The sequence below is a fragment of the Lactuca virosa genome, chromosome 7 (genome assembly GCF_052849685.1).
Source record: "Lactuca virosa cultivar CGN04683 chromosome 7, Lactuca_virosa_CGN04683_v6, whole genome shotgun sequence".
Lineage (NCBI taxonomy): Eukaryota > Viridiplantae > Streptophyta > Magnoliopsida > Asterales > Asteraceae > Lactuca > Lactuca virosa.
In genome coordinates, this window is record NC_136432.1 from 221,444,802 (window position 1) to 221,516,890 (window position 72,089).

General features: G+C 38.7%; 2 protein-coding genes across 2 annotated transcripts; both read left to right on the forward strand.

Moving 5' to 3' along the window:
* Positions 1 to 9,509: 9,509 nt before the first annotated feature.
* Positions 9,510 to 15,129, forward strand: LOC145127564 (uncharacterized). Its single transcript, XM_079062741.1, has 3 exons — positions 9,510 to 9,716; positions 10,315 to 11,103; positions 14,830 to 15,129. The coding sequence occupies exons 1-3, from the start codon at positions 9,510 to 9,512 to the stop codon at positions 15,127 to 15,129; spliced, it is 1,296 nt and encodes a 431-aa protein (XP_078918867.1).
* Positions 15,130 to 20,213: 5,084 nt separating this feature from the next.
* LOC145127565 (uncharacterized) lies at positions 20,214 to 21,005 on the forward strand. The gene is made up of 3 exons (XM_079062742.1): positions 20,214 to 20,457; positions 20,614 to 20,699; positions 20,763 to 21,005. Exons 1-3 carry the CDS (start codon positions 20,214 to 20,216, stop codon positions 21,003 to 21,005), a joined length of 573 nt encoding a protein of 190 aa, XP_078918868.1.
* The last annotated feature ends 51,084 nt before the right edge of the window (positions 21,006 to 72,089 follow it).

Genomic DNA, 72,089 nt, shown 5'->3' on the forward strand with positions numbered 1-72,089 from the left:
GTTGCTATGATTAGTGATTTGTTAGATCGGGTTAACTGTTATATATGCTAGTGTATGATACTTATGTGCACATTATTGTTTGATTTGGGGGTTGGGTTGAGGCGGACCTGCTTTGTGGTGAAGGCCAACATACCCAGGGCGGACCGGATAGACTGCAGGCCCGGGAGGGCATAGTAGTCAGGCCGAAGGCCCGGCGAGCGGTCCGGATAGGCTGAAGGCCCTAAGAGGCGGTCCAGACGTTCCGATGGATCGGAGAGCGGTCCAGATAGACTAATGGCCCTGCGAGGCGATCCAGTCAGGCTGATGGTTCATTATGCATGCTGTTTGTTTATATGATATTGATATGGTTGGTATGGAGTTAGTATTTTGGGGGAACTCACTAAGCTTCAGGCTTACAGTTGTTGATTTTGTTTCAGGTACTTCCGATGATCGCGGGAAGGCGAAGGCGTGATCGTGCACCTCCTTATGTTTTCGTGATTTGATTCTGGGATACTCTGGCACTAAACCATTTTGAAAATAAATTTGTAATAATTATTGGTTTCTGAATGATTTAAAAAGTTTTAATTTGGCATGATTTTGATGGGTGTTACAGTTTGAGATAGTAGATGGACCAACTGTGAGGGTTTGGGTCATGAATGTTAAGAAAAAAGATTGAATGGTCATTTTGTGAGATGACGTAAGAGGTGGATCTCTATGTAAAGAGATGATAAGTATGTAAAGAGAATGATATTATGATTATCATGATAAACAAATGTGTTAAAGATGATGTCTCCTAGTAAGTAGACCATAGTTAGGGCGTGTCACTACTAGAAAATACCCTTTAATGACATGCACTGTGCGTCATAAAAGGGTCAGATGACACACAAATGCGTGTCTGTAACCTTACGACACACATTTACGACACGCATTTACGATACACATTGTGTATCATTAAAGCCCATGTCATAAAGGAAGATGACACACATTTTTGCATGTAATAATTTTAAATTTTTTAAATCTATATTATTTATAAATTTACTAATTTTCAAATTACATCACACATTTAATGTCTCATAATATAAAACAAAATATCATACAAAAAAATGAAATATATTACACAAATTATACTATGTCATACAAATAATCATTCAAATGCTAAACAAAAATAATACGTTGCTAATACGGGTTACATAATCCTATAAAACTAACAACCCTCGGTGACCATGATCTGGATAAATATCAACTTGGATCGATAGCGGTGATTGGATTTTAGGTATTGTCAGAAGATCTAACGATTATTTGAAGTGCATTAAAAAATGATAAACGAATCAATCGAGAAAGTAAAATCAACAAAAGACACACAGATCTAAATAATATCTTATTGGATCAATTTCACATCTGAAGAGTACAAAGAGAGATTACAAAAGTGATAAGAGAATGTTCAAACCGATACTCTAACGTATGTACTTATCCTATTTATAGGATACAACAGACGTACAAAAAATACTAGGACTATACGTGACATAGCAAACCTACAATGTGTTGTAAATAGATAACATGTCGAAAGTGATTCTACTTTTAACACTTACATACACATATCGAAAGATATAACTTTCGACTCTCACTATCTACTTCCAGCTCTACAATCTCCCCCTTAGCGAGAACAGTTGAAACTTCACGCTATCGTCTTCAGTGTCTGAAAAAGCTCCCTACGAACCTCCATGTACCATAGAATGATCTTTCTTATCTCTGCCTTGTCTTCATCATCATTCTTTTTTCAATTGCTGATTCGAATTAGGATATTTGTGTAATGAGAATTCGTGTATCTTTCAAGATTAGTAACTTGAAACAAAAACTTTTTCAAATTCCCTTTCTTGTTCTTTCCTTGGGATACCACACCAAATGGTTGATGGATGATCTCACCATCATCGAATTTGTCAATATTCATTCATCCTTTTAGTAACAATTGTGGCACTTTTGAAGTCTTGTTCACAGCTAAAGCAAGATCAATATTAGTGATAGCCAAATACTTCGTAATAACTATCAATAAATGGACTGATATGAGCAAACCCAAAAATAAAAGCATCCTTATTCGTCTCTATTAACTTTGACACATCAACATTACTCAGAATCTTTGTCCCCGTAATAAGATCATTTAAGTTCATCAAAGGAAAATCTGCCACTGTAAAATCGAACACCACCTTATTTTCCCTTACGACAATATAACAAAAATTTTGTAGCAATCCTTCAAACAGTGTATCATGCACAACCGTCATTACTTTCATAATCTTTACCAGGGACCATACTTCATCCTCACCCTTTGCTAAAACTGCATGAAAACGAATCTTCAACTTCCAGAATTCGTCTTTATCATTAAAATTTTCTACAATCTTGAACTGTGGGGATGTGAACAAATTGTGATTAATCAGAAAATCAACCTGATTAAAATTTGTATTCTCTGTATCATAGCTCTTCTTTGGTGCTTTCATGAATTCATCATTTTTTTTCCAAGTACTGGTATTTCAATCGTTTCATAGCACCAATGTTTGTTGGGAGCTCCCTTGTTTAAACTTGGTGGATCGTTTGCTTTTTGCCTTAAAATACTATTTATTTGCCTCAGTTTCTCCAATTCGATAGCTTGTACTCTCTTCTTTTCTTCATTAGACTGAACAACTTCAATGGGGTTTCCTTTATCTTTTGGATCATTATTGGAAGTTATTTTGACAAGCGAAAAACTCGAACCTCCCACACCTTCGCTAATTAAAGTTCACTCACAAGACTCTTGAGCTTTCGATAGTTAATCAACTTCAACCCCAGTAACATAATTCTTGCCTCCAATATTAGCCATAATTTGAAGAAAAGAATTTATTTTGGAGTTAAGAATCTTGAACTACTTACCTGACATAATTAAGTCATCCGACATGTTTTCTTCTTTTGGATTGAACTGAAGTTATGAAGACGAACCCATCACATTTTCATCATCAGCTTCGTCTCCTTGAATTGGCTTCTCAGCTTCAGCTGATTATGATGAGACAATATTGGTAATTGGTTCTTGCATAACACCAACAAAGGTTGGTGACATAGTTGTAACAGGAATGGAAGAAGTAATTGGTGATGTTGGTGGTGGTAGAACAGTTGATGTTTCAATTGTTGTTGTGGTTGTTGACTCAACTATAATCATCCCTTCATCCATGTTGATATTTGTGTCCTTATTAGATAAGTTTCGACCTCCTCCATAACGGACTTGGTATACGAAACATCGGATGTTATGACTGGAGCTTTGTCAGGGATATTGATGGGTTGTTGTTCACTGGAATCGATGTTTGCACCCGTATAAGATATGTTTATAGTGACATCAAAAATCCTTGTCTCCTCAAAAATGGTCTTGACAGGGGTATCCTTTCGTGGTGATACATGAAAATAATCCTCAAATCGAGTATCTGAACCATCGCTATCATTCTCAGTCTCGACAATTACTTTCTCAAATTGAACTTCAGCTTTATCATGCTTTCTCTTCTTTAACTTTTGCGCAACATCTAAAGTGCGACGCTTCTTTGATGGTGGAGATCCGAGACTTGAAACTTCACGTAAAATAACTCCCCTTCTTGTAAATTCTAGTTTCTTAACCCTTTTTCAACCACGTTTTTTTGCAACTGGTTCACTTTCCTGTGTAATTGTAGTTGTATTAGGAATAGGATCAGAAGTTTCAACAACAATTGGATCAATAGTCTCTACAACTAGATCTTGAGTAGGTTTCATGGTTGCAGAATCAGAAGTTTTCTTTGTTGGTTTCTTGGTTCGTTTGAGTACCCCGTTTACCAGTCTTCGTGGGTATTGTTTCTGTAACAAGCTCATCCTCCACTTCTTTTGGCTTTTCTACTTGATTCTTAGTCTTTTGAGCCTTAGATCCTTTTGATGGTCCTTCTACTCCTTTTTAAGAAACCTTTGTTGGAAGAACACCAGTTGGAGTAGAATCGATAGAAGCCAAATACTACACCAACAATTGATTTTTAGGATCCACCAAATTGAACATCGAATCAGGGATTCAAGCAAAAACTGGAAAAATTTTAGCATCATCCACGACAATCTTTGGAACTATCACCGTAGGAAACTCAGCAGTAGCAACACCTTATGGAACAAGAATATTTTTGTGACAATAGATTTCCTTCAAAATCAACCCCCAAAACCTAGCACTCAACACCCCAGTCGCTACTTTGGAATGAGAGATTGAAGTTCCAAATTCTTCCCACAACAATGAAGCATAGTCTACACTAAGACCATAATACAGACAAGCCATACCTAGATAAACCTGTAGCTTGGCCTTATCTAACCCAGAACTCCTCCCTGTCAAACACCTTAACACAATTCCAAACAGGAAACTCAAAACACAAGGTAGGCTCGAATTCTTAAAAGAACTAATATTAAAAAAAGTGGGTTGATGTCCCATCTTATTAAACATGTGGATAATCTGAGCAGTGGTTACTTCATAAAAATTACCTGAATAAGGTAACTTCAAAATCTATGCAAACTGCTTCTTTGTGAGCGTCTTTGTTTTAGAAGACGATAGTTGGAAAGTAACAACTTCGGTTGACTTATTGAACACAACCGTTAAAGCAGCAAGAGATAACCAATGCATCGGAATGGCAAATGTTCCAGATAGCGTAAAAGAAATACCAAAATTGTTCAGAATTTGAACAATCAGTTGCAGTTCATTCGGATACACATCGAGAGACGGGATGAGACGAAGATTTGTGTGCATAATCTTCATCATTGGTAGTGAAATCTCATCTTCATTTGTTGTAACTTGATCGACATTATGTTGTATAGCATCCATTTGAGAAAATTAGAGAGAATTTTCGAGAGAAAATCGTCGATGAACAATACGGTTCTTGAGAGTTTTTAGAGAGCATAAACTGAAAAACAGAAGAACCATTTTCCTTATATAACTGGCGTGAATTTTGAATTCAAACCGTTGCCCAATGAAAAAATACCATGTGGAATTTGGTTATTGAACCATCACCATAAAAATCGCCACGTTTAAAAGTAATGATAACTTTTCTCCTAAATTCCTGTGAAAATCTTGATCCATCACTTCCACAAGATCTTTCGCTTCCCCCAACCGGATAAGAACCGCCATAAGTTTTGATACCGATAGAGACAGATATAAGTTGCATTACTAATAGAGAACCATCCTTTGGCATGGAGGCTAGGCTTATTCAGTTATGGGAAGGATAAGTGAAATCATTTGCCAGACTTTGCGAAATCTAAGTTTCGAGATGGTAATACCCAAAAACTCAAGGATTTCAATGCTTTTGTTTGCCAAAGAATAAGATAGAATCAAAGTAAAAAAAGTGGATATTGTGATATCAAAAATCCTTTGATATGAAGGCAAATTGATCATGGGCATCAAGAGAGATGGCGAATTGCTTGTGAGGTTTCCCCTTAATTACAATCGAAAAAATCTTTGATGAGTATCGAAGGGCCTCTTTTTCTTTAGGTTCGAAGGTTGTTTCATTTTCACATAAGTCCACAACTTAACATAAATGTGAATCACTATGTAAAAAATACTTGGATGACTAGTGTAGTCAAGAACAAGTAAGTTTGGAAGGCAAATCTAAGTTTCGAGATGGTAATACCCAAAAACTCAAGGATTTCAATGCTTTTGTTTGCCAAAGAATAAGATAGAATCAAAGTAAAAAAAGTGGATATTGTGATATCAAAAATCCTTTGATATGAAGGCAAATTGATCCTGGGCATCAAGAGAGATGGCGAATTGCTTGTGAGGTTTCCCCTGAATTACAATCGAAAAAATCTTTGATGAGTATCGAAGGGCCTCTTTTTCTTTAGGTTTGAAGGTTGTTTCATTTTCACATAAGTCCACAACTTAACATAAATGTGAATCACTATGTAAAAAATACTTGGATGACTAGTGTAGTCAAGAACAAGTAAGTTTGGATAAATTTTGAGTAACGAATGTGACAGAAAAGATGTTCAGATGGAAATCTCATTTCATAAAAAATTTAAAATCTGGATCTTTTAGGCAAAAATGACTTAGGAATAATACATTTCACTAAGATCACGCAATACAAATGAAATAAGATTTTGAACATCAAAAGTGGTACAATGAAACAAATGTTTCGTTAAAATCTTGAACAAAAATGTTCATCGTCAATTCATTTAAGTCTAGGTTTGTTGGATTTCACCATCATCACGGAAAAATGATTCAGGATCATAAACACAGATTCGTGACATACCTACATCCTAGTAGGTCTCGACCAGAGATGTCGAGGGTATGCAATATAGTGTGTGATCATGAATTTTTTTTTTTTTGGGTAAAAAATATTGGTTAGAAAAATTCATTGTACCTCTTCAAGAATATGGACCTAGAAGAAATCTATCTACTCATTGTGAGAAGAGAAAGGTAGTTCGTCGACTAATGTGAATATAGCCTGATTGGGAAGAAACTTTTGTGCTGATAGTTTCATTAAGGCTTCAAACACATAGAGCCTTTGAGGCTTGAGGACAACATGTTGCAACATGCTTCTAGGGACACTTAACTAGTTCACAGTTTCGAGTCATACAAGTTCCATTTGAATGTGCTCATGTGGCATGTGAAAGTACAAACATATTGTTACAATGAGATTCCCAAAAAAAGTTATAACATTGAAAATACAAAAAAATAAGAAAATCTTTTTATATTTTTGATTTTTATAAAGCAAAAAAAAAATTGAATTTTTGATTTTTATAAAGAAAAAGCAAAAATAAGAAAATCTTTTTTAATTTTTTATTTTTATAAAAAAAATAAAAATAAGAAAATCTTTTTGAAATTATTTTTTTATTTTTATAAAAAAAAAAGGTAAAGTAATAGAAAACGTTACCAATATCTTTTTGTTCCCACCATGATTTTGAAAATGTGGTCATTCTCCAAAAATGAAGTTGTGCATCGAAAATGTTCCTCCATGGTCGAAATTCAAACTCAATTAGAAGGAAGTCGAATGCGAAGACATTCGAACGCTTAACGGGACCAGTAACCTCTGAACAGATATCAAATAAATAAGTAATGAAATTTAGGATAACACTCGAACTTATACCTACTAATGGAAAGTGATGCAAACAATCGAAAGTAAGGTAAGAAACATATCCATGTCAAATTCAAGAAGAATTATGTTGAATGTGGAACAGAACATGCTTCCATCATTCCCAAACCATGAAAACTCATTAAAAATGATTTTTCATCCAAAGGTTTCGTGAAAATATCAGCAATATGATCTATTGTTTTGACAAAATGAATTTCAATGTTCCCATCTTCAACGTGATCTTTTATGAAGTGGTAACGAAGAGTAACATGCTTTGTTTTCGAATGTTGAACTGGATTGTCACAAATGCGAATGGTGATTTATGAATCACAATACAAAGGTATCTTCTTCATATGGATTTCATAGTCACACAATTGGCTTTGTATCCAGATCACTTGAGACGTGCACCCAACAACAACAATGTATTCAGCCTCAGCTGTCGAAATAGAAACACATGTCTGCTTTGTCGATTTCCAACTTACAAGTTTCTCCTCCATTGATTGATATCCTCCAGTAGTGATCTTTCGATCCAATTGACAACCTCCAAGATCTGCATCAGAAAATGTTTGGATAAAGAATCATGTTTCCGCCGGATACCATAATACTAACGTTTTTGTACCCTGAATGTATCGAAAGATATTCTTCACAGTAGTAAGATGGGGTTCTCTTGGGTTCTATTGATACCTAGCACAATTACATATAGAAAACATAATATCAGGTCGACTTGCAGTTAAATACAAAAGCGAACCTATCATGCTCATATATGTCTTGAGATCAATAGCAGGCTTATCCAATGAAGGACTTAAGCGCGTGTCGACAACCATAGGTACTTTAGCTTTCATGCAATTCGTCATCCTAAATCTTTCAAGAAAGTTTCGAGTGTAGTTCTCTTGACTGATAAAGATTACTTCCCTGCTTTGACGAATATTTAAACCTAAAAAGTGATTTATCTTACCCATCATGCTCATTTTAAATTTACTCTTCACTAACTCCTCAAATTCCTTAGACAACAAAGGATCAGTCGAACCAAATATAGTGTCATCGACATAAATTTGAACAAGCATCAGATGAACCCCTAATTTCTTTGAAATAAATTAGGATCAACCGATCCTTGTTTAAATTTAGCAATTTTCAAAAAAATTGGTAAGAGTTGCATACCAAGCAAGAGGTAGTTGTTTCGACACATAAACCGCTTTGTCAAGGATATAACAGTGATCCAGATACTTGTCGTTAATGAAAGCTGGTGGTTATTCGACATACACCGTTTCTTCAAGTACACCATTGAGGAATTCACACTCAACATCCATTTGGTTAACATCAATATCCTTGTGAGCTGCATAAGCCAGAAAATTTGTACCACCTCGAGTCTTGCGATAGGGGAAAAGGTTTCCTGATAATCGGTACCTTCTTGTTAAGAGTAACCTTTTACGACTAGCCTATCTTTTTTTTCTAACAATATTGGCTTCTTTATCAGTTTTATTCTTAAAAACCCATTTGATTCCAACTAACAAAACATTATCAGGTTTAGGAACTAATCTCCAAACCTTGTTTCGTTCAGATACTCAGATTGCATTGCAACAACCCAATCGGGATGTTCTAATGCAGTCTTGACTATTTTTGGTTCAATTTTCAAAATAAAAACATTGAACATACAAAATTCTTGATGAAAATTTAAAATTTCATTTTTGGCTCGAATCTGGGATCATGTCAAAACACCAGAATTTGGATAACCAAGAATCTGCTCCTTTATATGATCTCTTGTCTATTTGTCCATCGGTAGATATGCAGGATCAAATTCTAAATGTGCATCTTCAAATATATATTTAGTATCCGAGACTGCACCTGAAATTGAGATATTATCATTATAATAATTAAAATCATCACCTCTATCATCATCCTTAGTATGATTCGATCCACTTGGCTCCCCCTCAACCAATGGATTCATGATGTGACGCTCCCCCTCGACATTAGGATGGTTAGTCATATGCTCCCCCTCGACATCAGGTTGATTAGTCATATGCTCTCCCTCGACATCAGTTTGGTTAGTTATATGCTCCCCCTCGACATGATTATCAGTCGAAATTTGTACTCTTTCAACATTGACTCTTGAGGTTGATGAAGAACGTGCATCATTTTCTTCATTTGTAATTGTCGAATCATCAGAATGTTTCAATTCCTCAGGTATTTGATTATCTTCAACGTTGATCTCTGCATTAATTTCACTATCAGGAATACCAAAAATTAAATCAAGATCAACATCAAAAGTAAGTTTTTTCTCAGACTCATCATTGGATTCAGAAATAATTGGTTTCTGTAAGAACGTATGTTCAATTCTTTTGACATAATGATCATCAAATGTGAGCTTATAAGTTTCTTCTATCTTCCTTGTTCTCTTGTTCAACAAACTATACGCAACAAAATTATGAGAATATCCCATGAAAATTCGCTGAGGTGATGGCCAAGGAAGTTGAAATGAGCATGATGGGTGAACTATGTTTGTTTTTAGGTTTGCAGGTTAAACAACTCACTGATGGAATCTTCTTTTGTCAAGAAAAATACATTGTAGACATACTGAAGAAATTTGGGTTTTCTAATAGCAAACCAACGAGGACTCCAATGTCTTCATCAGCGTCTATCTTTGTTGATCCAACTGGCGCTGATGTGAATGAAACTCTGTATCGAGGAATGATAGCATCACTGATCTATCTTACTATCAGTTGCCTTGATATTATGTCCACCACTATATTGTATGCTCGATATCAAGTCTATCCTAAGTAATCCCATCTTCTTGCTATAAAAAGGATCTTTCGTTACTTGAAACATACTCCCAACCTTGGGTTATGGTATACTCACGATTCTAAGTTCATGTTGGTGGGATACACTGACTTGGATCATGGTGGATGTGGTATTGATCGAAAAAGTACTTTAGGAGGGGCTCAAATTCAAGGGAATAGACTGGTGAGTTGGTCCAACAAGAACCAGACGTCAGTAGCTTGTTCTACTTCTGAAGCTGAATATGTAGTCGTTGGAAGATGTTGCACTCAAATTATTTGGATTAAGACTCAGCTCTTAGACTATGGTTTCAACTTCTCAAAGACTACCATTTTCTATGACAACACCAGTCCCATCTAGATGATTCAAAATCCGGTGCAGCATTCTAAGACCAAGCACATCAATATCCGTCATCACTTCATCAGGGACATACTTCAAAAGGGTAAAGTGGAACTGTTCTACATTCCTTTATCCTTTTGGGATGAAGCTGTCAACATATCTTGTTACATTGAAAAACCATTGCATCATTGTAAAGTGTCATGGGAAAATTGCCTATGAGATGCTTAAGGGGAGAAAACGTGACATTCCTTACTTTCATGTTTTTGGGTGTGTCTACTACATTTTGAATCAGAGAGATAAACTCTCAAAGTTTGAAGCTAAAGTTGACGAAGGAGTGTTTCTGGGATACTCTAATGTGTCTAAGGCTTTTAGGGTATTCAATCTTTCAATAAAAATTGTTGAGAAAACTGCTCATGTCACGTTCAATGAAGATTCATTCATCCATGATCGGATTGATCATCCTTCTTCCATTCAGGGTGAGCTCACTTTCATTCAATCAGACCCTGTTTATGAGTTATTAACAAATGTCACCAAGGTCGTTGTTCCTAATATTGATCAAATTGTTAATTCTCATTCTCACTCTAAAGATCAGGTTTTCATCACTAAAGAAGCTGAGCCATCCAACTCCTCAAATCAAGAAGATTCAGTCCCGAATAATTTGAATGAAAGTACTAATCTAAGAATTCTTCGAGATCCTATTGAATCTCAAATCATTGGAGATGTCAATTATGGGATTCTAACTCATGGCAGGTGCATCATTAACTTCTGCATGTTTGTGAACTTTGTCTCAATGATCGAACCAAAGAATGTTGTTGATGTCCTCAACGAAGCTGACTGGATCAAAGCTATGCAAGACGATCTGAATGATTTTGATCGTCATCGTGTGTGGACTCTAGTTCCCATGCCTCAAGGAAAAACCATTATTGGTACTCGTTGGGTGCTTAGGAAGAAGTGGATTAAGATGGAATTGTTATTAGAAACAAGGAAAGATTTCTGGCTCAAGGATTTTATGTCACACCCCCGAACCAAGGATGACGGAAACGTCCGGGGGTGGAGGACTTCATGTATAGTATCACAACAACGAGTATAATAGTGCTCAAAGTAAATACAACCATCATAAATATAATTGAAAACGTTACACCATAGCATATGATTACATGTTTCAAAATCAATTACATTATGATGACAAAATGAACTGTTTGACGATTTAACGTCCCATCCTCAAAATGTTGTTGTTTTCCTGTTTCACTGATTTCCTGAGAATACAAGTAGTTTTGAAAAGTGTCAACAATTAAGTTGGTGAGTTCATAAGAGTTTTGTTTGAGGAAAAAGTCGTTTTCCTTGTAAAAGCGATAGAGTATGATTCCAGAAAATCCAATATTTTCTTTGTTAAGTGTTAAATGAATGCTCCTATGTTATGCGATAATGTACCCTAGAAAGACCCGTAGATTCCTTCTAAAATCACCCAGTGTATATAAGTTATAAAAAATTTAAGTTAAATAAACCGTCGAATATAATGGGTCTGCCCTAGGTCCACAACCAAACAAGGAACAGGAGATAAGGCGGGCCCACCAATTCTAAGTCGATTTCAATTCAATTTTATATAACTCTAACATGTACACTTAGCAATTATAGATGAAAACTAACAATTCTAATGATATGTAGTTTTAATACCATAAAACCATTTTGTGTAAACCCAGTACTTTGTATTTGTACCCCGTTTATATGAAAACCCGGTACTTTGTAATGTACCCCTTTTTGTATAAACCCGGTACTTTGTATTTGTACCCCGTTAATGAAGATCCTGGTACTTTGTAATGTACCCCTTTATATGAAAACCCGGTACTTTGTAATGTACCCATTTTTGTGTAAACCCGGTACTTTGTATTTCTACCCCGTTAATGAAGATCCTGGTACTTTGTAATGTACCCTTTTTTGTGTAAATCCGATACTTTGTAATGTACCCCTTTTTTTGTAAACCCGGTACTTTGTAATGTACCCCTTTTTGTGTAAACCCGGTACTTTGTATTTGTACCCCGTTAATGAAAGTCCTTTGTAATGAGTTCGAAATGTAAATGAAACATAAACTATACCTATTATAGTTTATCAAAATGTTTGTAATGTATATGCAACCTAACTATACCTATTCTAGTTTAGCATGTTTGTTTGTGGTGTATAAGAACCCTTTTCTATGTAAGTCGAACGTATAGCAAAAATATAACTATGTTTATCATGCCTTGTTTTGTACCATTGGTAATGATGGAGGATTCTTACAATTCAGTGAGTATTTTCTGTTATATAATTATACCACAACAAGAAACTCATGTAAAATATGAAATCCTCAAAGATTTACACTTTCCTCAACATGTTACAAAGTGTGATGAGAGTTATAAGTTGTTATCTAGATTTTGACCTTTCTACACTGTTTTAGAAAAATCATAGAAAAATCATCGAAGTTGAAAACTGAATCCGTAAATTCTGAGAGTTCACAAAATGTGTCTAGTTTATTCATAATTTTTATTATGATTTTTAGAAGTATTTAACTTGTGTTAAAAATATTCATATTCACAGACTGGTCCGACTTCGTTTATGAAATGATAGGCAGTTTTGTAAAAATAACCATAAATCGTAGAAAAATCGTATGGAGATGTGCAAGTAGTCATTTTAAAGGTATGAACCTGAACTATTTTCATATTAAACAGTTTTGAAAGATATTAAATTTAAGATAGTCAAAACAGTCCGTGAATAAGACTCAACTTTTCTGATGAAAGCTGTTGTTTGAGTTTAGTTAAGTTTTTGGTGTTTTAACTTGTATCCCCCCCCCCCTAAAACTTGAAGAAAACATGAAAATGTAGGGGTATGAACTCACCTTGAGTGATTTCAGTAGATGGATGAGGAAGAAAAGAAGTGTTCAACTCAAGAACACTTGGGAGATGCTTGAAGATTTGAAGATCTAACACTAATTATGACGATATTTGTGTAAGCAATCCATGATTTGGATGAAGGATAGTAGAATATCTAAGTGTAGGAGGAAGATACTTACCAAATGTGGAGGAAAAACTCAAGACCAGCCTTTGAATCTCGAATTTTAGAGAGAGAAAGTGAAAGAGATGTGTTTGTTCTCCTTGAGAAAGAGTGAATAAAGTGGGAGGAGAGATAAGGGTTTTTCTATCCTTGTGGCAAGGTACTTGGCTGGAAAGAGTGGGGAAAGAGGACAATGAAATGACCAGGTATCGTGGAATAGTAACTGGGGATGGTCTTGGAGTGGGTATGGGAGGTAACTTGTGTCTTTGCCCAAAGGGTAAGTCAACACTCCACCCATAAATCTTACCTACTAGATTTTATTCTTAGGCAAAGATTTTCCCCAAAATATAATTAAAATATGGATATTTAGGGTTTATTATGTTAAAATACGAGTTTGGGTGAAAATCCCGCGTTAAAATCACGAAAAACGAGCTTAAAACGAAGTTTAGGTCAAAAACCGACAATATGGACCGAACCTGCGAGGTTCGGCTCTAAGAGAGTGAGAACCGAGAGAAGGGAAGGAAGGAACCGAGAGGAAGAGGAGAGGACCGAAGGTGCGAGGGGGAGGGACCGAAGGTCCGAGGTCTCGGTTCGGTCTGCTGAGCTTCGGTCCGAGAGGGTGTAGTTCGCTTCTGACATCTTCGCTTCTGACAAGTTCGGTTCTTAAGAGGTTTCGGCTCCTTAAGAGGTTTCGGCTCCTTAAGAGGGTTCGGCTCCTTAAGGCTGTTTTTCGCGTAGACTTCCGTTTTCGAGCTGTTTTCGTCTAATTCGAGGTTCGGGATGCCCCGAGTGATTATAAAAAGTTGAGAGAGATTTTGAGAGAGATTTGGGAGAGATTTCACATACTTGGAGAGATTTCTCATACAGAGAGAGATTTGGGAGAGATTTCACACACTTGGAGAGATTTCTCATACAGTGAGAGATTTGGGAGAGATTTCACACGCTTGGAGAGATTTCTCATACAGAGAGAGATTTGGGAGAGATTTCACACACTTGGAGAGATTTCTCATACAGAGAGAGATTTGGGAGAGATTTCACATGCTTGGAGAGATTTCTCATACAGAGAGAGATTTGGGAGAGATTTCCAACGCTTGGAGAGATTTCTCATATAGAGAGGGATTTGGGAGAGATTTCACACACTTGGAGAGATTTCTCATACCGAGAGAGATTTGGGAGAGATTTCACACACTTGGAGAGATTTATCATACAGAGAGAGATTTAGGAGAGATCTCGTTTGCGACCTTTTTGAGTGTTTGGCTTCGTAACGAAAGGTTTGTACATCCCGTTAAGTCTCGTTATGATTGTTATATGCCCCCGAGGGTTAAGGAATAATGTTTTATCGAGTAGTTTCATCACTTGCCCTGATTAGGGTTAGGAATTTCCGAACACGTGAAAACTCTAAGTGATACTTTGTATTAAGATTCCGAGTTGCACAATAAGAAACGTAATGGAAACCCTAACATACAAGGGTTAGATGACTTGACCGGTTTGACTTGTTGACTTTAGTTGACTTTGACTTGACCAAAAATTGACGGTTGTCACATTTTATCAGCTGTAAGGTTTGGACTATGACGAAACCTTCACCCTTGTTGCTAGACTTAAAGTGATTTGTCTGTTCCTTGCTTTTGCTTCATTTCAGAACTTCAAAGTCTATCAAATGGACTTAAATAATGCCTTCTTACATGCGGATCTTCAAGAAGAAGTCTTTCTAAAGCAACCTACAGGGTTTGCAAGTGAAGAGTTTCCCAATCATGTATATCATCTTGATAAAGTTGTCTATGGTTTGAAGCAAGCACCCAGAGCATGGTATGACACATTGTCTAGTTATCTTATGGAGAGTGGATACAAACAAGAAAATTTTGAAAACACTTTTTTCATCAAGCAATCAGGATCTTACATCATCCTTGTTGAAGTGTATGTTGATGACATCATCTTTTGATCCACTGATGAGAAGATGAGTTTGGAGTTCGCTGAGGTGATGTCCAAGAAAGTTGAAATGAGCATGATAGGTGAACTAACTTTATATTTAGGTTTGCAGTTTAAACAACTCACTGATGGAATCTTCTTCTGTCAAGCAAAATACATTGTAGACATACTGAAGAAATTTGGTTTTTCTAATGGCAAACCAACAAGGACTCCAATGTCTTCATCATATTTTATCTCCGTGGATCCAACTGGCGCCGATGTAAATGCAACTTTTTATCGAGGAATGATAGCTTCACTGCTCTATCATACTGGCAATTTCCTTGTCATTACGTTCACCAAAATATTGTGTGCTTGATATCAAGCCTATCTTAAGGAATCTCATCTTCTTACTGTAAAAAGAATCTTTCGTTACTTGAAACATACACCCAACCATGGGTTATGGTATACTCACGATTCTGAGTTCTAGCTGGTGGGATACACTAACTCGGATCATGGTGGATGTGGTATTGATCGAAAAAGTATTTTAGGAGGGGCTCAAATTATAGGGAATAGACTGGTGAGTTGGTCCAACAAGAAGCAGGCAGCAGTAACTTGTTCCACCGCTGAAGCTAAATATGTAGCCGCTGGAAGATGTTGTAATCAAATTCTTTGGATTCTGAATTAGCTCTTAGACTATGGTTTCAACTTCTCAAAGACTCTCATTTTCTATGACAACACCAATCCCATCTAGATGATTCAAAATCTGGTCCAACATTCTAAGACCAATCACATCAACATTCGTCACAACTTCATCAGGGACATACTTCAAAAAGGAAAAATGGAACTGTTCTACTCTCATTCCTCTATCCTTTTGGGATGAAGCTGTCAACACATCTTGTTACACTCAAAACCGTTACATCATTGTAAAGCGTCAATGGAACACTGCCTATGAAATGCTAAAGGGGAGAACACCAGACATTTCTTACTTTCATGTCTTTGGGTTCGTCTACTACATTTTGAATCAGAAAGTTTAGCTCTCAAAATTTGAAGCTAAAGTAGATGAAGGAGTGTTTCTGGGATACTCTAATATGTCTAAGGCTTTTATGGTATTCAATATTTCAATACAAACTGTTGAGAAAACTGCTCATGTCCTGTTCGATGAAGATTCATTCATCCATGATCAGATTGATCATCCTTCTTCCATTCTGAGTGAGCTCACTTTCAGTCCATCATACCCTGTTTCTGAGTTATTTCCAAATGTCACTGAGGTCATTGTTCCTAATATTGATCTAATTGTTAATTCTCATTCTCACTCTGAAGATCAGGTTGTCGTCAATGAAGAAGCTGAGCCATCCAACTCCTCAAGTCAAGAAGATTCAATCCCGAATAATTTGAATGAAAGTACTAATCTTAGAATTCTTCGAGATTATCCTGAATCTCAAATCATTGGGGATGTTAATTCTGGGATTCTCACTCATGGCATAGTTAACAGTAACTTCTGCATGTTTGTGAATTTTATCTCAATGATCGAACCAAAGAATGTTGCTAATGCCCTCAAGAAAGCTGACTAGATCAAAGTTATGCAAGACGATCTGAATGATTTTGAACATCATCGAGTGTGGACTCTAGTTCCCAGGACTCAAGGAAAAATCATTATTGGTACTCATTGGGTGTTTAGGAAGAAATGGATTAATATGCAATTGTTTTTAGAAACAAGGAAAGATTTATGGCTCAAGGATTTTATCAGCTGGAAGGTTTCGACTATGAAGAAACCTTCTCCCCTGTTGCTAGAGTTGAAGCAATCTGTCTATTCATTGATTTTGCTTCGTTTAAGAACTTCAAAGTATATCAAATGGACATAAAGACTGACTTCTTACGTGTGGATCTTAAAGAATAAGTCTTTCTAAAACAACCTCCAGGGTTTGAAAGTGAAGAATTTTCCCAATCATGTATGTCGTCTTGATGAAGTTGTCTGTGGTTTGAAGCAGGCATCCAGGGCATGGTATGACACATTGGCTAGTTATCTTTTGGAGAGAGGATACAAATAAGGAAAAATTGACACCACTTTGTTCATCAAGAAATCAAGATCTCACATCATCCTTGCTAAAGTGTATGTTGATGACATCATCTTTTGATCCACTGATGAGAAGCTGAGTTATGAGTTCGCTGAGGTGATGGCCAAGAAAATTGAAATGAGCATGATGGGTGAACTAACTTTATTTTTAGGTTTGGAGGTTAAACAACTCATTGATGGAATCTTCTTCTGTGAAGCAAAATACATTGTAGACAAACTGAAGAAATTTGGTTTTTCTGATAGCAAACAAAAGAAGAGTCCATTGTCTTCATCAGCATCTATCTCTGTTGATCCAACTTGGGATGATATGATTGTAACTCTGTATCAAGGAATGGTAGCATCACTGCTCTATCTTACTGCCAGTTTCCATGACATTATGTTCACCACCATATTGAGAAAACTGGTCATGTCATGTTCGATGAAGATTCATTCATCCATGATCGGATTGATCATCCTTCTTCCATTCTGAGTGAGCTCACTTTCAGTCCATCAGAACCATTTTTTGATTTATTGCCAAATGTCACTGAGGTCGTTGTTCCTAATATTGATTAAATTGTTACTTCTCATTCTCACTCTGAAGATCAGGTTGTAGTCACTAAAGAAGTTGAGCCATCCAACTCCTCAAATCAAGAAGATTCAGTCCCGAATAATCTGAATGAAAGTACTAATCTTAGAATTATTCAAGATCATGTTGAATCTCAAATCATTGGAGATGTCATTTCTAGGATTCTCACTCATATCAGAGTCAGCAGTAACTTCTGCATGTTTGTGAATTTTGTCTCAATGATCGAACCTAAGAATGTTGCAGATGCCATCAAGGAAGGTGACTATATTAAAGCTATGCAAGACAATCTGAATGATTTTGAATGTCATCGTGTGTAGACTCTAGTTCCCAGTCCTCAAGGAAAAACCATTATTAGTACTCGTTGGGTGTTTAAGAACAAAATGGATGAAGATGGAATTGTTATTAAAAACAAGGAAAGACTTGTGGCTCAAGGATTTTATCAACTGGAAGGTTTGGACTACGACGAAACCTTCTTCCCTGTTTCTAGACTTGAAGCAATCTGAATGTTCCTTCCTTTTGCTTCATTTAAGTACTTCAAAGTCTATCAAATGGACATAAATACAGCCTTCTTACATGGGGATCTTCAAGAAGAAGTCTTTCTAAAACAACATCCAGGGTATGAAAGTGAAGAATTTTCCAATCATGTATATCGTCTTGATGAAGATGTCTATTGTTTGAAACAGGCAACCATGCATGGTATGACACATTGGCTAGTTATCTTTTGGAGAGTGGATACAAACAAGGAAAAATTGATAACACTTTGTTCATCAAGCAATCAGGATCTCACATCATCCTAGATGAAAGTGTATGTTGATGACATCATCTTTGGATCCACTGATGAGAAGCTGAGTTCTGAGTTCGCTGAGGTGTTGGCCAAGAAAGTTGAAATGAGCATGATGGGTGAACTAACTTTGTTTTTAGGTTTGTAGGTTAAACAGCTCATGAATGGAATCTTCTTCTGTCAAGCAAGATACATTGTAGACATACTAAAGAAATTTGGTTTTTCTGATAGCAAACCAGTGAAGACTCCAATGTCTTCATCAGCGTCTATCTCCTTTGATCCAACTGGCGCTGATGTGAATGCAACTCTGTATCGAGGAATGATAGCATCACTGCTCTATCTTACTGCTAGTTTCCTTGACATTATGTTCACCACCATATTTCGTGCTCGATATCAAGCCTATCCTCAGGAATCTCATCTTCTCGAAGTAAAAAGGATCTTTCGTTACTTGAAACATACGCCCAACCTTTGGTTATGGTATACTCGCGATTCTGAGTTCAAGCTGGTGGGATACACTGACTCAGATCATGGTATATGTGGTATTAATCGAAAAAGTACTTTAGGAGGGGCTCAAATTCTAGGGAATATATTGGTGAGTTGGTCTAGCAAGAAGAAGACATCAGTAGCTTGTTCTACTGTTGAAGCTGAGTATGTAGTTGGTAGAAGATGTTGCACTCAAATTCTTTTAATTCAGAATCAGCTCTTAGACTATGGTTTCAACTTCTCAAAAACTCCCATTTTCTGTGACAACATCAGTGCCATCTAGACGATTCAAAATCCGGTGCAACATTCTAAGACCAAGCACGTCAACATTTGTCATCACTTCATCAGGGACATACTTCAAAAGGGTAAAGTGGAACTGTTCTACTCTCATTCCTCTATCCTTTGTGCTGAAGCTGTCAACATAGCTTGTTACACTCAAAACTGTTGCATCATTCTAAAGCGTCATGAGAAAACTGCCTATGAGATGCTTAAGGGGAGAAAACCCGACATTTCGTACTTTCATGTATTTGGGTGTGTCTACTACATTTTGAATCAGAGAGATCAACTCTCAAAGTTCGAAGCTAAAGATGATGAAGGAGTGTTTCTGAGATACTCTAATGTTTCCAAGGCTTTTAGGGTATTCAATCTTTCAAGATAAACTGTTGAGAAAATTATGCATGTCACGTTCGATGAAGATTCATTCATCCATGATCGGATTAATCATCCTTATTCCATTCTGATTGAGCTCACTTTCAGTCAACCAGACCCTGTTTCATAGTTATTGCCAAATGTCACTGAGGTCATTGTTCCTAATACTAATCAAATTGTTAATTCTCATTCTCACTTTGAAGATCAGGTTGTCATCACTAAAGAAGTTGAGCCATCCAACTCCTCAAATCAAGAAGATTCGGTCTTGAATAATTCGAATGAAATTACTAATCTTAGAATTTTTCGAGATCATCCTAAATCTCAAATCATTGGAGATTTCATTTCTAGGATTCTCACTCATAGCAGAGTCAGCAGTAACTTCTACAAGTTTATGAATTTTGTCTCAATGATCGAACCAAAGAAGGTTGTTGATGCCCTCAAGGAAGTTGATCGGATCAAAGCTATGCATGACGATCTGAATGATTTTGAACGTCATCACTTTTGAATCTAGTTCCTAGGCCTCAATGAAAAACCATTATTGGTACTCACTGGGTGTTCAAGAACAAGATGAATAAAGATGGAATTGTTATTAGAAACAAGGAAAGACTTGTGGCTCAAGGATTTTATCAGCTGGAACGTTTGGACTATGACGAAACTTTCGCTCATGTTGCTAGACTTGAAGCAATACATTTGTTCCTTGATTTTTCTTCATTTAAGAACTTCAAAGTCTATCAAATGGACATAAAGATTGTCTTCTTACATGGGGATCTTCAAGAAGAAGTTTTTCTAAAACAACCTACTTGGTTTGAAAGTGAAGAATTTTCCCAATCATGTATATCGTCTTGATGAAGTTGTCTATGGTTTGAAGCAGGCACCCATGCATAGTATGACACATTGGCTAGTTATCTTCTGGAGAGTGGATACAAACGAGATAAATTTGACAACACTTTGTTCATCAAGCAATCAGGATCTCACATCGTCCTTTCTAAAGTGTACACTGATGGCGTCATCTTTGGATCCACTGATGAGAAGCTGAGTTCTGAGTTCGCAGAGGTAATGGTCAAGAAAGCTGAAATGAGCATGATGGTTGAACTAACTTTCTTTTTGGGTTTGCAGGTTAAACATCTCACTGATGGAATCTTCTTCTGTCAAGCAAAATACATTGTATACATATTGAAGAAATTTGGTTTTTCTGATAGCAAACCAGCAAAGACTCTAATGTTTTCATCAACGTCTATCTCCGTTGATCCAACTGGCACTAATATGAATGCAACTCTGTATCGAGGAAGCGTAGCATCACTGCTCTATCTTACTGCTAGTCGCCTTGATGTTATGTTCACCACCATATTGTGTGCTTGATATCAAGCCTATACTAAGGAATCTCATCCTCTCGCTATAAAAAGAACCTTTTGTTACTTGAAACATACACCCAACCTTGGGTTATGGTATACTCACGATTATGAGTTCAAGTTGGTGAGATACACTGACTCGGATCATAGTGGATGTGGTATTGATCGAAAAAGTACTTTAGGATAGGCTCAAATTCTAGGGAATAGACTGGTGAGTTGATCCAACAAGAAGCAGACATCAGTAGCTTGTTCTACCTCTGAAGCTGAATATGTAGTCGCTGGAAGATGTTGCGCTCAAATTCTTTGGATTCAGAATCAACTCTTAGACTATTGTTTCAACTTCTCAAAGACTCCCATTTCTGTGACAACACCAGTGCCATCTAGATGATTCAAAATCTGGTGCAGCATTCTAAGACCAATCACATAGACATTCTCCATCACTTCATTAGGGACATACTTTAAAAGGCCAAAGTGGAAGTATTTTACATTCCATCAACTGATCAATTGGCTGACATTTTCACTAAGGCATTGGATGAGAAGACCCTAAATAAATTGATTGATGATCTTGGCATGCTTTCAATGACTTAATTTTCTTTTATCTTCCTTTGAAAACTTTGCTTTTATTTGCTTTCTTAAACACAAAAACACAAAAACAAGTACTTTATTTGTCTTTATTTCATCAAAGAATTTTACATAGTTTGCTTAGTTTTTGTATCAAGTGTTTACAAGTGTTTTCTTTCCTCTCTATTCTCTTTCAGGTCTATCAATATTTTTCCTACGGTTGTTCTACATCTCTTCTTTATGGATTTAGAAAGAGTTGGGATCATGCATAATGTTCTGATTGCTCTGGTTTTTAATGATAATGTTGGCATCATGTCTTCTTCTTGTTAACAATACCTTCTTTCTCCTCCACTCACTGTTATGGATGTAAAAATCCACTATGAATACAATAAGTCTTACTTTCATCTACTGACTCATAATCTGATAAAACCTCGAGTGCCCTCGTGTTGATCTTGTCAACCCAATGGTTACACATATTAGAGCCCATTAAATCGTTGGTTACAAAGACTGATTCTTGTTCTTCTCTTGTTCTTGGTGAACATAAAGCTTATAATCTATCTGCAAAACTTTAACGATTACAGGTATCCTCTCTCTTGGTTTGTTATGAATTATGTTTTATGGTGATGGATTTGATTTTGCTTGTGTATTATTTTATAGATAGTGTTGAGGGGGCATATCTCGAAGAAAGGAAACTGATTCATGAGTTTTTAAATAAAAACATTTTCTAGCATCAGTTGTATGATTCTACTGAAAAAGGATACTTCCAGGTCTTCTGGAAAATATGTATAATTCTTTTTTAACTGTTTATCTTTTGACCATCTCTTGAGCTATTATCTTCTTACCATTTTTGTCTTGTACCATATTAAATGAATTGATGGTGAATGCTAAATTCTAGACTGAAACTTAACTTCATGATACATAAGATAAACCACTTCTCGTTGATAAGTTTATACTGCTTATGATTCACGTTGATTCTACCTCAGCGTGATTGAAACATTTCATTCTCTCCTCAATTTCTTCTTCATAAAACTTAACAATTCACTATGATATACCACACACTTATAAAAACTATGTGTCGATGGCTAGTTTATATGTTGTAGGCTATCACACGCACCAATCCCTTCTTGCCCTTAAATTCTTCTTAAAAGCTTTATGATTCAGCGTAACATACCATATGATGATGAGATCTTGAAAAATCTATTCTAATGGTCAGGCTATGTACCATAGATTATCACACACACCAATCCATTCTTGCCATACACTTTTTCTTTAGATTTCTATGATTCAGCGTATGCAACTAGACGCTGATGAGAATTCAAAAAATCTATGTCGATGGCTATCTCACGTCCTGTGATGTACTACACGTACCTACCCATTCTATCCCAACATATCTTCTATTAAAGAAGTTGATGACTCATTGTATCGACCATACACTGATAAAACTTAGATACTCTTTTCCTATGGGTACATTCCGTACCGGAATGTATTCCACTCATCATTGCATTCTCGCCTTTTATTCTTATAATAAAAGAAGTTGATGATTCTGCATATAAAACTATATGCTGATGAGACCTCGCAATACTATGTCATTGAGTGATAGTTCAAACCCATGCTATCAGGAGACATCACAATCTCACTTGATTGTCATCTGCAACCTTGATACGTTGATCGCTTCTGCCAATACTACAATGCAACTGATGTCAAAAAGGGGGAGAGATACTTTCACGACATATTCATATTATTATTCTCAAGGGGAGATACCATTGATTTGCTCAGGGGGAGATATTTTCATTTGTGTCCAGGAAAATATCTCTAGGTGAAGAATAGAATTTGTGATCAGATACAAGAAAATAAGTTCAAATTTTTAGGGGGAGATAACGCTGAAGAACTTGTTGAAGATTTGTTCTGGCATCATCAGATATGGGGAGATTGTAAGGTCACACCTCATGATTTGATGAGTCAAAAACTACACGCTGTCTGCCAGCACCAGCACCAGCTCTAGCTTCAGTATGATCAACATCAACGTGAACTTAATGATCTTGGTGATCATATGTATATTTGGCAGTTATATGTTGTATATATAAAATAGATGTATGATCTGTAGTCTTGGTGATTAGTATCAAACCTTTACATAGATTAGTATAAATCCCCTAAATAGTGGGATCTTCATTATTGTAATCATATATAATGTACTATTAGGGTGAAACCCTAATAGAGCTTGGTTTCGTCTTTGTGACCTCGTTCTCGTTCTGGGAACCCTCTTTCTTAGTGAAACTATCTTTGTGATTATACGTATTCTTCTATTTTATGTTAAATCTTTTCTTTGTTAGTTTGTTCTTTGTTATTCATACTTGAGTGTATCCGATCGATACAAACCTTCATAGGGGATTCCTTCGGGAATGAGATAGGTGATTCCTTCGGGAATAGAGATAGATGATTTCTTCAGGAATGAGATGATGATTCCTTCAGGAATATTGATAAATGATTCGGGAATAATATCTTGTAGGAATAAGGTTCCATGAGTGGAAAACGATAAGAAGTTTCTTTAGAAAAACTTGATGTAATCCGTGACGGATTAAGTGTAGAGGATCCGTAAGGGATCATTGTAATCCGCAAGGGATTCAAGAAAAGAGAAGTAGTCAAAGGATCTGTGTGGGATCAAAGTGAAGGGAATTAGTCCGGAAGTTTGTACTCCGGTAAGTTAGAGTTATTTTTTCCCCCATATGATAGGTGGAGTTATCATAGATGATTAGACTGGTTTGGTCTAAATAAGAATAGAGAGACAAGATCCAAGAAAAAATAGGATTGAAGATGAGATAGGACGAAGAAATAGGATTAAGTATGCCCCAGAATGAAAAGAGAGTATGAAGTGAGATAGAAGGGCATGAGAATAGATGTAGATAGAGTAGAACAAGAGGAGAGAGATGATGTGAGAAGAAGGAATGAGAGGGGATGGGAATAGACTGCGAGAGAATATGAATAGAGCATGAGATGAGTAGGAGAAGACATGAAGATAAAGTATGAGACGAGTATGATACAAAACAAGAAAGCAAGATTTGAGATGGAGTAAGTGTAATGAATGAAAGAACAAAGTAGTAGAGTATGAATACATGAAAACAGATTAAAGTATAACTCACCAGACCTTTCGTTTGATGTTGTAGATTCTTTCATGTGTTGCACGTGCAGGTAGTAGCCATTGTATCAGAGGAGGTATGAGAACAAGGACTTGGACTAGTAGTAGGCCTTATTCCTAGTATATGATGTTGCTTTAAATTATGTTTATGATTTTATTGTAAACCTGATATTACCCTGGGATGTAAAGTGTTTTTGAGTTATAGAATTATGCATTTGTTTAGAAAACTTTGATAATCCCTAGATAATTAGATGAGAAAAAAATTGGTTCGTTATAATTGGTATCTTAGCCATGGTTTAAGTGAATTAGCTTTGGTATGTCCACACCTAGACTTAAAATGTAGGAGGTGAAAAGAACCGGAGTGTTTAGGACTACAATTAGTGATGAGCACTTAGGTCATGTATGTTGATAGTCTGTGTTGTTTTATACAACTAAGAGATAGAGTATGAATTGGTTTTGTGATAAACATGTTATGAGATTTTAGGTACACGGCTAAAGTTATGTGTAAGATATAGTACCAAAGAGTTTAAGATAGTAGATGGACCAACCACGAGGATTTGGGTCATGAATGTTAAGAAGAAAAATTAATGGTCATTCTGTGAGATGACATAAGAGATGGATCTCTATGTAAAGAGATCCTAAGAATGTAAATAAAATGATATCATGGTTATCATGATAAAGATATGTATTAAAGATGATTTTTCCTATTAAGTGTACCATAGTTAGGGCGTGTGTCCCTAAGAAAAAGAGATAGAGATAGATATGTGGAGATAGAGGTAGAAATTGGGGAAAAGAAATAGTAGCAAGAGTGGAGGAAGTGGACAAAGAAAGGGAAAGTTTGAGTGAAAAGAGTAAGAGATTCGTTATGTATAGAAGAAGAGAAAGGAAGAAAGAAGATGTGAGATAGAGAGAGGGAGAGTTTGAGTGAAAAGAGTAAGAGAGTCGCGCTGTTTCACAAGGTGGTGCTAACAAGAAGAAGAAATTTTCTCATCCTAAGGGTAAGGCCAAGGTTAGATCTTCTAATCATGTGCTTAAAAGAAAAATCCGATTATAAGATATCTCCGAACAACGGCCCTAAAGATTCCATTGGATTTTACTACCAAGAAAAGGGTCACTGGAGACGTAGTTGCCGAAGTACCTACAAGATATGAAGAAGAACAAGCCAAAGGGTTTGTCACTTCAGGTACTTTTATGATTAAACACCATAGTATGTCAACTTCTAATTCTTGGCTTTTTGATATTGGATGTGGTACTCACATTTGCTCGGATTTACAGGAACTAAAGGAAATTAGAATATTGAAGCATGGGGAGTTGAACCTGGTCATGAGGAATAAATGAACTGCGTATGTTACAAGTATTAGTGAATAAAAGATCATGCTTAATAATGGTGTTTCATTTAGTTTATTAAATTTTTGGTACTCGCCGAATATGGCTTGAAACATTATTTCTTTTCATTATACAATGATGGTTTTCATTTTTCGTTTGATAATAATAATTGTGATATTTTGGTTTATGAAAATGGTTCTTTTATTTTTCTAATCTAGTCCTTGTAATGGTGTGTATGAAAGTGTTTTTTGTGTTGGCAACTCTAATAGTGTAATTTTAAATGTCGGTTCTTCCAATAATGTATTGGATAAATCATGCTTGTGGCATTGTCGTCTTATACATATAAACAAGAAATGCATTGCCAAACTCCAAAAGGATGGGATCTAGGAATCATTTTACCTAGAGTCGAATGATGTATGCGTGTCTTGTTTCTTGGTAAGATGACAAAAGCCCCTTTCATAAGAAATTGTGAACAAGGCAAGGATATGTTGGACCTTATCACACCGATGTATGCGGACCATTCAGACCTGCCACAAGGCATGATGAATGTTACTTTGTGACTCTTACTAGTGATTTTAGTGGATATGTTATATCTACTTAATGAAGCATAAATTAGAAATTGTTGAAGTGTTCAAGGAATTCCAAAAGGAAGTTGGAAACCAACTAGGAAAGAAGATCAAGATGCTCTGATCAGATAGGGGTGGAGAATACTTGAGTCTTGAATTTATCAATCATCTAAAGGATTGTGGGATTGTCTCACAATTTTTGTTGGGCTTTATAAGCATCAATGCACATCAAGAAGGTAGCATAATAATCTAGAGATTTACCTAAGTGTACATGCACCTAGATCTAGGTTTTACTAGTTATAGAAACGTACTTTATAAAACTACAAGAAATAACATACTAACCTCTTGGCTTTCTACTTGAGGTATTGTGATTGCCAATAGCATTTTGTAAACAAAAATATCATCGTTATTATTATCAAAAGGAAGTTGGGGCCTATAGCTTAATGGATTAAGCACTTAATAGAATAAGTAATTTTGTCCTATAAAGCACGGTGCGCCCTTTTCTTGGTGCAACACGCCTCATGAAGAAATTTGACTATTTTGTCCTTTCGTGAGCGCGGAGCACCTGGTAGGCTCATGACGCGCCCCATTGACTTTGATCGTTGACTAGTTTGACTTTTGGTCAAACTTTGAGGATTTGAGCCATAGGCCGAGGTTTGAAATTTGATTATTATTTAGGTGGGTTGTTGTGACATCCCCAAATTTCTCGGCCAGAAAAGACCGATTTATTTTATGCTTTTAAAATAAAATCTGAGAAATCTTTTTAAAAGATGTTGCGGAATTTGTCCCCAAAACAAAACATGATAAAAATTTATCAAAACATTTCTTAAAGAAATATATATTTTCATTATATATCAAAACCTCGGGATGTCATGTTCCGATACTGACCAAAAGCATAAACAGTACATTATAAGCCTTACAACAGTCATTTACAACTACTGGCCTATAATCCAAAAATCTCTCATCATCATCCGACTATGCTCGGGGTCCACTACCTGTAATATAAAAAGCTGAGTGGGTCAGGCTTGGGAGCCTGGTGAGCATATAGGGTTTTCAACCCACAAATAATAATAAATTTATTAAATTCATCAACCAAAAATAAATTTATTAATTTCATCAACCAACAATAACCTTGATTACCCATTCCCGTTATCCTCACTTTACGTCCCTAAACACCTATCATAAGGGACCTAGTCTAAGGATTTTCATTGGGGTGACAACACTGCTTTAGGAATTCCTCAGCAATTTATGTCAAATAAGGCAACCATGAGGGGGATGGAGTACACCAGCGAACATATAGTTCACCAACACCTACAGGTTGCGAACCTGCTAGCGTTCCACTGGACTGTCTAGAAAGGTTCGTGGTCGTCATTTATACTCCGCTAGATGACTACAACAACAACAACAACATCGAGGTCTCTCATCATTTTAACACACATCAACTATTTCATCTACCCATATTTTACCCAACATATTTGTAGATAAAAATACATATACAGTTGAAAACTTGTATAAAACATCTAATCAACACTCATCTCAAATAAACAAACAATATAATTACACATAGCACGTATTTTATAGAAAATACTTCATATCTATGTGTAAGATGAAAGTGACTATACACTCACCTGTTAAGACGATAATTGGGCAGCACCTCGTCTCTTAAAATAATCTTTTCCAATAAAACTGGGATGTTTTCCCAAAAACCGGGCCTTGCGAGGGTTGGGCTTCAAACCGAAAAGATAAATTTCTCGGACTCTTCGGGCACTCCGGAACGTGTTTCGGGTGTTGGGTATGATACCGGGGCTTCGGGGAAAGTCGAAATAGTAAAAATATGGAATTTAGGGTGAAAAAGTGGCAAATTCCAAAATTTACCCGGGAAATCTCACACCCCCTTTTTATAGGTGTGAGGTTCGGAGCTCCGGCCGAAGGAAGGGACACGCGGAAGCAGCAGCGAGGCTCGGACAGGGCAGGTGGCGAGACACGCGTCGGATGCGAGGGCGAGGTACGTGGCTCGCTTCGGACCTGCCACCGGTGCGAGGCGCGTCGACTTCTTACTGGGCCGCATCTTCAGTCGAATCAGCAGCGAGCACGTGGCGGACACGAGGCGACCTCGCATGCGAGGTGACGTGGCCGAACCCCAGCCATGCGATTTTTCTCGGATTTCGGGATTTTCTCGATTTTTGTGTCCCAAACTTCTATAATCCATAACTTTCGCATACGAGCTCCGTTTTTGACGTTCTTTATATGCACGCGTAGGTAAAATTATGCTCAACAACTTTCGTGTAGGCTCCGTCTGCTAATTTTGACTTTATTTTTAATATTATTATTTTTAACAGACCGGAACAGGAAAATCCGTTAAAAAATCATAATTTCTTCATCTGACGTCCGTTTTCGTCTGTCTTTTTACCATTGTACTACTATTGACGAGGCCTTCAATTCTCGTTTAGGTTGTGTCGGCTAAAAATTACTCGATCTAAAATTCGAACTTTTAGATGTCTACTGCTAAGCTGAAACTTAGAAAAATCATAACTTCCTCATACGAAGTCAGATTTGGGCGTTCTTTTTATGAAAATTCTCGGTTTAACGAATACTACGACTTTTATTTAGATCGCTAAGGCTAAAAATCATTCTATCGTAAATTCACTATTTACGTCACGCAGTGGCGTACCGGTTCTGTCGCGAAACTTCGACAGGTCATAACTTCTTCGTTATAACTCGGATTTCGGCATTCTTTATATATCCGAAATCCTTGTCACGACCACTACAACTTCCTTCATAGATATTGGGTTTATCTAATATTTATTTTCAACGCTTATTTTTATTCTTAATTAATTAAATCATAATAATTAAGCATAAAACACATAATTCACATAATCACATAATTCCTCTTTATTTCTTCAAAATGAATTACAAAGGTTGACCTAGACTATTACATCATCATTAATGCCTATCCTAGAAACACGGGCATTACAGTTGTGTTAGCTGGTTTATTTCTAGAGGTTATTGTTGAGTTCTAGTGCTAGACTCATGTAAGTTATCTCACTATACTATGTGTTACAGTATATATATGTATATATATATATATATATATATATATATATATATATATATATATCATTTGACTGATAGAATGTCGTTATACTATAGTATGTTGATTATACAAGTAGGCTAACATAATCTATTGTATGTTGATTACTTTTTTGGGGTATTGTTAATATTGGTAGATCGTTGAGTGAATGCCATAGGGTTCATACGTAATTTAAATTAGATAACCTGAGAACTTTTGATATGGCCTTATTGCATGGTTCTTGTCTGATATATGCCCTGGGTATTATTGTATGTTGATTTTTTATTGTATGATATGTCAGCATATTGTGTTGAGGGGTTGATGGTGGAACATCAATGTAGATATGAGCCTAGAATACTTACTATTGATGACTAGACTGGAAAGGGAGCCATTAGTTGCCATGTGGATCGACACTGGAATTGAGAGCCTTTGTCTGTATGGTGGATCGACACTAGAACCGAGAGCCTTGGTTTGTATGTTGGATTGGCATTGCAGACGAAAGCCTTGTATGTATGGATTATATGTGAATTACTGTATGTGGTATTTTCAGGAACTCGCTAAGCTCTGTGCGTATAGTTATGGAGTAAATGTTTTTCAAGGAGCTCAACTGATCATGGAAAGGGCCCAGTTTGACCGTACCGCATGCACATCACTGATGATATATGTTTTTGGCTTCCGATGATCCTATGTTATATCTCTTTTTTGGAAATTATGTTTTTACAATGTTGAAATATTGGGTTTTATATTACTGTTGAGAATGAAGTTTGATATTATATTCTATTTTAAAAGTAAATAGTTAGGTTAATATTTGGGATGTTACATTCTCCCTTGTTGTGTCAGATGATGAGTTAGATAAGTAATATATGTCAGGGCAGGATCAGTCCCAAACAGTAAGTGTCAACCCATCCCATGCCCCTTAATATCCACCCTATAACAAGATGTATATGACCAAGTTCTAGACCCTCAAACAACGCTATCAATCTTTAGATCAACGTTTCAACACCTTCACTACTACATACTAAATGGATCAGGAGTAACAACATAGCATTATTTTGTTTAGTGTTTACATCTTATTTCATAAATAAAAGAAATCAAAATGATTTTTTTCATCTTTCGTGTGTGTGTATGTGTGTGTGTGTGTGTGTGTGTATATATATATATATATATATATATATATATATATATATATATATATATATATATATATCGTTAGATACGTTGAATAGAAGCACACCTTTATTTTCCAGAATCAAACGAATAAGTTGGATCGCCTTGCTTTGAACGTGATTTGTAAAAAAAAAGATAATGATAGTTACGGAAGGCTTCTGTCTCGATGTTCTAGGCATGAATTTAGTCATTTAAACCTAAGAGCTACCTATGATGATTGTGGATTACTGAGCGACGTAAACGACAATCTTTTTATCGAAATACTGATTATCGAAATACTCTGCAAAGGAAAATAAAACAATTTCAAAAAAAATCATGCCTTCAACCTCCAAAATTAAAAATAAAAAAAACAAAAAAAAAACAACTTAAAAGTCATGCAACCGTTCTAAGCCTTGTTTTATGACTTCCCCTTCGGGGTCAGAGAAGAAACATGATGTTTGCTAAAAACGAAGTTATGACATATGGATCAAAATGAAATTATTTTCACTTGAAGGTACTTAGTTTACTTCTGTTATATGAAAAGTGTTTTTGTAATCATGCATGAATTTGTTCTTAGTTCTCGTAGGTTTTTCTCATGTTTTTGTCTAGTTCTTTTTGGTCATCTAATGTCAACCCGATTTGGTCCAATATTTGTGTTCCTTAAGGACAATGACAGACTCTAGTTTGGGAGAGAATTTTTAGGTACATTTTATGCACCCTTTTTGCACATCTTATATTGTTTATGCATTGAAATTAGGTTTAGAATCAAGCATTTTATTTACATTTTGAGACATTGCATGTTTATTGAGTGAACGTGTTTATTTTCACATTTTGTGGTGGATTTCAGGTGATTTGAAGGTTGGTACTTAGCAAGGGGGGTGAAATGCAGCAAGATAGAAAAACACAAAATCTGGAGGAAAGAGAAGTACACGACCCATGTGAAATTTGGGCATTAAAAAACACACACTGTATTATGGAAGAAGACTTGATGGAAGCTTCTTCCAGACGGACCATGTGCTTTTACACTAAAACCATTTGGTTCGTCGTGCTTTTTGAAGTCAGATCGATTTTGTCATTCTACTTTGGATAATTTCTCAAAAAGGTTATTGTACTTATAGCTTTCATGCAGGCCGTGTAATTTTACACTGAAACCAAACCACACGGGTCGTGTGCCACAAAATAACTTCCCTTAGCAGTTTTTCCCTATTCTTATTTGGGGACTTTAGTGATCAGTTGGTGAGAGAGATTCATGAGATGACTCTTGGGTGATTGATTTCAAATATTTTTACATAGGAAACATTTGGAATTATTTCATGTAATTTTTAAGTCATATTTGTGTAAAGACCGTTGGTTTTTATTTTATCATATGCTTTGATATTGTGTTTTCAATTTTATCTAGAAATTTTTAGTTCATGTTACCTAAACATTTGATGTATGACTATGTTCATGTTGGCCGCTTGAATTCAAGTTATATCATTCCATCTATTCGATTTGCAAAATTCGTAAAATATTGGGACTAAGTTTGATGTAAATTATAATTGCATTATTTTCTGTTTCCCAACTTACGAGAAGTATTGAGCATTGTTGGGAACATTCACATAAAACTTAATGTCATCTTTCAACTTTAATCTAAGAGTTTGTTTAGACTAGATTTGCAAGATTAGGTTTCTTTCAAAGAATTTGTTTCGATTAACCAACTTGGGTGAATGGAAAACATTAAAGGTTATTAATGCTTTTAAGTTGGTATAAAATATAACTTGACATAATTTCATGATTAAATTGCATAACCACACGAGTATAACACTGAGTTGGAACCTTCTTATCTCTAAATTTCCTTCAATTCAATTACATGAATTTTTTTCTACCTTTTCTTTCATACAAACAAACCCCAATTTGGTTACATTATTTCTTGTGCAAAGAGATATAAGTTTGGAGTCATAATAGTACCCCCTTTATTTGTTGGATTGACGCCCTAAGAGGGAGATCTGTGTGATGCTCTTTTATTGATCTTGCAATTATATGTTGATTTTCACCAAAGGGGCCAATGTTTTGGAGCATAGAATCGAGGGGCTCTAATTCAGTTTCTTCTGCGAACAGATTCCTTTATGAGGCTACGTTGGATGTGGTAATATTGCTATGAGATTGAACAACTTCGTTCCTATTAAACATAATGTAATGGTTTGGTGGATGCAATTAATTAGATGGTCTGCTAACCAAACTCAAATTTGTAGACAAGGGATGAATGTACACTCAGTCCTATGTTCGATATGCTCATCATCGAGGGGAAATCTTAGTTCATCTTATGCTTAAGTGCCATATTACGGAGTCCATTAGGAATCAAATTGGTAGATAGTGAAGTGTTTCAGTTTCAAGCCATAACCCCGTTGATGAAAGGATCTTATGGTCGGATCAACCAAATATATAATCGTGATGCAAAGTATGTGTTTTGGCACGATTATTATCAAAACTCTATGAACTATTTGGTTGTATTGGAATAAGCTTGTTTTTGGATCGACAAAACCTAAAAAATTGAATATGTTTGATAGCATTGGTACATAATCCTAATTTTGGATTGTTAATAGGAGAAAAATAATTGCTCTAGACTGTAACTTATTGACTCATGTTCAAATTCTGGCACCGCTCAGCCCTTGTGGCCATGGAGGTTCGCCTGCAGTGACTCCAGTGCATAAGACAAAGTCTCATGTTTGCAGCGGGGGATTAGTCGGTGCGCGAAAGCTGGCCCGTAAACCCTCATTAGGAAAGTTCTCATTCCAAAAAAAAAATAGGAGAAAAATAATAAGATTAATTTGTTGACTGGTTATATAACTCTTATTTTCGGTTTCCTATTTGTAATGTTCATGTTCTGTTATATTGCTAGTTTTTTTATTATATAAAATTTCTACCGTTTTAAAAAATATATCAAAATTTTACTTAGAACCTCACAAGAAGCACCACCGGGATTCCCGTCTTAGATCTTGCAGCAAATTCGAAGAACATTTTTTTGGTCAAAAATTTTATAGCATAAAAACAGTTCTTTAACGTAAAAACGCAACAAGTGGATCATCTAGTTATTTCCACTTCGCATGTGGGCGACAGACCTTAATTCCAGTCACGAACTTTCTTTTCCGATATGATATCTAGCAGGTTCATACAATATATTATGCAAGTTGGGTCAGTTTTCGGGAATCGGGAACCCGGGATTACGCTTCTGACGATTTATTAATATTTTATTTAGTAATACAATGCATAGTTAAGATCATTCGCAATGGTTAAATTTATATGGTAAGAATTTATCGTAAAAATATTTCCTAATCTTGAAGGCCGATGATAAAAATCTTGAAGGCCGATGATAAAAATCAACATCTTTAAAAACAATATATATTTTAGTTACACACATTTTCATTAAATTTTATATGTAAATTTGAATTTATAATAATCAAAATTTTGTTGTCACACTTACCACGGTCCACCTAAGCCTCACGTTAGTTTTGTCACACTACAGCCAAAATTTATCATTTACAGGGTGTGGCGCCACGTCAGTTTTATTCTTGAACAAATTATTTTAAAACTAAAATTTCATTAAACTTGAAAGGAAATTACAATAAACATAAAAAAAAACAAACATAGAATATATAAAAATACAATACATAGAAATTGCAATTACGAAACCTAGATATTAAAACACGAAATATAGATAGACCTAAAGGAGATCTTCATCGGAAAATTGCCCCTCTAAATCATCTACCAGTCACTAGTACACAAGTCATTTAATAGTGAGAGTGATTTTTATTTTTTGATGCGGTCCTTTCTAAAAACCGCCTTATTAAATATCTACAGCATCAAAAAATAAGAGAACCGCACCATAAAATAGCTTTGTTAGTGCGGTTTCCCAAAATCGCACCATTAAAGCATTTACTGATGCGGTTTCCCAAAACCGCACCAAAAAATAATGTGGAAACCGCACCAAAAAAACAATTACAACCGCCTCAAAAAATAGTTTTGTTAGTGCGGTTACCAAAATCGCACCATTAAAGAATTTTCTTATGCGACCAAAAAATAAAGTGGAAACCACACCAAAAAAACAATTACAACCGCCTCAAAAAATAATTCATACTAAAAAACAATGAACCGCACCAAAAAAAATTCACACTAAAAAATATTGAACCGCACCATTAGTTTTTCCTCTAAAAATTTCATTTGAATTTTTCATTTTTCGCAAGATCTCTCCAAATTTCGTTCAAAATTTTCATGTTCAAGCAAGCTACAAGTTGGTTGATCCCTCGGATTTTTCATTTTCCTCCTATATTTTCATTTCCCTCTAAAAGTATGTGTGCCCTGCGTGTGTTTTTCACCCTTTTACAGATAACACAATAAGCATATCTTTTTTCTTCTTACTTATTTTCTTTTTCTGATTAACGTTTGGTTTGTTTAAGGTGAAATAAGTTGGTTGATCGGAAATATGTAGGAGATGGTGGTGCTTGGATGGTTCTCGACAAAGGCACGACATTTGTGGCCGGTGTTCACGGTGGCTAGTGATGGAGATGGCAGGTACGCAGATAAACTAATTTATGTTCTTTTTTTTCTTTTACTGATTTACGTTTGGTTTGTTTAATGTGGAATAAGGGTGATGGATCGGAAATATATAGGAGATTGTGGTGCGTGGATGGTTTCCCGCAAAGGCAAGGGCTCTATTGACGGTGTTCTCGGTGGTTCTTGGTGGAGATGATAGGTGGTATATGGGTGGTCCGAGGAGGCAAGATGTTTAACTAGAAGAGAAGCAGACTCATGAAGATTTAGGAGTTGTTTTCAAGAAGTGGAGATGGTAAGGGTTGTAAAAAACGATGGTAACTGGGGATGTTGGCTGTTCTTCGTGGCTGTAATGGTGGTTTCCGGCTAAGGTAGGGCGGATGGCGATGGTGTCAACTGGTGGTGGTTTATGCTCGGTTGTAAAGGATGTCAATGTAGAGATGCTCGACGGTGGTTAATGGCGGTAAAGTGGTGTGGCTTGGTGGTTCTTCTGTTCTCGGCAACAAACAGGCGGTAGAGATGATGGTGGTTTAAGGTTGGTTTCCAGTGGGATTATTTTTTTTGGTGTTGTTTGTATTTTTTGGGGCGGTTTTCATCATTTTATAGTGCGGTTTTTATTTTTCCTGTACTATTTTTTGGTGCGGTTTTGACTATTTTTTTGCAGTTTTATAACCGCACCATTAAATGAGGGTATTTTTTTGATGCGGTATTTGTTAGTGCGGTTCAATAACCACATCAAATAATTATTTTAACCGCATCAACAAATCGTTTATGTACTAGTGGGTTTTGAGTTAAGATCGATATGGTCAACGGTCAAAATATGTTTAGTTAGGTATCTACTTTGCTCCTTCTATCTTGGATATTCCCCAATTGGCAATATGTCATTTCCTAATGCGTCTTCATTCATTGGGGTGTGTGGTGTTCTATTCGTTTCATAAAGTTTCTTGTGTATCTTCTACTCAGTCAGACGTTCGCATATTCGTGTTCGTCTGTGTGTTCTGGCGTGTCCGTTCGTCAATCACATAACCAAATCCATAATTGTTGCAATGACCGGCGTCATGCTAATCGATGGAGAGTACAGTGGTGGTGCTAATCGCCAGAGAATGCAACGGCGGTGTTCCACCATGTGGCTTCATGCCCGAAACCTCACTCTATATCTAGATTTTAATCCATAAAAGTCACTCTTGATCTTGGCATTTTAAAGTTAGGAGACATCATACGATTTGTAGCCCTGAGTTTCAATCCCTAAATTTTGCAGGTTGTTGTTCCGACGAAAACAAAGCCTCCAACAAAACCCATGTTCCTTCCCATTTACAATGATTTCCAAGGTTACTTTTATATAATGCTTTCAATACATACCGATTTCACTTTTATGGTTTACGTTTCTTTTAATAATTTTAGATGGGTTACTTTATTGATTCCATCACAATAATCAATGTGTTTTAGATGGGTTAGTTTATTGATGTCATCACCATGATCGATATGTTTTCAGAATTAGTCATGTCTTGGGCGATTTAATCAATTTTTCTATTGGTATCAGGAATTTAACCAATTTCTCTATTCTTTAAGTGTTTTAGATGGTTTCTGGTCGGAAAAGACCAAAAGGGAGACGAAGATAGGCTTTCCGGTGAAGTGAGAAGGAGGGTTTCATCCATGGATTCTTTTCTTCAGGGTCTCACTGAAAGATGTTTATTGTTTCAATTTTATATTCAGACTATAGTTTTGGTTTTGATTTTTATTGGATTTCTTTCAAGACCATGGTCACTGTTCAATGATGGATGGAAAATGTCGGAATTAATGTTGTTGCAGCTATACGTGGGTTTGGAAATGATATTGGTTACAAGGTAACTGCTGTAATTTAATCTCAAGGTTTTTCATTAAGGAATTTTTCTACAGGTTTTGATGTATTAACACACTTTTTATAACTCTCCATGCATCAAATGGGTTGAGCCCTAAAAGAAGATCAAAGGTGAGGAGTTCATACGGTGATGTTGAAGATGTGAAAAGGGAAAAGGTCTTAGGTAAGGTTGATATAGACAACTAAGTTGATGAAAGTATACCAAATGGTGGTCCCAACGCCAATGTAAGCTTCTATTCATTTTCTATTTACAAATGAGTCAAATAAAATCTATAGTTTTGTTTTAAAGTTCATAGTCATTCAGACGATTGGCTACGAATTTTACATATTCAAAAACTATCATTGTTAGATTGTATGTTAATTGCTCTTATTCTTTACATTTCCTTAGAATCCTAGAAGTCATCAAAGGTAACATTGACATACCAATTTTGGATATTTATTTTGATTTGTTCTTCTTACTTATTGGTTATAGGTTGGTGTACTGGGATCACATAGTAAGACACATGGTACCCCATATGAGCCCCCTTTGGCACCTAACCACCTCATTCTTCTAAGGTATCTTTGATTTCTACCAAACATGAAAATTAAAGAGTTAATAGTAACATAGTAACATATCTTGTGAGGCGTAGTGTGGACTACGCTGAGCATAGTGCCAGGGCTGATCGGGAATGTGAAGCCTCGTACGTTGGGCGTACGAGGTGTACGCGGGGCGTATGAGGGTCAGCGGAAACCCCTAATTTTAAGTGATTGTACCTTATATAAGCACATTAATTCCTTAGGTTTGGCCTCTTTACCAGCCTCTAAGTCCCCAAAACCCTAGAAATCGTCCTTTAGCCTTCATGATGGTATTTTGAGCTAATGGTGTCTATCTTTGGTGTGTTTGGTCCATTTCCAAGAAGATGGAGTTTGGTGCAAGGATGGGGATCAAGGAAGAGCTTATAGATCTGGATTATGGACTTCATTTATAGCTTGTTTGAGGTTAAAAGCTATGAACTTGATCATCGATGTCTTAGATCTAGCATGTATGAGTTTTTGGTTCATTCTGGTCCCAAGAATGAGATCTAGTGGTTTGGTACCACTCCAGGAGCTATGAGTATCCACTCTTGGTGTTTCTGAGGTTCTAGATGCATAAAGTTGCCTCCTTTAGGGTTTGGAATCCCCCATGTATGAGTTGGTGTCCATTTGGTGAAAGTTTAATGCTTTAAGTTGATGTTGGGTTCTTTTGAGGCATGCAAAGTCATCAAGTCAATGACTTTTTGGGTCTAGATATTCCTTAAGAAGTAGATCTTTGGTTTGGACCCCTGATCTAGAGCATTAAGTGCTTAATGTCGAAAATGGACTTAATGGAGGAGTACGATGGGCGTACAAGCCTGTACGCGCAGCGTACAAGCCAGATTGCATGTACGCTTAGCGTACAGCTGAGTACGCCCCACGTACTCAGTCAAGAGGGGTTTGGCATGTTGGGCTTCGGTGTGGGCCGTATTTTGGGCTTAGTTGTCTTGGGCCTTGTTGGGCCATCAGGTTTTGGTCTGATAATTATTTTGGGAAGGTCTTCAATGGGTTTGGGCCCAATTTGGAAAATTGGGCCATGGATTTGGGCCTTTGTTGATTATTTGGCCTTTGGGCCTTTCATATTGCGAGTTTGGGCCTTAGTCTTGGACTAAGCTAGGTTAGGGGTAAAATGGTCTTTTTACCCCAAGTTTGGATTTATGGTTATGGATTGGAACCTAAATGTTGATTGGGTGTTGATTTGATATTGATAGTTCGGGGATCTGTCAGCCAGCAGCACGGGATATTCTGTTTGATTCGGCGGTGCGAGGTGAGTCTTCTCCCGGAGTTCGTGAGTCGAAGGAACCAATGCCGGCTCACTATGTTATGTATGTAGGATGCTTGCTGTCTTTGTGACTCTTGCATGTCTGTATGAGTTGTGTGGTAGAATATCTTTATTTGTGAGGACCAGCTGGGTCTAGCTGTTATTATTGTATGCTAGTTGTCTCTGTGACTCTTGCATGTTTATATGAGGTATGAGTTGTGTCGTAGAATAGCTGTATTTGTGAGGACCAGCTGGGTCTAGCAGTTATTATTGAGTTATGTTGTTATATATGCCCGAGACTGCTGATAGTTTCCAGGATTGCTAATAACCCATCGGGTGTGTTGTTAGCCCAGTGGGACTGGCGATAGTCCCCAGGGTTGCTGATAACCCAAAGTTGTTTATTTGTGATGTACGGTGTGTGGTATTTTGGAGAACTGTAATGCCTGGTTTCTGGTATGATTTTATTTCCAATTATTGCATTTTTCCTGGAGGACTCATCGAGTTGAAAGCCTCAACGCGACGTATTGAAGTTGTTTTGGCCGCGAAGTTTAATGAGTCAACTCGATGAGTTGAGGTGCCTCAACTCGGCGAGTTGGCAGCAGGGGAGGAAACCCTAATTTTAGAGTTTTGCACCCTATTTAAACACCTTAAGTCCCAGGTGTCGGCCTTATTTCCAGCCTCCATAGCCCCTAACCCTAATCTTGAAACCCTATAGCCTCCTTGAGTGTTGTGAGCTTATTGTGGGTGTGTTTTGGTGTGTTTTAAGCTCATTGAAGGAAGAGAAGCTTGGTGCAAGGTGGTGATTCAAGTAGGAGCCTTCAGATCTTGATTCTTTGCACCATTTCCAACATATTTCGAGTATAAAGTTCTAACCTTGCTTAATATTTCATTAGATCTCTTTTTGGATTAGTTTAGATGCTTTTAGTCATGTTTGGGTGGTTGATGGCATTGAGTAAACATAATCAAGCATATCCTAATCAAGCCATCATATCACTGACTAATCTATACTGGCATACAGTTTATAAAGCTGATACACATATAACATGCACATAAGGCATCCTTCCTAGATCCTTATCCCTAATCTAGCATGCAGTTCTCATAAGCATATCATAACATAAACGTGTATGGGTAATTTGGGAGTACTTACTTGAGCTCGGCTGATTGCATGCATCACACCCTTTTCTCTTTTCAAAGTTCTTTTTCTCCTTTAATTTTTTTTATATTCATACCAAGTCCTCAGTTTGAGTTCAGACACACCCAAGAGTGTACCCGAATCCCTCAAACCAAGGCTCTGATACCAACTTGTAACGTCCCAAAAATATAGTCCAAAAATTTTGTTTAATTCCATTAGTAAAAACCATAAATATCATCCATCATATAAAAGTCATAAACCATGTTTCTCAAAAATAACATAATATCTGTCAATGTATCAAAATCATATGTCAAACATCAGAGTAAATCCTCACAGGCTAAAAACTGTGGTGTATGCCATGCAGTCATCCCGATTTCTTCCCCTTACTAGCGGAAGTACCTGAAACCAAAACTGAAAACTGTAAGCACGAAGCTTAGTGAGTCTCCCCAACTACCACATACCATACACATATCACATAAACATATCTTGGGCCCCGCCCCTGCTACATCGGGTCATCGCTCGACATCGGCTTTCCCGGCATCGGGCCCCGCCCGGCATCGAACCCTATTCGGCATCGGGCCCCACCCGACATCGAGCACATCTCGGAATACATGTGACCATAAACAAATAATACACATAAACCTAAGCATATATCATGAACATTTAAACATTCCTCGGGCCTCGCCCGACATCAGACCGTAATTTGGAAACATACTAACATTCCTCGGGACCGCCCCGGCATCGGACCGAAGTCCGGAAACATACAAGTACAAACACATTCAAGAATAACAACGACATCAAGCATACAAGCATTCCTCGGGACCGCCCCGACATCGGATCGAAATCCGGAAAAGCATATAAACCTACTTCGGGCCCCGCCCGGCATCGGACCGTAGTCCGGAACTACTACTAACTAAACGGACCGGCCTTGGTGCCTTAGACTCGTTCCTACAGGAGGAAAACTCACCTCGTATGCTAACTGTGAAATCTCGTGTGAGGAATCTCTGACGGCTGCTCCAACGACTCCCCGACTATTAATTTCACAATAACACTTAGTCAAAATATGATAATCCTTCTTAGGGTAAAATGACCATTTTACCCCTGGTCAAAGTCAACATCCTGGTCAAAGTCAAAGTCAAGGTCAACTCCCAGTCAACTCAACTCGTCAGTTACCTCCTACTCGACGAATTCCTATACTACTCAGACTCGTGATAAACCGAGTCAACTCGTCGAGTCCCTTCACAGACTTGTCGAGTTCTACCTGGTACAGAATCAGGACAACTCGACTCAACTCGTCGAGTCCCCCTCTGGACTCACCGAGTCCCCTGTTTGTTTGGGCTATCTTAATGGAGTGTAGTTTTTGGATCTACTCTTTCCCTCTTGAGCCCTCTATCTTCTTCTTCTTCCACAAGCTTCAAAAGTACACAAAGATCACTCAAAATGGCTCACACTCTCAAATAAAGCTCTAGGTTTTCTTGGATTAGGGTTTGGGACATGGAGGCTGGAAATGAGGCCAAGGGGTGGGAGCTTAAATAGGGTGCAAAACCCCGAAATTAGGATTTCACTCTGGAAGCCCTACTCGTCGAGTCGAGGGCTCTCGACTCGTCAAGTAGATAGCTGAAAACCCGCGTCCAAGATTCGTTTCTACTCGACGAGTCTGGAGCTTCCAGCTCGTCGAGTAGCTCTATTAAAATGAATAATATATAAATAAAAGTGTACTAGAAACCATGCGTTAAAGTTTATGGATGAACTCGGCGAGTTGGGTGAACTCGGATTGTTGACTTTGACTTTAACTTTAGTCTTTGACCAAGTTTGACCTATAAGGGGCTTTTGGGAATTTTGTGTTGAACTTAAGGAAATCTGTTATGTTTAGGGGTTGAGTAGAGTCGATATTTAGAGCCGAGACCCGTTCAGCTACCTTTCTGTATTCGAGGTGAGTTTCCTTACCGGGTTTAATGGGTCGAAGGCACCAAGGCCGACCCATTTTTATATTATGTTGTTAATATGCTAGTTGTCTTTGTGACTCTTGCATGTGATTGTGTTTACCTCATTCGATTATGACAGTCGTGGGATGTTGACCCTACATTGGAGGGTCTGCGTTCCTTACTGGGGCGGTGTGCGCCAAGTTCTGATGGAGGATGCCCATAAGTCTAGGTTCTCCAACGAAGATGTATTGGGATCTTCGCCCTGATTATTGGTGGCCCTGCATGAATCGGGAGATAGCATGTTATGTGGAGCAATGCTTGACATGCAGGAAAGTCAAGGCCGAACACCATAGACCTCATGGCAAGATGCAGCCGTTGGATATTCCCGTGTGGAAATGGGAAGACATCACTATGAATTTCATCACGAAGCTTCCCAGGACCACACGTTGAGTGGATTCGATTTGGGTCATCGTGGATCGGTTGACTAAGAGTGCTCATTTCATCCCGATCCAGGAGAGTATATCGGTTGAGAAGCTAGTCAAGATCTATGTACGAGAGGTAGTGGCACGTCATGGAGTGCCGATATCGGTTGTGTCAGACCGAGAGGTTCGCTTTACTTCCAGATTTTGGAAGCAATTTCACAACGAGATGGGTACTCGTATGCACTTCAGTACAACTTTTCACCCTCAGACAAATGGGCAGAGTGAGAGAACGATTCCGACTCTAGAGGACATGCTACGTGCATACGTATTAGATTTTGGTGGGAGTTGGGATACGTATCTTCCGTTAGCGGAATTTTAGTATAACAACAGTTATCATGCTAGATAGATCAACCTCCCTTCGATATGCTTTATGGGAGGAAGTGTAGGACCCCAATTTGTTGGGGTGAGGTCGGTAAACGAGTCATGGGGAGTACTGAGGTGGTACTCAAGACCACGGAGAAGATCCAGCAGGTCCGGAGCAGGCTCCAAACTGCTCAGAGTCGGCAAAAAAGCTATGCCGACAAGCGCTGATCAGATCAAGAGTTTCAGTTAGGGGATATGGTCCTCCTGAATGTGTTACCTTGGAAAGGTGTCGTCCGGTTCAGGAAGCGGGGCAAGCTGGGCCCCAGGTACATTGGTATGTTTAGGGTTTTGGCTCGGGTGGGCCGAGTTGCGTATCGACTGGATCTGCCAGCCAAGTTTAGCCAGATCCACAACACTTTTCATGTATCCCAGCTGTGAAAGTGCTTAGTGGATGACTCCGCGGTTGTGCCTTTAGAGGATATTCATGTGGATGATAGCCTGAACTACATCGTGAGAAAAGTAGCCATCCTCGCTAGGAAGACGAAGGAGCTGAGGAATAAGAGGGTGGAGTTGGTGAAGGTGCAGTGGCAGCACCGTAAGGGCTCGGAGTGGACTTGGGAGCCAGAGGAGGAGATGAGGGAGCATTACCCAGAGTTATTTGAGGCAGCAGACTTCGAGGACGAAGTCTGAGACAAGTGGGGGAGAATTATAATGCTTGTTTTCTAGTACGTATTTAATTTATTATTTATTCAAATTATAGGAGCAACTCAACGAGTTGGAAACCCCAGACTCGTCGAGTAGAGATTTTAAGGGTCGCGTACATAAGTAACCTGCTAGACGAGTTAAGAGCCCTCAACTCGACGAGCAGACCGACTGGGAGGAAACCCTAATTTCCAAGGTTTTGCACCCTATTTAAAGGTCTTAATCTTCCCTCACCATCTCCTCATCAGCTTCCCTAAACCCTAAATCGTATTGTGAGCTCCTTGTTGAGAACCTAGATGTTTTGAGTGGATTTTTGTGTGTTCTTGTGCTTGGTGGAGGACTTGGAAGAGCTAGAAGGTCATTGAGCTTGAGGAGAAGCACTAGATCTGGGATCTCATCCATCTTTGGCAACTTTCTGAGGTAAAAAGTCCCAAACTTGATGATGAATAGCTTAGATCTCTCTTAGTTTTGTTTTATGGATCTTTTTGACCCCATTGTTGGAGCATGATAAACCTTCATAGTTCTGATGCTAAAAACTTCCATTCTCAGTGTTATTTAGTCCTTAGATTCATAAAAGGGGTCCTAAACCCGTTCATGCTTTAGTTCAAGGAGTGAGTAGAGTTGATTCTGGGCAGAGACGTCCAGCTATCATCCGACATTTGAGGTGAGTTTCCTCCTGGTTAGAACGGGTCAAAGGCACCAATGCTGGCCCGTGTATAGTATGTGTGCTGATTAGTAGTTAAGTGTGGGCAGGGCCCGTATCTTAACATTATTTGAGTGTGGATATGGAATAAATTGGTATTTTTTGGTTATACTTGTTGTCTGTGTGATACTTGTATGTGATTCTTTGTTAGCTGAGTGTGGGCGGGGGCCCGTATCTCACTATTAGACGAGTGTGGGCGGGGCCCGTATCTCCTACATAGTCGAGTGTGGGTGGGGCCCGTATCTCCTAGTTAGCTGAGTGTGGGCGGGGCCCATGTATCATAGGGCGGGGCCCGAATCTCCATGAGTATGGGCGGGGTCCGCATCTCCTAGTTGCGTGTTATGTGTATGGTATGTGGTAGTTTGGGGGAAATTCATTAAGATTCGTGCTTACGGTTTTCAGTTTTGGTTTCAGGTACTTCCGGTAGCAAAGGGAAGAGCTCGGGATGACTGCATTGCACACACCATGATGTTTATCCTGGGATGTTTACTCTGATATTTTGACATACGTTTTGATATGATGTTTTGAGATACTATAACTTATATTTTGATGAGATGATTTTGATATCTATGGCTTATTTAATATTTTAAAAATGAAATTTTTGGTCATGATTTTTGGGTTGTTACAAGTTGGTATCAGAGCCTTGGTTTGAGGGATTCGGGCACACTCTCGGGTGTGTTCGAACTCAAACTAAGGACTTGGTATGAAAATTTTCAAAAGAAAATCATTTTTATAAATAGGATTTTAAAAGAGGAAGAAAAGGGTGTGGTGCATGCAATCAGCCGAGCTGAAGTAAGTTCTCCCAAATTACCCATACACGTTTATGTTATGATATGAATTGTGAATATGTGAACTGCATGCTAGATTAGGGCTAAGGATCTAGGAAGGATGCCTTGTATGCCTACTGTATGAGCTTATTAAACTGCATGCTAGTACTGATTAGTCGGTGATATGATGGCCTGAATAGGATATGTTTGATTTAGTTTACTCGATGCCTGAATGCTGCTTGTTGTGTGCTTTTAGGAGTTCTAGTTGTCTTTAACTAACTAGTAAATGAATACGTTAAGTTACATATTACGAGAACTGAATAATTTTAGAAGGTTAGGATTAGCCCTATTGCACATAAATCCAACCGTTGTAGGGAGCGACCTCTCATTCGAAGAATTATCTGGTATTAGTGATATGTAATGGTATTCGCGAGCTAGTTAGGGAAAGGTAGCAGGGACTTCTTGTTGGATAAGATGTCTAAGTCCATAACTTATTTGGTATATACTTGACCCGACCCGGCATGGTCCATTTGGGTTGCACTTCACCCAAACTTGTTATGGATAATTTTATGAGGGTTGTATACTTACGATTTATTAATATATTATAAGTTATAATATATTAATATAAAGTCATGTTACTTAATTAGTTTTAATCTTGAATTAATTATGAATTAATTTAGTGATTAAAAGGAAGACTAATTAAATCATGGGCTATTATATTTATATGGTGTGGGCTAACACTCATTTGGAATGGGCTAAGCTTATATGGAAGTCCATGGATGATCCATGGAGCTTTTACCCATGGATCCTTGGAAGAGGAAAAGACATGGGTTATTAGGGTTTCACCCTAACCATGTACACTATATAAACAAGCTTATGTTGCATGAAAAAGACACTAAGTGTGTGTGTAAGTGTGGTGGCCAAAATCAAGAGTTAGAATACTCTCTCATACATTTTCCAAGTTTGTGGTGATTTGTGATTTCCATTTGAGGCATTCACATTATTGGTGCTTGGCTCTCAAACTCCAAGGAATCAACAATCAACAAAAGGTATGTAATTCATCTAGTTCTTTATTGGTTAAAAGTACCCCATGCCATGCTAGATAGGTTATAAACCTTGGAAAATAATATTTTGCATGTATCTTAGACAAACATAGATCCAAGGTTTAATAGGGTTGCATGTACACTTAGGAAGTGTTAGAATGCTCAAAACCCTACAGTGGTATCAGAGCCTAGGCTTGTTTGTTTGATACTTGATGCAAAATAGTGAAAAAAGTCGAATTTTTTGTTGTCTGCCTGATGAACTCGCCGAGTCCATGGGGGGACTCGCCGAGTTCATGTGTAAACTCATCCTACTCGGCGAGTAGGTTCGTGCACTCGGCGAGTAGGAGCCTCAGAATGCAGATTTTCGACTTTTGCTGCTGGAAATGGACTAGAAACAATACCCTAAACTGTTTTGGTGTTTTAAAACTTGTTTTAGTTGGTGTAATGGTTGTTCTAATCCATTTACAATAGCTTATATCAAAATTTCATGCTTTGTTGTGTTCATATAATTCTTGAGACTTTGATGATCATGTTCATGTTCTTATGAATTTAGAAGATGATAGGAATTATTTGCTGAATTGTTTAGGATTAATTCTTGATCATTTATGTGTTTTAATGGAGTCCATAATTTGTCCTCAAGTTATGGATATCCAAAGGTCACTTCTTTTAAACACACACTTAAAACACATAAGTTACATGGAAATGAAGAGTCTTCATTTTTATGAACCTTTAATTCATAAGTTATGAAATGAAAAGTTTTGAATAGTTTCAAAACTTGTCCTCAAGTTTTGGAATTTGTAAAGTTACACACACTTTAATATACTTTAATTCCAAACCCTTAGAGTTTTAAAAGTTAAAATTCAACCCTTATACTATTTATAACATTAATGGTTAATTATTATATATATGTATAAGATCAAAGTCGTCTTACCGCTAGTACGCCTCATTCACGAAGCCAGTCTATAAGGTGGGTATAAGGTTGTTGCCTATAAAATGGCAACTTAATGGGTGTCCACTCTCACCCACCGCTTGCTTGGCTGGTGGAGGGTCGTTAGCCGAACGGGTAGGACAAGGACTTATAAATTCTCACTAAAAGTATGATGAATATTATAAAGTAACTAAACCTTATATAAATTCCCAATCTTAGTTACTTTAGGAAAATGTGAATATGGTGCTAACCCATGAAATTCACACTTTGTACCTTACCAAGTCGTTGGTGGAGCGTGTGTGGTTAACCGGCACACTAACTTGGACTAGTAAGGATCACGAAGGGTGACTTAATGTTTATCATAGATCGGTGGAGCGTGTGTGGTTAACCGGCACATTGATTAGGTGATAATATTAAGGGTACCAAGTGAATTTGCATGGTTATTCACACCTTGTTTTGTGATCCTCGGCATCCCAGTCACAAAACTTGAAGGGCACAATCGAGATTGAAACATGCCATTGAAAAGTTCAATGAATCTCAAAGGAATCTAGGAATTTCAAAACCAATTAAACCTAATAATTCATTTCGTTTTCATGGTGGAAATTGGTGAATCGTCATTCACCTACCTTCAAATATATTATAGCTTAGATTACGGCATCCCTCTTCTAAGTTATAATATATTGTGTTGGATCCTAGCCTTAATATTACATTTGGGTGTATTATTAAGGATTCGATATATCTAATCTAAACTTGTTTTTTTCTTTTCAGATGTCTTCCAACAACAAAGCTTCGGGCTCTAACCCTACTGGCTCCTTTTCCCTCATGAACCTTTGTGGGAGGGTCATCTTTGATGGTTCCAACTTCATGGATTGGATCCGGAACATCAGGATGGTCACTCGTTACGAGGACAAGGAATATGTCCTCGATAAGGAGCTAAAGGAGCTTGATGAGTCCACTGCTACTCCTGAGGAGGTCGCTGAGTATCAGGCACATGAAAGAGATGCCACCAAGGTGGCATGCATCATGATGGCCACTATGACAGCTGAACTCCAAAAGTCCTATGAGGACTATTACCCTTTTGAGATGCACCAGGATCTGATGGAAAGGTACCATCAGAGTGCTCGTCAAGAGCGGTATGAAATAATCTCCTCCATGATCACTACCCGTATGAAGGATAGCGAACCAATCACGAGCCACATGCAGAAAATGCAAAGGTATGTGGACCGTCTAATGAAACTAAATGTGAACTTCCCTGAGGAGTTGGCAATTGATATCATTTTGCACTCCTTGCCCTCGTGTTATGATCAATTTCGTATGACCTACCACATGAACAAGGAGGAAGTCACACTCAGTAAGCTTCAAGGACTTCTAAAGACTGCCGAAAGTGGTCTTAAGAGTAAGTTGGTTGCTACTCCTACTCCTACTACTACCCCTATTTTTGCTATCGGGCAAGGCAAAGGGAAGAAGAGGAAGCACCCTTCGAAGGGTACCAAGGGAAAGTCCCTTGAAGGCTCCTCATCTGGAACCAAAGGTGGTTCTATCACTCCTTCTTCCATCCCTAAGGATGCTGAATGCTTCTACTGTCAAAATAAGGGGCACTGGAAGCGAAACTGCCCAAAGTACTTGCAGGATGTCAAGGATGGGAAAGTGAAACCATCCCATGCAGGTATTTACACTATATTGTCTAATAACTCACCATATTCTAATTCTTGGGTTCTTGATACAGGTTGTGGTATTCACATCTGTTGTGACTTGCAGGGCCTAAGAAGAAGTGAGGATGTGGAGCACGGAAAGATAAACTTAATCATGGGGAACAAGAAGGTTGCACCTGTTACCAAGATTGGAGTTTATACTTTGTTGCTAGATAGTGGGTTAAAGTTAGATTTGAATAAATGTGTGTACTCGTCTGAAATGGCGAGGAATATTATTTCCTTTCATGCTTTGTACAAACAAGGTTTTACCTTTTCTTTTGATAATGAAGTTGGTAGTATTAATGCTTTCTTTAATAATATTCTTTATTTTAAAGCATTACCTTGTAATGGTGTGTATGAAGCTGTATCGGTTGTAGATAATTTAGGGAATAATGTATTGTGTATTGATTCTTCTACTAGCTTGGATAAAGCATCTTTGTGGCATTGTCGTCTTGGACATGTAAGCAAGAAACGCATAGGCCAGCTCCAAAAGGATGGAGTCTTGGAGTCGTTCGACCTCAAGTCGGATGATAGTTGTGAGTCTTGTCTACTTGGAAAAATGACAAAATCACCCTTCACTGGTACTTGTGCAAGGGGTGAGGTTTTGTTGGACCTTATACATACTGATGTATGTGGACCATTCAAAACCGCCACAAGGGACGCTAATCGCTATTATGTGACTTTTATTGATGATTTTAGTAGATATGGTTATGTCTACTTAATCAAACATAAGTCAGAAACTTTTGAAAGGTTTAAAGAGTTTAAACAGGAAGTAGAAAATCAATTGGGCAGGAACATTAAGATGCTTCGATCTGATCGAGGTGGTGAGTATCTTAGTACTGAGTTCCTCGACTATCTTAAGGAGTGTGGGATTGTCTCACAATTGACACCACCCAGGACACCACAGCTGAATGGTGTAGCTGAGAGGCGCAATCGAACTTTGTTGGACATGGTTCGCTCTATGATGAGTCGAGCTTCGCTACCAATCTCTTTTTGGGGGTATGCCTTAGAGACTGCCGCCCACATCGTTAATCTAGTCCCTACAAAGAAGGTTGCCAAAACACCTCATGAAATGTGGACTGGGAAAGTTCCCAATCTAGACCATATCAAGATTTGGGGTTGCGAGGCTTTCGTGAGGCGCGAAACTCATGACAAGCTCGAACCTCGAAGTGAAAGGTGTATTTTCATCGGCTACCCACAAAAATCCTTTGGTTACCTCTTCTACAGACCCAGTGAGAATGTGGTCTTTGTGGCTAGGAGAGGGGTCTTTCGAGAGAGAGAATTTATAAGCCAAGGAGACAGTGGGAGGCAAATTGACCTTGAAGAAATTCAAGACTCAATTGGTGAAGGAACCTCAAACACTAGCAATCAACTTGAGGAGGAAATTCCTGTTGATCCAGCTGACGAGTCTGTACTTCCGAGGCGTTCCACAAGGGTTAGGAACACACCTGAGTTTTATTATGGATTTCATATTACTACGGAAGGTGATACATTTATCAGTGACAGTACACTGGTAAATCTGGATGAACCTAACAGTGTTAAGGAAGCCATGGCAGGCCCAGAGTCTGCTAAATGGAAGGAGGCTATGGACAGCGAGATACAGTCCATGTATGACAATCAAGTTTGGAACTTGGTTGACAATGTACTAGGCCGTAAGACAGTCGGGTGCAAATGGATCTTCAAGAAGAAGACCGACATGGATGGGGAGGTGCACACTTATAAGGCTCGACTGGTTGCGAAGGGGTTTACTCAGACTCAGGGTATTGATTATGATGAAACCTTTTCACCAGTAGCAAAGATTAAGTCTATTAGGGTTATGCTAGCCATTGCTGCATTTCATGATTATGAAATATGGCAAATGGATGTCAAAACCGCTTTCATTAACGGAAAGTTGGCTGAGGATGTTTACATGAATCAGCCAGAAGGTTTTGTCAGTGTAGAGTACCCCAATAGAGTGTGCAAGCTTGAGAAATCCATTTATGGATTGAAACAAGCATCTCGAAGTTGGAATCTTTGTTTCGATGAGAAGGTCAAAGAGTTTGGTTTCTCAAGAAGTGAAGATGAGTCGTGCGTGTATGTCAGAGCTAGTGGTAGTATAGTTAGTTTTTTGGTACTGTATGTGGATGACATACTACTCATAGGAAATGACATCCCAACCTTGCAGGAGGTTAAGTCCTGGCTTGGGAAGTGCTTTGCTATGAAGGACCTTGGAGAAGCTACCTATATCCTAGGGATAAGGATATTAAGAGAAAGGAGTAAAAGACTAATTGGACTTAGTCAGAGTATATACTTGGATAAGGTGTTGAAAAGGTTCAACATGCAGAATTCCAAGAAAGGAGAATTACCGATCCAAAGCAATGCCAAACTGAGCATGGCTCAGAGCCCGAGTACAGAAGATGAGATAGCTGAGATGAGTCGATTACCTTATGCTTCCGCTGTTGGTTCGATCATGTATGCTATGACTTGTACCCGTCCTGATGTGGCCTTCGCTTTGAGCATGGTCAGCAGATATCAGGGGAACCCTGGCAAGGCTCATTGGACTGCGGTAAAGAATATTCTCAAGTACCTGCGGAGGACTAAGGATTGGATCCTTATCCTTGGTGGGAGTGATGACTTGAGAATAGTAGGGTATAATGATGGTAGCTTTCAGACTGATAGGTATAACTTCCGCTCTCAGTCGGGCTGGGTCTTTACCTTAAATGGAGGGGCAATCACTTGGAAGAGTTCCAAACAGGAGATTGTAGCTGATTCGACTTGTGAATCAGAGTACATAGCAGCGAGTGAAGCGGCAAAGGAGGCGATATGGCTGAGGAACTTCATCGGAGACCTTGGAGTTGTACCAGCTATTAAGGAGCCTATGGAGATTTTCTGTGACAGCAATAGTGCGGTTGCCTTAGCCAAGGAACCAAGAGATCATGGCAGATCCCGACACATTGACAGAAAATATCACTTCATAAGACACAAGATAGAAGAGGGACTCCTCGTGGCAAAGAGGGTATCGTCAGATGAGAACCCTGCGGATCCCCTTACGAAGGGACTGACGAGGGTTAAGCATTTGCAGCATGCGAGGCGCATCGGGCTGAGGGACGATATTAGTTTTACAGATTAGATAGCCTTTTCTGAAACTTGTAAAATGTAATCGACGTTTGATGATGAATAAAATTTGTGATTTATTCATGAGTAAAGTGTTGCTATCATTGTCAATTATTTACTATTGTTTCAGTTTTGCATGTTTTGACTTCCAGAATAATCAATTTATTCAAACCTCCACAATCGGTCATACGTCGGAAGTAGGTATGAATCAAGATTGTCATGAATTGGGTTTGTAGATGGCTAAAGGTGTTTAGACATAGCAATGGTTGCTACAACGTTCATGAGTGCTCATAAGTTATGAGTATTGGAATAAACCCACGCTCACTTGTATCACTTCATGGAATTTATCTCGAGTGATCGTGAGACGGTAATATCATATAAGTCTTCAAACCTAGAGATATGAGTTGTTACCTATGAGTTGGTTGTGCATTGATTGCACGTAAACGCATCAGTAACTTGATGTTATAAAACGTGCCTTTGTGTGCAATTCAATAAGTAGTAGAACAAGCATATGAGTCGAAGTTTATCTGTTCCTTCTAGAAATAGAAGCGATATCTGGGCCCCTCGATGATTTTGTGTTGACCCATGTACCGGGCCCGGTCAGAACTAAATTGATGTGTTCAGTTAAGTTCTTTGTCAAACAAATCGGAAATCGAGAAACAACTGCTAGACAATAAGTAAGACATTGTTCCATGTATTTGTCCGGCTGATATCATGAGAGCAGAGGATTATATGATCACTTATCTAAAATGGCGCTTCATAGTTCACAAGAGTTTTCGAGAGCTACGATTGCCGGTTGGTTCCTGAAGTAATATAGGCAAATACAGTTATTAGACTTATCCAAGTGGGAGTCTGTTGGATAAGATGTCTAAGTCCATAACTTATTTGGTATATACTTGACCCGACCCGGCATGGTCCATTTGGGTTGCACTTCACCCAAACTTGTTATGGATAATTTTATGAGGGTTGTATACTTACGATTTATTAATATATTATAAGTTATAATATATTAATATAAAGTCATGTTACTTAATTAGTTTTAATCTTGAATTAATTATGAATTAATTTAGTGATTAAAAGGAAGACTAATTAAATCATGGGCTATTATATTTATATGGTGTGGGCTAACACTCATTTGGAATGGGCTAAGCTTATATGGAAGTCCATGGATGATCCATGGAGCTTTTACCCATGGATCCTTGGATGAGGAAAAGACATGGGTTATTAGGGTTTCACCCTAACCATGTACACTATATAAACAAGCTTATGTTGCATGAAAAAGACACTAAGTGTGTGTGTAAGTGTGGTGGCCAAAATCAAGAGTTAGAATACTCTCTCATACATTTTCCAAGTTTGTGGTGATTTGTGATTTCCATTTGAGGCATTCACATTATTAGTGCTTGGCTCTCAAACTCCAAGGAATCAACAATCAACAAAAGGTATGTAATTCATCTAGTTCTTTTATGGTTAAAAGTACCCCATGCCATGCTAGATAGGTTATAAACCTTGGAAAATAATATTTTGCATGTATCTTAGACAAACATAGATCCAAGGTTTAATAGGGTTGCATGTACACTTAGGAAGTGTTAGAATGCTCAAAACCCTACACTTCTTATGCAGCTGATGGAGGAGAGTGGATCGGAGATTTCCCTAGGGTAAGCCTAGGATGAGATTAGCGCGAAGAGCAGTAGTAGTAGAAGGGACTTGGTGGAGTCAAGGCAATTCTTGAGGAAAGTACAGATGGATGTGGAAGGTAGTATGGTCCCGTACTACTGAAAGCAGAGGACCTGTACTCGAGTCAAGGAGGCCTGAGATGAATCCAGGGAACTTGTAGTGTATGTGTGTGTGTGTGATCCCTCGAGTCAAGGCAATTATGATGTTTGTTATGGTGTATTTTCAGTATGGTGACGCTACACACTAGACAAGTTGGCAGCTCTGGCGCCGACAAGGGATCAGGCTCGGGCTCTGGAGTCGGGCAGCTCGATGACCAGATGAGAGAGTTTATTTCATCTGATATTACATGCAGTATTATGGACCAGACTCCTGTGATCTTCGGTACGGTCAAGGAGGGCATTCTGGAGATTCTTGACGAGAGGTTGGGTGCATTCCTCATCGAGATGGCGGCATTGATAGGGGCGCGCACGATGACATTCAGGGAGTTCAGAGCTTGTGGAGCTCCAGACTATCATGGGTCTAGGGACCCCATTGCTAGCAGAAGGTGGTTGGCTGACGTCGCCAACGCCTTCCATACTAGCCGATGTCCCAAGGGGGACAAGGTCCGACTTGCTTCCTGTCTTCTGAAGGACAGAGCACGTGACTGGTGGGAGGAGGTTGGAAATGATATTGGAGATGATGCCGCTCTTGATGCGATGACCTGGAGTGATTTCTCGGCTAGGTTCAGGTCTGAGTTTGCACTTGTGATCGAGGTGCAATAGCTTGCGAGGGAGTTCCAGGATATCCAGCAGACTACTGAGACGGTGACTGAGATCACTGCCAAGTTCAGGGAGAGGGCCCTTCTCGTTCCGCAGTATGTGGTGGACGAGGAGATGAAAAAGGCCTGATACCATGAGATGTTGAGGAGCGACATTCGGCAGTTTGTGAGCTGATCCAGCTACAAGATGCTGGAAGATATGATAGAGAGAGAGAGAGAGAGAGATGGAGAGGAAGAGGAAACCAGATGCGGTATATGGTGTGGAGGGTTAGGGCAAAAAGCCCAAGGTGGATTCCCGAGGGAAGGGCAAGCAGTGTCGAGGCCACTGCGGCAAGTGTGGTAGGACGCACGAGGGGGCGTGCAGGGCGGGTAGTTTGGGCTGATTTAAGTGCGGCCGAACTAGACATGTCAGCATGGATTGTACTGCTACCACCACCACCACCACATTATCTTCTCTGATTTGTTTCCAGTGCAATCAGAGGGGCCACAAAAGGTCTCAGTGCCCGAGTTTAGCAGCTGCAGGACAGGTGGCGGCACCCGCTCCTGCTACATTGAGGATTACATATGGCCGTCAGGGCCAGGCAGAGGCTCCTGTGGCGAAGAGCAGGGCCTTCCAGCTGACAGCAGAGGAGGCACGTGCAGCTCCCGATGTTGTGACGGGTATGTATCTTCTCCTTATCTCTTTATTTATATTGATCTGTCGCATATGTTTATGTGTTTCATTATAGGATCGTTCTTAGTGAACGACATATCTGCTCTGGTATTATTCGATTCAGGGGCTACCCGATCTTTTGTGTCGCTCGCACTTAGCAAGCGATTTGTTGGAGCTCCAGGGGGAGCTGGAATGTCCTCTTGATGTAGAGATCGCATATGATAGGACAGTACGGGTTGCAAGGGTTCACCGGGGGTGTACACTGCAGTTGTTCGATGAACAGTATTACGTGGACTTAGTCCCTATTCCCCTACGAGGGAATAAGGTTATCGTGGGTATAGACTAGTTGAGCCCCAATGGGGAAGTGATCGATTGCGAGCAGCGCGTGGTATGAGTTCGAACCCCAAGCGGGGGAGGTGTGGTGATTCAGGGCGAGAGGTCGCAGTGTGGACCAACGTTGTGTTCAGCAGCGATGGCGAGACGCTACCTTCAGCAGGGTTGCACAGGTTGTGTCGCCTATGTCATGGATACCCGGGATAAGGGTAAGGTGACCGTGGATGATGTACCGATCGTACGGGTGTACCCGGACGCGTTTCCAGAGGATTTGCCTTGGGTACCTCCGGAGAGGCAGGTAGAGTTCAGGATTGACCTGGTTCCTGGTGCGGCTCCGATACCCAAGGCACCATATCAGTTGGCTCCTCCTATAATGCATGAGTTGTCTGCACAGATGCAGGAGCTGTTAGACAAGGGATTTATCAGGCCGAGCAGTTCGCCATGGGGCGCCCCAATCTTGTTTGTGAAGAAGAAGAAGGACGGGTCACATCAGATGTGTATAGATTACCAGGAGTTGAATAAGGTAAAGATGAAGAACCGTTATCCCCTCCCGAGGATTGATGACTTATTTGACCAGCTTCAGGGTGCATCTTGGTTCTCCAAGATTGATCTATGATCAGGTTATCACCAGATGCGAGTGAGGGACGAAGATGTGCAGAAGACAGCCTTTCGGACTCGCTATAGTCATTACGAGTTCTTGGTGATGTCGTTCGGGCTCACCAATGCTCCTGCCGCGTTCATTGATCTCATGAACCGCGTGTGCAGACTGATGTTGGACCGGTCTATGATAGTTTTCATCGATGATATCTTGGTTTACTCCAAGAATCAGGAGCAACACGAGGAGCACCTGAGGGAGGTACTGGAGACACTGAGGAGGGAGAGACTTTTCACAAAGTTCTCCAAGTGTCAGTTTTCGTTGCGAGAGGTGCAGTTTTTAAGGCACCTTGTTAACCAGAACGTTATTCTGGTCGACCCGGCCAAGGTAGAGGCCATGATGCAGTGGGAGGTTCCGAGGTCTCCATCTGAGATTCGGAGTTTTCATGGTCTGATGGGTTATTATCGTAGATTCATCCAGGATTTCTCCAAGATTGTTGTTCCATTGAGCCGACTAACAGAGAAGTCGGTGACATTCCGTTGGGGGCCTGAGCAGCAGGCAGCTTTGAAGACTCTCAGACAGCGGCTGTACGAGACACCGATTCTGACTTTGTCGGAGGTTGTCGACGATTTTGTGGTTTACTGTGACACTTCGATCACTTGTATGGGTGCAGTGCTAATGCAGCGGGGTCACGTGATAGCGTACGCTTCGAGGCAGTTGAAGCCTCATGAGGCGAATTACCCGACACACGATTTGGAGCTAGGGGCTGTGGTATTTGCCCTCAAGATTTGGCGACACTACCTCTATAGGGTTCGATGTACCATTTACACTAACCACAAGAGCTTGAGGTACCTAATGGACCAGCCGAATTTAAACATGAGACAGCGTCGTTGGTTAGATGTTGTGAAGGATTACGATTGTGAGATCCTTTATCACCCAGGGAAGGCCAATGTGGTGGCCGATGCTCTTAACCGCAAGGCGGTCGTGGCTCCGATTCGGGACATATTCCTGGGATGACAATGATTACTCCGTTGCTAGAATAGATTCGGGAGGCGTAGGTTGAGGGTATGAAGGAAGAGCGCCGAAAGTGTGAGCAGATCATAGGTCAGGTGGCCTCGTTCGATTATGACAGTCGTGGGTTGTTGACCCTGTTGGATTAGGTGTCTAATCCCATAACTATAATTGGTATGTACTCGACCCGAGAGTAGCATGGTCTATTTGGGTTGCCTTCACCAGAATAATCTGATAGGATGGATATTTGAGAAAGAGGTTATTTATGATTTATTAATATATTACAAGTATAATATATTAATTGTGAAATCATATTATTTAATTAGTATTGATCAAGAATTAATTTGGATTTAATTTATTGATCAAAAGAGATTAATTAAATTAACGGGGACTGATTATGTAAATCAGTGATCTATATAATGTTTGGGCTATTGATCCACGTTGGGCTAAGTTTTATGTAAGCATTCATGAAGAGTTAGCCCACATGAGATATGGATCATAACCTAAGTGTATGGATTAGGGTTTACCCATGACTCTTGGAATCCTACACTATATATGTGTTATCCCTTAGCCAAAATCGGTTACCCAAGCACCCTAAGAGTTCTAAGAGAGAACCCTAGCCGATTTTGGTGGTGCTTAACCTCTCTCTCAAAGTCCTCCTTTGTTCATGGTGTTTGTGAACCATTTGAGGCATCACACTTGAGGTGCTAAGCTCTTGAAAGGCCAAGAACTACAAACTACATCAAGAGGTATTCATCTAACTTGATTTTATATGGTATATCCTCTATTGTATGCTAGTTAGGATGTATGCTTTGGAAAATTCAAATTGCATGTATAATTAGAGAAAACATTGATCCAAAGCATCTAGGGTTGCATGTGCACCATAGGAGTGTTATAGTGCTTAAAACCCAACAGACCGTGCATCGGAGGGTTTGGGTTCCTTACTAGGGTGGTGTGCGCCAAGTTCTGATTGAGGAGGCCCACAAGTCTACGTTCTCCATTCATCCCGGGGCAACGAAGATGTATCGGGATCTTCGCCCTGATTATTGGTGGCCATGAATGAAGCAGGAAATAGCATGGTATGTGGAGCGGTGCTTGACTTACAGGAAAGTTAAGGCCGAACACCAGTGACCTCACGGCAAGATGCAGCCGTTGGATATTCCCGTGTGGAAATAGGAAGACATCACTATGGATTTCATCACGAAGCTTCCCAGGACCACACGTTGAGTGGATTCGATTTGGGTCATCGTGAAAATTGGTGTTTATATATTTTTAGCAATATGGATTTGATTCTTTCGTTTGTGGTAGTGTCAAAATTTACCAAATAAGGAAAGATGTCATCGCCCAAGTTTCAGTTGGATAGAAACTTGGGATCATGCAACTTGTATTGTATGATGAATGAGAATTTTCATCTTTGGGAAATTAAGACTAATTCCTTGTTCACATGTATATGTGAGTCAAGTGAAGGACTAGGGGATCGAGTACACTTGGTTGTGCGCTGGCCAGGTCCACCACAAAGAACGATAAGACTATTCGTGATGATTTACTAAAGTTTAGTAAATATGGTTATACTTACAAGATTAAGTATAATTCCGAATCATTGGAAAAGTTTCAATGTATAGCAGATCGAATAAGAAGAATCAAATTAGGCAGAAAGATAAAAGTTTCTCCAATCTGAAAAGAAGGGATAGTACTTGAGTATAGTGTTTTATGATAATCTTAACGATTATGAAAACCATATCACAATTGATCCTCTAAAGAGCACTTGTATGGCTAAGAAGAGGAATCGGGGAATGTTGAAATGGTTAAAAGGTGAATCATACTTCGTTCCAAAATCAAGTCTTAGAGTCATACTCCAAGATTGTATATTGAGTGACATATCAGCAAATGTAGAGTAAAATGTTTTCTACTCTTGTACATTTGAAATTGGTAAGTTGTGATGTTTTGGATAAAACAAAGATCAACTAAGACCAATTGTGTGAAGTGTTTGTCTTGATAAGAAACTGCACTAGCTCTTGAATATTTGTTTGTCAAGGGAGGTTCTTGACAAAGAGAATCTTATATGTCAAGAGGTCAGTGGGAGTCTTAAAGATCTTGAAAAGTTTCAAGAACTAATCAAGAGTAAACCTATTGTTAATCATTAGCACACGACTTGAGATTTGTAATCTATCGTGTTGACATATTCTTCTTTCTGTGCTCATTCCAGTTAAAGTTGACTATGCATGTGAGTTCTATGAGTTCTCAATTGTTTGCATAGGGCAAAGAACCTTGATCAGTGAAAGTTCATTAATCAGTAAGGGTGAGCCGCTCAACAACTTGGAAGACATGGTAGTGGCAAGAAGTTAACAAGTTCAGTCCATATGAGTTTGGATTTGTCACTAACCTTGTCTTATGATTATGGTTATGACAAATTCACATGGACATGAACACATACACCATAAAATCTAAGTGTCATAAGGTTTCTCTCTGATTCATGAAAATGATTGTGACGAAACCCTTTCACTAAGTAGATTTTAAAGAGTTAGCAATTGTGATATTTGCATTCTCAAATTCGATTATGATTACGACATCCCTCTTCATAGTTCGAATTGTGAGAAATGACAAAAGATCTAAAAATTTGGAACTTATTGTTGTAAGTTCTGAATAGTTTAGACACACATATGAGTTATCTAAGGAAAGGTGTATGAGTTTGAGAAGCTTAGATAAAGGTTTATCAAAGCATCTTGTATCAGAAATTTGAACTTTGGTAAGAAAGTCAACAAGTATTGATTTCTAGAAGTCCAACTTATTTCTGGGTACATGTCAAAACTAGTGGGAGCATAAGTGATATGCTAGTAAGATAATAATTATTATGCTAGTGGGAGCATAATTATTATGGTAAGTGTTGCGAGTTAGCAATGTTAATTATAGAAAACAAAGGTTTCAATTCGCAAAGTTGCAGGGTTTGAAAAGTCATTTGCTATAATTAAGGGAGAGGAACTTATACTTCATTTCAAGTCTAAAAGCTTAGATTATGAGATTTTAATCAAATTTAGTCAAGGACATATATGAATGTTATGTTGAAAAGATTCGATATAAGGAGATTCTATATACGGAAATGTTATAGCAAGAGACTGGTAAAGTATCAAGTCTTTATGTAATACATTATGAATCGTGTCCCATATGCTTCGGATATAGGATCGATTGCATGTACTATAATATTCTCCTGTTCTGATTTTCCAAATGCCTAGGGTATTAAGTGGGAAAAAGGAGTAGAACCGGATATGACTAAAGTTATTAAACAACTGTCAAAGACTCACTAAGGATTGGTTGCTTAAGGACAGTTGGAAGTATAGTAATGAATGGACCATATTGATATGATTTTGAATAGATAGGATTCTATTAAGAATGGATAGTCATATGACAATTATGGAAAAATTTCCGTAATGGGAGTTGGAAATCAAGAATCTATGAGTAAGTTAGAAACTTTTATGCAAGAAGGATGTTCAAAGGAATGTGCTTTGAATATGAGACTTCGGATCTATAGAATTGTGTTTTAACAATCTCCAATGGAAAGTTTTGTAATTAGCAAAGTCTCTGTGACTTGTGTACGTAGTCATTACAAAAGCATCACTGCATATAAGCTTAGAATCTAACAGATTACAGTAAGTGGCAAGGGCTTGGTATTCTTACACTTGCGATAAGGATTTGAAATTGTGAAATGAGTGTCATTGGTAATGTTTACAATTAATCTATTTCACAAAGTAAGGACCTTAGGCAAACATAGTGTGCATGCTTGGAGCATAGGATAACTACTTTTTAAATTCAAGTATTAAGTTGATAAATCGAAACATTATACAATGAATAATGTGTAATCAATATGGTGATTAAATAAAAGGTGTTTTATTTATATTCAAAAGTCTTGAGACCATATTGGATTCGATTATTCTTGTGTTTCACTTTGCATGTTTTGACTTCCCGAATAACTAGGTTATTCAAACTATCCACAATCGATCATACTTTGGAAGTAGGTATTGAGGCAAGACTATCATGAATCCGTCTGTAGATTGGCTAAAGTGTTTTAGACATGGCACAAGTTTGCTGCAGTGTTCATGAGTACTTTTAGAATAAGATTCGAGTATTGGATTAAACCCACACTCATTTGTATCACTTCATTGATTTTATCACGAGTGATCATGAGAAGCTAATATCTTATATTCTTGAAACCAAGACATGTGATTTGTAGTTTACAAGTCGGTTGCACATTGACATATGGAAACGCACCAGTAACTTGGTGTTATAAAACATTTGTTGTGTGTGATTTGATGAGTAAGTACAAGCAAGCATTTGAGTCGAAGTTTATCCATTCCTTTTAACCAAGTGGGATAAAAGCAATATTTGTGGGCCCCTCGATGATTTAGCGATGACAACCCTGAGTGCTTGGCCAAGCCTGGACTGATTTGATTTGTTCAATTAGTCGGTCGTCATAAATCGGAAATCGGGAAACAACACATGAACAGAGAGAATTATTATAATCCATGTCTCAGTTCATACGATATCTAGAACGGAGGAATATATGATCCCTTGTCTAATGGACGCGTCATTGACTAGGTCAGAGTTCGACAGCGGCTTTTGAGAGCTACGATTGCTAGTCGGGTTCTGAAGTCGTACCTGCAATTATAGTTATTAGACTTATCCAAGTGGGAGACTATTGGATTAGGTGACTAAGCCCATAACTATAATTGGTATGTACTTGACCCGAGAGTATCATGGTCCATTTGGGCTGCCTTCACCAGAACAATCTGATAGGATGGATATTTGAGAAAGAGGTTATTTATGATTTATTAATATATTACAAGTATAATATATTAATTGTGAAATCATATTATTTAATTAGTATTGATCAAGAATTAATTTGGATTTAATTTAGTGATCAAAAGAGACTAATTAAATTAACGATGACTGATTATGTAAATCAGTGATATATATAGTGTTTGGGCTATTTATCCATGTTGGGTAAGTTTTATGTAAGCATCCAAGAAGAGTTAGCCCACATGATATATGGATCATAAACTAAGTGTATGGATTAGGGTTTACCCATGACTCTTGGAATCCTACACTATATATGTGTTATCCCTTAGCCAAAATCGGTTACCTAAGCACCCTAAGAGTTCTAAGAGAGAACCCTAGTCGATTTTGGTGGTGCTTAACCTCTCTCTCAAAGTCCTCCTTTGTTCATGGTGTTTGTGAACCATTTGAGGCATCACACTTGAGGTGCTAAGCTCTAGAAAGGCCAAGAACTACAAAGTACATCAAGAGGTATTCATCTAACTTGATTTTATATGGTATATCCTCTATTGCATGCTAGTTAGGATGTATGCTTTGGAAAATTCAAATTGCATGTATATTTAGAGAAAACATAGATCCAAAGCATCTATGGTTGCATGTGCACCATAGGAGTGTTATAGTGCTTAAAACCCAACAAACCCTACATCGGAGGCTCTGGGTTCCTTAATGGGGCGGTGTGCGCCAAATTCTGATGGAGGAGGCCTACAAGTCTACGTTCTCCATTCATCCCGGGGAAACGAAGATGTATCGGGATCTTCGCCCTGATTATTGGTGGCCCTGAATGAAGCGGGACATAGCATGGTATGTGGAGCGGTGCTTGACTTGCAGGAAAGTCAAGGCTAAACACCAGTGACCTCACGACAAGATGCAACCATTGGATATTCCCGTGTGGAAATGGGAAGACATCACTATGGATTTCATCACGAAGCTTCCTAGGACCGCACGTGGAGTGGATTCGATTTGGGTCATCGTGCATCGGTTGACAAGGAGTGCCAATTTCATCCCGATCCAGGAGAGTATATCGGTGAGGTCGGTCAGAGGGTCATGGGGAGTACTGAGGTGGTACTCAAGACCACGGAGAAGATCCAGCAGGTCCGGAGTAGGCTCCAGACTGCTCAGAGTCGGCATAAAAGCTATGACGACAAGCGCCGATGAGATCTAGAGTTTTAGGCAGGGGATATGGTCCTCCTGAATGTATCACCTTGGAAAGGTGTCAATCGGGGCAAGCTGGGCCCCAGGTATATTGGTTTGTTTAGGGTTTTGGATCGGGTGGGCCGAGTTGCGTATCGGCTGGATCTGCCAACCAAGCTTAACCAGATCCACAACACTTTTCATGTATCCCAGCTGCGAAAGTGCTTAGTGGGTGACTCCGCGGTTGTGCCTTTAGAGTATATTCATGTGGATGACAGCCTGAACTATATCGATAAAACAGTAGCCATCCTCGATAGGAAGACGAAGGAGCTGAGGAATAAGAGGGTGAAGTTGGTGAAGGTTCAGTGGCAGCACCGTAAGGGCTCGGAGTGGACTTGGGAGCCAGAGGAGGAGATGAGGGAGCATTACCTAGAGTTATTTGAGTCAGCAGACTTCGAGGACTAAGTCTGAGACAAGTGGGGGAGAATTGTAACACCTGTTTCCTGGTACGTATTTAATTTATTATTTATTCAAATTATTGGAGCAACTCGACAAGTTGGAAGCCCCAAACTCGTCGAGTAGAGATTTTAAGGGCCGCGTAAATAAGTGACCTACTCGATGAGTTAAGAGGCCTCAACTCGACGAGTAGACCGGCTGGGAGGAAACCCTAATTTCCAGGGTTCTGCACCCTATTTAAAGGACTTAATCTTCCTTCACCAGCCCCTCATCAGCCTCCCTAAACCCTAAATCATATTGTGAGCTCCTTGTTGAGAACCTAGAGGTTTTGAGTGGATTTTTGTGTGTTTTTGTGCTTGGTGAAGGACTTGGAAGAGCTAGAAGGTCATTGAGCTTGAGGGGAAGCACTAGATCTAGGATCTCATCCATCTTTGGCAACTTTCTGAGGTAAAAAGTCCCAAACTTGATGCTTAATAGCTTATATCTCTCTTAGTTTTGTTTTATGGATCTTTTTGACCCCATTGTTGGAGCATGATAAACCTTCATAGTTCTGATGCTAAAAACTTAAATTCTCAGTGTTATTTACTCCTTTGATTCATAAAAGGGCTCCTAAACTCGTTCATGCTCAAGAAAATACCATATCCATAGAAGTAGGTTGCTATATCTCGATTCTAGACCCATTTGTGGCACACAAAGCCATCAAGTTGTCGACTTTACGGATGTATTCAATGGAAACGACGTAGATCTATGTTTTGGAACCTTAGATATGAGGAAGGGGCTTAATAAATTAAGAACTATGAAGAACTCGGCGAGTTCATAGAGGAACTCGACGAGTTGGATCGAACTGTTCGATTCTGATAAAGGGAAGAACTCGACGAGTTGGAGGAAAACTCAACAAGTTGGATCGTGATTTCACGATTCTGTGATACATGGGAACTCGATGATTCGAAGGGAAAACTCGACGAGTTGAGTCAACTCGGAGCGTTGCCTTTGACTTTGACTTTGACTTGACCTTGACTTTGACCATAGTTGACCCAAAAGGGGTTATGAGCATGAGATGGTATCTAAAGGGTTGCTTTAGTTCAAGGATTGAGTAGAGCTGATTCCAGGCAGAGACGTTCAGCTATCATCCGACATTTGAGGTGAGTTTCCTCCTGGTTCGAACGGGTCGAATGCACCAATGTCGGCCTGTGTATAGTATGTGTACTGATTAGTAGTTAAGTGTGGGTAGGGCCCGTATCTTAACATTCTTTGAGTATGGATATGGAATGGATTGGTATGTTTTGGTTATACTTATTGTCTGTGTGATACCTGTATGTGATTCTTAGTTAGCTGAGTGTGGGTGGGGGCCCGTATCTCACTATTAGTCGAGTGTAGGCGGGGCCCGTATCTCCTAGATAGCCGAGTGTGGACGGGGCCCATATCTCCTAGTTAGCTGAGTGTGGGCGGGGGCCCGTATCTCACTAGTGTGGGCGGGGCCCGTGTATCATAGGGCGGGGCCCATTATCAGAGTGTGGGCGGGGCCCGAATCTCCACGAGTATAGGTGGGGCCTGCATCTCCTAGTTGCATGTTATGTGTATGGTATGTAGTAGTTTGGGGGAAATTCACTAAGCTTTGTGCTTACGGTTTTCAGTTTTGGTTTCAGGTACTTCCGGTAGCAAAGGGAAAAGCTCGGTATGATTGCATTGCACACACCATGATGTTTAGCCTGGGATGTTTACTTTGATATTTTAACATACGTTTTGATATGATGTTTTAAGATACTATAACTTATATTTTGATTAGATGATTTTGATATCTATGGCTTATTTAATATTTTAAAAATGAAATTTTTGGTCATGATTTTTGGGTTGTTACTAGACTACTGGAATAGATCAACAAACAAAGATATATTGTTGGATATAGAAGACTGTGATGCGAAAGCATGACCTTAGCGACGCGGATGTGCTAACATAATAAACCAACATATTGATATGTGTATCAGACTGATTTGGAGGATATTCGAAGGAAATTAGAAACCGCGACGCGACACTCTTTTTACCGCGCCACGGCTTTATGTATTTTGGAAACTCTATAAATGCGGTTATCTTCTAACCTTTGTAGTATGCACCAAGTATTACATGAACCTTGAAGACAATAGAGCCTTAAGAAATGCTTTGGAGATCAAAGATCATCATTGGAGCAAGATTCGGAGGAATCGCGTGTCGATACGCATTGAATCATTCGGTTTGCTTTTATTCAATATGTTTATCAAAGTTTTTATGATTTATATTTGTGTTTCTACTTGTATTATTGGCTAAGATAGATGAACCTCTAGACTATGTGTTGATTTCGATAAGTTTGGATTAAAACTAATTTTTTATTCATTATGTTTGCTTAACAAAGATCCTCGTGTGTTAATGTTGTTACATTTACTGTTTATTGTTAAGTATTACGTAGTTTTAGTGAACATTCATGTGTAGATAATTGATTTCCATTATCATTGATGTCAATAATATTTCAAGTCTCTGATAATATGAATTGAACATAATTTTTAAGATAATTAATTCACTTGATCACTACAATTAAGAATCTTTATGAATCGAAGGATTAGTAATCTGGCCATGAAAACTAGCCAAATCAGGAATCAGTAAATAACAAAGTTTAATCTACTGCACTTTCAGAGAAATCAACTGTAATCGAAAAGTGAATCTAATATATACGGAAGTACCTTTTAAATCTTGTATTCATTCATTATTTGCTCTTGTGTGCTTAGTTAGTTTATTTATTTGTTTTCTTTTGTTAAAATACTTCCAATTGTCGGTTGAAGTTTCTAAACTTTAAAATTAGAAATCCCCCCCCCCCCTTTAATTATTGTTCAGTTTAATTAGTAGTAGAAATTCCAAATCTGAATCATACATATTCCCAAAGTGTTCGACACTTCAGTCTTACCATATATTGTCATACAATTAGGTTCACTTTCCTAAGTTGTGTAACAATCAACACTTGTGATAAAACCTTTGTATAAATTTCAAACTAGTATATAAATTAAACATCGTGCATAATGTAACGAGAACTATGTGATGATATCTTAAAGTATAAACATACAACATAACGAGTATCGTGTGGTGTCATTTAACCATAGATTTGAGGTCACAAAATAAAAACCTTGTGACAATACTCAATGAACTTGGTGAGCCTCATAACGAGTACCTTAATGGACTTGGTGAGCCTCATAACAACTACCTTAATGGTAGTACTCAATGAGTAAAACGAGTTAACTGAGTATATAGAGTCTGTGTTTGAAAAATATTATGAGTTACATGATATGTTTGTGATAATATTGTTCTATCTTTTGGAGTTATATAAATGGGTTATATAGTTTTTATTATAAAGCTATTCACTAAGCTTTATAGCTTACTTGACGTTTCTTGTTATGCCATACATGATCTAACAACCCCGATAGGGTAAGGCTATAATCGAGAGGTATAAGACTTGACGTAAATAATTAGTTTTATATTTTGGTGTAAACATTGTAATCCCAACTCAAGTCCTGGTTGTATTTGATATTGTTTTATTTTGATAACTACATGTATGTTACCGTGTTAATATTAACATACGCATGTTTGGAAGTATAAATGCAAAAACTTGGTTATATTTTATATTAAATTCCGTGTTATAAAGAATTCCTTATGTTTTTTTTATAAACCTAGATATTCTAATTTAATCTTATATCTATCTTTTAACAAAACAATAAAGTTCAAACTTGCGACTTGCTAAGCTAAGTAATCAATTTCATTTTTATCATCAATAGGATCGGAGGCAATAGTATCATCAATAGTGTAACGCTCTGTTCTGACTTGACTCCTAGTCTGAGGCTGTGGCTCGAAGGTCGGTCATTATAAGGATTATGGCTCTTGGGAAGGTAAGATCTAGGCTTATTTGGGTGCGGGTGATGTATTAGAAGTGATACGGGTGTTCGGTTCGTGTTTTGGAGCCTAGGCGTATTTCGGTAAAGTGGCAGTTCGGGCTTTTATGGAAAATGGATTTTTGTTGGAAAGGTCTTAAGAAAGGTTTGAGTTGTTAGAAGTGTAGGGCTTCTCGTCACCTTTCCGTGGAAATAAGGATCGTCGGAATCGGGCTTATAATGAAGATGTTATGGCCTTCAGAAGTTTTGTGGTTTCAGGCTTAGCCGAGTACGCAGGGCATACTAGTGAAAAAGGTAGTACGATGGACGTACTGACCAGGATGGTCGCGAATGTTCTTCAGAGTACGCTGGGCATACCATATGTACGCTGGGCGTACTCCAGTCAGATCAGAACTCTATTTTAGGGTCTTGGACACTATTTAAGCTCCTTATCTCATAACCTAACCCTAACATCTTCATCCTCCACCCCTCTAAACCCTATAAATCGTCATACATCATCCATGGTGGCATTTTGAGCTTATGGAGTCCATTTTTGGGGTGTTTGATCCATTTTCAAGAAGATAGAGTTAGATTCAAAGATGGGAATCAAGGAGCAGCTTATGGATCTGGCTTTTAGGACTCATTCTCATCTTGATGAATGTATAAAGCTTTGAGCTTTCATTTCTTAGATCTACCATTTTTGGGTTTTGGTTCCTTTTTGGTCCCAAGATTGAGCCTTTATGGTTTAAATTCGATTCTTAGACTTGGGGTTGCCACCCTTGATGCTATTTGAGTCCCTAAGGCAGAAAGTTGCCATCTTCAAGGTCTTAAAGGGTTCATTCATGGGTTAGGGTCACTTTTATGGAAGTAGAATTCCATTTTGGAATTTGGGTTTGTTTGGGGCATGCAAAGTCACCAAGTCAGTAACTTTATGGGTTTAGACGTTAAGTATAGCTCAGATCTGTGATTTGGACTGGTGGGATCAGGTATTAAGCACTTAATGGATTTTGGGCTGGAGCTGTTTCTACGTTGGGCGTACTATGTAGTACGTTGGGCGTACTATGTAGTACGTTGGGCGTACTGTCCATTTGTCCAGTACGCTAAGCGTACAGAAGAGGTACGCTGGGCGTATGCTCTCAGGAGGACTTGGGCCTTAGTGGACTTCGGACGTTTGGGCCCTAATGGTTTTGGGCCTGGATTTACGGTTTGTTGGGTCTGAATGTATCTTGGTCCAATATTGAAATAGTTGGGCCTATTGGGCCTTGTGGCCCAATATAGAAATGGACTTCACATTGTGGGCCTCAGTTTGGGCCAATACTTGGATTAGGTTGTTGGGGGCCTCCGTGGGCCAATTGGGGTCAGCATTATTGACTAAGGAGAATATTGGGCTTTACTATAAGGTCCATGACAAACGTCCATACCCAATTTGGAAAATTAGGCCATTGATGGTTTTATGGACATTATAGTGTTGGGCTTTTTTTGGGTTTGGGCCTTAGTTTTGGATCATACTGGGCCAGTGGTAGAATGGTCATTTTACCCCATGCATGGATTAGGTATTATTGTATGGGACCCAATTGCGAATTAGGTATATTGATTGGTAGTGACAGCTCGGGAAGCTGGCGGGGCAGCAGCTAAGGAATTCATCCGGGAAGCTTCTGCAGTGCGAGGTGAGTCTTCTCACCATACCAATGGGTCTAAGGCACCAAGGCCGGCCCATCTTATGATAGTTGGTATACTTGTTGTGTAGAGTTGTGTGGCATATTTATGCAGTGATACGTGGTAGAGATAGCCTTTGTGGCTAGCGGTAGAGATAGCCTTTGGGGCTAACGGTAGAGATAGCCCTTGCGGCTAACGTTAGAGATAGCCCTTGCGGCTAACGGTAGAGATAGCCCTTGCGGCTAATGGTAGAGATAGCCTTTGTGGTTAATGGTAGAGATAGCTTGATAGCTAATTGATATGCGATATGTGGTAGAGGTAGCTTATATAGCTAATGGATATGTGATATGTGGTAGAGGTAGCTTTTATAGCTAATTGATCTGTATTATGTGGTAGAGGTAGCCTTTATAGATAATTGATATGTGGTATGCAGTAGAGACAGCTTTTATAGCTAATATGATATGTGTTATGTGGATTGTGTGTGGGGTATGCTCTAGGGGACTCACTAAGCTTTGTGCTTACGGTTTACAGTTTTGGTTTCAGGTATCAACGTTTTGGAAAAGAAGAGCTCGGATTGATCGCAGTGCACACACCTATGATTTCCGCAATGATTGATTTTGGGATAAACTCTGATAAATGATTTACTTAACGATGATTTGGAATGTTTGGAATAAATGGTATCAATGTTTTAGATATATTAAAAACGAAATTTTTACCCTTGATTTTTGGGTCGTTACAAGTTGGTATCAGAGCCTTGGTTTGAAGGATTCATACATATTTGCGGGTGTGTCTGAACTCAAACTGAGGATCTGTAAAGTTTTTAAAGGAAAAATATTTTCAAGGAAAAGTTTTATAAGACAAGAAAGGGTGTGGTGCATGCAATCAGCCGAGCTCAAGTAAGTTTCCCCAGAATACCCATATTTGTTATCTGTAATGATTTGATTATGAATCTGTGAATCGCATGCTAGTTAGGGCTAGAGGAGATTCATGTATATGTTGTTTCAACTGGTAGACTTCCATGCTAGTGTTGAGTATTCAGAAATAGATTAGTCTGATATGTGGTGCTTGTAGCCTTGGGAATATTTGATGCCATGCTAGAATGATAATGATTATTGGTATTAGTAATTGCTATGTGTATGCTTTTAAAATTGTATACGGTTAGGATCTTATAGCCTTAGAATAATTGATTTGGCCTTATTTCATGTTCCTTTTCTGGTTGTGGTCCTAGGGTAGAGTCTATTATTCGACAGTCTATTAGATCCTGTTCTATGTATAATTTGCATGCATAAGGCAGCCGACAGTGAGGGTGGATGTGGACAGCATGGGTCGTGGTTTATGGGCCAAATGTTCTATGATAGTTCGTGGGTTGGGGATTACCCCAGGGTAAGCCCAGGATGAGATTAGTGGCATGAGTCACATGATTGTGAATTGTATGTATAGGTGGAATTGTTTGATTGGAATATGTTGGTTAGTTTTTCGTTGTCCGAATGCTGCTTGGTTTGTGCTTTGTGGGACTTCTAGCAATGTGAGCTAGCTACTAAGTGAATATGCTAGGTCACATGTGGCACAGGCTGGATAATCTCAGAGTGGTAGATTTAGCCCTATTGCGCAGCTCTTGTTTGAGTCTAATCGTTCTAGGATTGAGTCTTTTACTTGAAGGATTATCTGATCTCTGCTACATGTGGCTATATTTATAAGGTAGCTAGTTGGCATTACTATGAATCTCTCAGTAGCTGAGGACTGGGTGGGTTGGGAACCTAGGAGAGCCTAGGATATGCTCCAGTGAGTTTAGTGGGGCGGTTCAGTGAGGTTGGGAACCTAGGGGGAACCTAGGAGGTGCTTCGGTGAATATTGTGCTGCTGTTTAGCAAACATTTGGTACATCATGGGAGTAGGTGACTTAGAGGATTCGGGATGATTCCGGAGGAAAGTATGGATAGGTGTGGAAGGTAGTATTGGGCCCGTACTACTGAAAGCACAGGATCCATACTCGAATCGGGGAAAGTCTTGGAGAATCTAAGAAGCCTGGGAAGGAGAATTCTTGGTTATAATTGGACCGTAGGGATAGCTTCTATGCAGAATGCTGATGAGCACGCAAGGGGAAGGACCAGGGTTTGGTTCCGGCTCTGGTGGTGAGCCAGTTAGCGGAAAGGCAGCCAGGATTTCGAGTTCGCCTTGGATCTTTTGTATCAAGCGGCAAGGGTTGATTGTGCGATTTATTGCGCTTTGGGATTTGAAACTATGTCTTGGGAATAGATTATAGTCGGTTTAGAGCAGAGGTTGCTCCAGCTACTGTAGTTCAGCCGTTGGCGATTGACCTGGTGAGGGTGTGAGGGTGCGAGACCCTGAATGATATGGATCTCAGAGCCGAGGTCGGAAGATTGATTAGGAGCACCTCAATGAGAGAGGTTCCAGTCAGGTGAATTTTTCTGGACGGTCTCGGGCGGAGACCCAAGAGTTTGGATCAGCTTTTGAGAGGCCAGCAGGGTCGGATCCAGTGCAACGCTTGTAGAAACTGCGCGATGAATTTTTGTTCCAAGGGTTTGGATTTTCATGGGGATCAGAATGAGGTGTTACATTATGTTCTCAGGGTGGCCGAGGTATCACAGGAGGAGGTGGTCAGGATTCCTTCAGATGTTTGTGGATATGATAACTTCGGCCATTTCCGGTGGATATAGGGTATTTGTATCGCTTGGGAATTGTGATAAGTTGGATCTCGGGTCGGTTTTATGCTATTATCTGGGTTAGAAAGGGTTGTCATATGCCTTTCAACATGTCGAGGAATCTTTGAGAGATCTTTAGACAGATGTATCTCGCGGAGTGGATTTCGCGTGTAACATGATTGCTCCGAGTCGTTGTCGGAATCTGTTTAGTGATCTGGGTTGCTACGGGTGTAGCAGGTTTGGCCACGTCTTCAGGGATTGCCCATAGGGAGCAAGCCCATTATATTTTCGTTATGTGCAGGTGGACGACACAAAGGTCGACTGTCTGATGATCAGGGAGGAGCAATGAGTGCACCTGCTCCAGTCATTTTCGGGGTTGGTTCAAGGGCTTAAACGAGGGAGTTGTGACTAGTTTTCAATAGCCTTAGTAATTATGTTTGGAAGAGCCATCAGGATTGCCGAGGGAAGATAGAGTTGTTGCTGAGGTTTTGGTTAGACCATCCGTTCATTGGACTCCGAGATCTGAGCGTAATATCGTTTTTAAGCGTTTGAAGTCATTGATGTTGTTGGGATACAAGAAGTGCTAGCTGGTTTTCAGGAGTTGTGTCGTTTTGGGAAGGGTTACTTATGGTGCACTAGTTTGGTAAGCACCGGTCGTCAGCAGATTGATTATTAGAGCGTAAG

Excerpts from the sequence above, each read along its gene's own strand:
- LOC145127564 (XM_079062741.1), top strand. The coding sequence starts at position 9,510 with ATGGCCAAGGAAGTTGAAATGAGCATGATGGGTGAACTATGTTTGTTT. Across the intron at positions 9,717-10,314 it reads TTGATCCAACTGGCGCTGAT|CTGTCAACATATCTTGTTAC; the intron begins GTGAATGAAACT and ends TTTGGGATGAAG. Across the intron at positions 11,104-14,829 it reads CCATTATTGGTACTCGTTGG|AACTTCAAAGTCTATCAAAT; the intron begins GTGCTTAGGAAG and ends GCTTCATTTCAG.
- LOC145127565 (XM_079062742.1), top strand. The coding sequence starts at position 20,214 with ATGAATAAAGATGGAATTGTTATTAGAAACAAGGAAAGACTTGTGGCT. Across the intron at positions 20,458-20,613 it reads ACAACCTACTTGGTTTGAAA|GATCTCACATCGTCCTTTCT; the intron begins GTGAAGAATTTT and ends TCAAGCAATCAG. Across the intron at positions 20,700-20,762 it reads TGAGTTCTGAGTTCGCAGAG|GTTAAACATCTCACTGATGG; the intron begins GTAATGGTCAAG and ends TTGGGTTTGCAG.